Source organism: Alexandromys fortis, unplaced genomic scaffold (assembly GCF_014885135.2).
Source record: "Alexandromys fortis isolate MF-2015 unplaced genomic scaffold, M_Fortis_MF-2015_v1.1 scaffold_289, whole genome shotgun sequence".
In the NCBI taxonomy this organism is placed as follows: Eukaryota; Metazoa; Chordata; class Mammalia; order Rodentia; family Cricetidae; genus Alexandromys; species Alexandromys fortis.
This window is the reverse complement of record NW_026068168.1, coordinates 357,226-429,314: the sequence shown is the minus strand read 5'-3', so window position 1 is coordinate 429,314 and position 72,089 is coordinate 357,226. Positions and strand designations below refer to the sequence as shown.

General features: G+C 42.7%; 1 protein-coding gene and 1 long non-coding RNA gene across 2 annotated transcripts; one reads left to right on the top strand and one right to left on the bottom strand.

The window, feature by feature from the left end:
- Positions 1-45,556: 45,556 nt before the first annotated feature.
- On the bottom strand, positions 45,557-46,383 carry LOC126492141 (translationally-controlled tumor protein-like). Its single transcript, XM_050128301.1, has one exon. The coding sequence runs from the start codon at positions 46,292-46,294 to the stop codon at positions 45,776-45,778; it is 519 nt and encodes a 172-aa protein (XP_049984258.1). The 5' UTR covers positions 46,295-46,383; the 3' UTR covers positions 45,557-45,775.
- Positions 46,384-48,679: 2,296 nt separating this feature from the next.
- Positions 48,680-66,120, top strand: LOC126492143 (uncharacterized). Its single transcript, XR_007589526.1, has 4 exons — positions 48,680-48,787; positions 53,037-53,130; positions 61,415-61,549; positions 66,017-66,120. It is a non-coding gene; the product is annotated as an uncharacterized lncRNA (long non-coding RNA).
- Positions 66,121-72,089: the final 5,969 nt, after the last annotated feature.

Sequence of the window (72,089 nt, the reverse complement as noted above, 5' to 3'; positions counted from 1 at the left end):
CAAGACTACTGCCCCAGGTGATTCTAGGTAACAAACCCCCAAAACGTTTCTATAACCCATGTTTCAGCTCACCCTTGACACTTCTATTCAGATAGGACTGATATGTACACACGTTCCAAAGTACTCTAGAATTAGCTACCATCCTACACCAGTGATATTGGAATGAAACCAAAGCAAACGCCACAGAGATTCCAATAGATTTTAGCCTCTGGCCATACCTTGTTGAGTAAGCAGCCCTGCTCCCAAATCCAAATATTCCTAGCCTTGATACTTCTTACTATATTTCTGACCATGAAAGGAACCAAGGGAAAAAAAACAGATTTTTTAAAAAAATTATCAATAGTCATTTTATCACAAAAGATATCATTTTTGATAAACAACCTTGGAGATCTTTGCCACAGACAGTCAAAGCAGATGATTTCTGGCATCAAAGCCTACACCGACGAACTTGTTTTCCTCTTTCTACCAATATACCAAGGGCTCCCTCTTCAGTGCCCCAAATATTCTCAGCTCGGGGGACACAGACATTAGCAAGATGCTTCTCCAACCAGAAAGGCATTATACAGGAATAATTTGTCAGCTGTCCCTCCGGCTACTAGGAAGCTGAAACAGACAGGTGATCTCTTTAAAACACGATCTCATGACCCAGAGAAGAGAATTAATACTGCACCTATCCTAGGAACCCCTCAAGCCCAGCTGTTCACAGGGCCCCTGCTGTTAGATGGAGGTCACCTAATTTCTCTGCCCTGCTACTTCCTTGAGGGGCTGAGAGGCCATGCTTCCTCTCTACTTCACTTACCAAGCCTTGAAAGCATTCCATTAAAATTCCAACCCCACTACCTTGTGATGTATACAGGAAGAATCCTTAAAGATGTGGTCAAGGGTCAGCTCCATAGCACACATTCGGAACTCCAGCACTGGGAAATTTAGTTTGTTATTTTACGGTAGAGTTTCAGAAAGCCCAGGTTAACCACCCCCATAGGCTCATATTTTTGAATGCTTGGCCCCCAGTGGGTGGTAGTTTGGAAAGAATTAGGAGGTGTGACCTTGCTGGAGGAGGGGTGTCACTGGGGAGGGCTTTGAGGCTTCAAAAGCCCAAACACACCATTTCAAGTTAGTTCTCTCTCTCTCTCTCTCTCTCTCTCTCTCTCTCTCTCCCTGCCTGTTGACATGCTCCCTACCATGACGGTTGTGGACTCTAACCCTCTGGAACTGTGAGCCCCAATAAATGTTTTCTTTTATAAGTTGTGGTACAGTGTCTCTTCATGAGAATAGAAAAGTAACTAAGCATCCAACTCCCTATGTAGTTTAACTTTGAACTTCTGATCCTCATGCTTTCTACCTCCTTCATACTAGGATAACAGTTAGGCATTGCTAAACCAGGCTCTAACAATCAGGAATCTGAGACAAGAAAAGCATAAATTTGAGGCCAGCCTTTGCTATGTACTAAGACCCTATCTCAAATACAAACAATAAACAGACATGATTAAGGTAAAATGAGGTGGTATCTGAACAGTGTTCTTATGGAATGAGGTTAGGAGGTATGCGGCTTTCTGCGAGTTTGAGATCCATCTGTTCTACATATCAAGTTCCAGGATAGTCAAGGCTACAAGGAACTGTCTCAAAACTGCAGCAGCAACAACAAAAAAATCACAAGACTAGGAAACATACACCAAGAAACAGTCCTATGATGACAATGATGACAAAGGCTAGGGACATAGCTCTGTAAAAAAAGAAGAAAAAAAGATTGCCTAGTACACAAAAAGCTCTGGATTCAGTCATCAGCATCACATAAAGTGGGTGTGGTGATGGCCACCTCCAATTCCTTTACCTGTGAAGTGACTAAGGTAATGCCATCTTGTCCTGACTCCATTTTAGGTTTATTTAGACAGTTCTCAGCTCTCTTCTCTCTTCCCCCAGCAGTCACATCAGCTTGGCAACATATCTGAGATTTCCATGCCCTTGACCATGATCCAGATGTATTAGCCGGAATGATTAATGTTTATACAAACTGAACATAAACTAAAATAACTGGAAATGTGTCAGTCAAAAATCATTGTACTTATGTCTAAAATAATTACTATGTTCTGCCAGAAATGAATGTTTCAAGGTCATTCTGACCCTCATCGAACTTTGATGTAAATTATGATAAGTGTGGTTTTTACCTTTAAAAACGCTGTGTCTCTGAGCTTTTGCACCAAGGGACTTTGAGGCATGAACCTGGTCTTCATCTCCAGCCAATAAAAGACTCATATACTTTTAACTGGTTTAATCAGTGTCTTGAGTGGATTACTAGGCTTGGAAAGTGAAAGAAGGGGCAGGAGTTCAAGATCATCCTCAACCACAGTCAGCCTGAGCTATACAAGATTATCTCAAAAACCCACCTGAAGCTGGGCGTGATAGCCCATGCCATTAGCACTCTGGAGACAGGAGCAGCCAGCTTTCCATAAGTTTCTAGGACAGTCTAGTCTACAAATCGAGTTCCAGGACAGTCGGGAATCCAGTCTCAAATCCTCCTTCCCAACCATCAAAATGTAAAAGGAGACTACACATTGGTTTCCCAGTCGCCCAGACCTGATTAATCACATAAAAACTATATTAATTAGAACACTGGCTAATAGCTTAGGTGTATTCCTAGCTAGTTCTTACATCTTAAATTAACCCATTTCTATTAATCTATATACCACCATGAGACTGTGGCCTACCAGTAAGGTTCCGGTGCCTTTCTCCTTCATCAGCTACATGGCGTCTCCCTGACTCCCCGACTCCGCCTTCTTTCTCCCTACATTCAGCTAAGTTTTCCCCGCCTAACTCTATTCTGCCCTACCACAGGCCAAAGCAGCTTCTTTATTAATCAGTGGTAATAAAACAATAATAATATTCACAGCATACAGAGGAGAAATCCCACATCACAAACAAACAAACAAACAAACAAAACCCCAAACAAAAAACTCAAAAACTCTCACATGAGGGCAGGAGGTACACAGGCAGGAAATACACCAGGATGTACCCTTACCCCTTATTGGATGTAGGCTGAAGGTACATCAGGATGTATGCTTTCCCCTAATTAAATCTAATGGGAAATAATTAAGCCCCTGCAAAACTTGAATCAGGGCCATTTTCTGGAATCCCAGAGCTGGACCTGGTCATAGCCCACCCACTTAGCTAGTATATAATTAAAGCTTGCTTCAAATTTGGCTTTAAATTGTGGTAGTGCCCTTATTCTCAACCAGTGGGATAAACATGAAACATGAGGAGAAGCTGGCATCTACAAGAGGAGGAGGGGCCATCATCGAAAGGATTCCTGATGATACTTACATCTTGAACCCAGCATCCAGAACTGTCACGCTTTTTTTTTTTTGAGTCAGGGTTTCACACCTGCAGCCCAGGCTGTCCTCAAACTGGCAGAGATCCTCCTGCCTCTTCCTCCTGAATGCTAGGATTACAGGCATGATTCACCTTGCCGTGATCCATTCTCTGTGACTGTGAAACAAACAAACAAACAAAAAATTGACTGCTGCTTAACTAGGCCAGTTGGTGGGCCTGGCATCCAGCAGCCTTAGTTGCAAGATTTCTAAAACAGAATGCAGGAAGAAAGCAGAGTCTGACCTTCAACAGACAGCACTGTGTTTATTAGCACACACAGCAAGGGACAGCCCCTCTCCCGTGGGAAATGAAGGGGTCGGCCAGGGGGAAAACTGCTTTGTATCTTTGGGGTGAGTGACTTGGGAATAAGGAAATTGTTACAGCCTTAGCCCACTGCCTTTTCCTGCCTACAGTCTCTCCTTCCTGAAATTGTTCACCCAAGGCAAAACTGACTACCTTGGGAGCAGGGATGTCTCTGTCTTTAGACTGCTAACCGACTGCTAGGTCATCTGTAATCTCAGAGGAATCCTGTTTGACCACTGAGGCACTCTATCATTAGCAGAGCAACACACAGTGCCCATGGAGATCCTGGCCAGTCTGGCTGCATGCACTGGTAACAGATGGTGAACTACACTTGCCAATTTGCACCTGGCCATTTTTTAAGTTGTATGCACAGAATGGCATTTAAAGGCCTTGTGCATCTCTCTAGAAGGAACAAGCAGAAAATACTCACCAAAGCTGGCAGGGAGTGAGCAAGTGGCTGTGCCCAGTTTGGAGAGGAGGGAGGGGGTTGTTTTTTTTTTTTACTTAGTTGGCATATTATTGTTCGGGGAGGGGGGGGCGTTGTGTTTTGGTCTTTGCTTTGTTTTCTGGTTTGTCTTATAATTGGGGTGCATTGGGGAGGGCTGTTTCTTTATAGTGGAGGGACAGAGTGATCAACCTTGAAAGAGTCCTGAGATGCCATCTCCCCCATCCACCCATACCTGTTCACCACCCCCAACATACACAAAATGGTGATTGACATTTTGAGGTTTTTTAAGCAGTAGTTCCTGTTACATTCAAGGAAGACCTAGGCCAAACAATGTTCTCTTTTCAAGTAAAAAAAAAAGAAAAAAGAAAACTCAAAACCATTTTGGTAGGAGACTAGGATCTGCCCTACTACAGCTGTGTTGTAAATCTGTTTTCTTAAGTCCTTAATTAAGCCTTCCAGAAACTGGGCGTGTTTTCATTTGCATTCCGAAACAGAAATCTGACGTGTTTGAACATTGTCTGCTTGGGTTCAAAAGGAAACTGTAAATTTATACAGTCTGTTCTTTACAAAAAAAAAAAATGTCAATTGCATCTTAATGAGTCTCCAAAGTGACATGCCCCACCCCTTCTCCCATCCCCCACCTCCACTGACCCAATCTTCCTCTGCCACCACCACCACCACCACCACCACCACCACCACCACCACCCCCAGACACTTCCCTCCCCCTTCCTTCCTTCCTCCACTTCCCATTCCCCTCCATTTCACTTCCCATCTACCCACCTTCCGGCTCTATTTTCCATCCCCCTCCTTTTCACTTTCCAAGCCTGCTCCTCCTCCTCCATTTCCCAGGCCCTCCCTCCTTCCCAGCCCAGCCCCCACCTTCGCATTTTGCACCCCTTTTCTTTCCTCCTCCTCCCTTTTTCCTGCTTTTCCTCCTCCAGCGGTGTGCATTCCAGCTGCAGCCCCGCCCCTTCCTCCCCACCACACTCAAGTCTCCCTCCCCTCCCCCGCCCACTATCCTGCCGGGTTCCCAGCCAGGCTCCCAGAAGGCTGGCTAGCGCCTGCTTCCAAAGGTCACGTGGTCCCTCTGCCTCCCTCCCCCCCCCCCCCGGCGGGGGAGGGGCGGCTGCAGAACCTGTTCTTTGTTAAGAGGTCAGAGCCTGCGCCTGCGCTAGCTGGGAAGGAACTACCGAGGATCTTCAAAGAGCTGCGCAGTCTCAGCGCTCCGCCCCCAGCCGGGCCTGGGCTGTGATGGTTGGGCTCCTCAAAGCCTGCTGGGTTCAACGCCTCCACAGGGGCTGGGGACCTTCTGGGAAACCCAGAGACCCTATGAAATAGGGAAACTGAAGAATAGGGGGTCTGCTTAGCGGGGAGTGCCTGAATTCTCAAAAGTGTAATTGTATCTAAAGATCTTTCCCTGTGCAGAAACATTTTCCCATCCAAAAATGGCAGTTGAGGGGGAGGGGAGGTGGGTAATAAAACTGTGCTTGCTCTGTGCAAGCAGTTGAACACTGTGATTAGGTTACATAGCTGTAAAAATATTTTTCTAGGTCACTAGATATTTTCAAAGTCAGACTTTGACTGAAGGCAGTGGAATTTTCTATGCCAGAATGTTTTAACCATTCCTAATTGCAGAGCATTACTGTTTTACCGTCTTCAAACATGGGCTAGGGGTGTAGCTCTGTGGGTAGTGCCCTTGACTAGCATGCAGGAAACCAAAGGCTGGTGGCCCTAGATTCTACCTGAGCCTGGTGGCACACACCTGTAATCACAGCCCTTGGGGAGCTGGAGGCGACTTGATGAGACCGTCAAGGTCATCCTCAATTACACAGTTTTGTTCTGCTTTGTTGTTATCTCTTAGAAGCATGTTCTTTTCAAGAGAGACAGGAAAAAAAAGGAGCAATCCAGGTGGCAGGGAAGGTGGGGAGGGACTGGAAGGAGTGAAGGGAAGGGAGACTGTAATAAGGATAGACTGTACAAGAAAATAATCTATTTTTAATAAAAGAGGGAGAAATAAATACAAACAGACAGATTTAAAATAAAATCACTATTAAAAAGAAAAAAAGTGTCCAGCCTGAGATATATGAAACCTTGATTCAAAACAACAAAAACCTATAATTCATGAGCAGGGGGGTTATAGCTCAGCGGTAGTGTGCTTGCTGGGAACTCAGAAGTGGAAGAAAAGGTATGTAATTGTGTAATTATGTAAGTAGCCTTTTCCTCTACAGTTCTCAATGCGACACACAAATATAGGTCAGGGATAAATATGTTTACCTTGCCTGCTAGGATAATCCCGGTTTTGTTTTGAATCTTCTATGTATATCCTGTATACGTATTCTGGGAGGGGGAGCACATGGATGCACTTGAGCTATGGAATACATATGAAGGTCAAAGGACAAAATTAGATTTTCTGGTTGTTTTTTTTTTCCTCTCTCTACCTCTGTGAGCACTGAGATTATAGATGTTGGATACTGTGTCCATCTTCTTGTGGGTTTCTGAGACGTGAATTCAGGTGCTCTCGCTTACTTGGCAAGTACTTTAATCACAGCCATCCGCCAGGATTTGGAATGCCTAACTGTAACTGGGTAGAATTAAAGGCAGAAAATACTAATCAAGTTTCCAATAGTTAAATGTGACTGATCAGCCTGGCAGGAAATAGATAGTCCCAAACATCCCAACATCCCCAGGCTTGGAAGAAGACCTGGGAATGTTATGGTTTTCTGTCTCTTTAAGAGACAAGCCATGCCCACTCCCTCCCCCATCCACTGAGGCAGGCTGATCTTCAGCTTCAGGCCTGAGCTCAATCTCGGAGAGGCAGCTTCACTTCTGCCTCTCTCTCCCACTTCTCCGCTTCCCCCTTCTCTGTCTCTTTCTCCTCTCTCTCTCTCTCTCTCTCTCTCTCTCTCTCTCTCTCTCCCCCTCTTCTCCCTTCCCCCTTCATAGCCCCCTGAATAAATATTCAACCTCACTCTGCAAGTTACCTCTATCCATGTCTCTGTCTTCTGCCCGCCCGCCTTGTGTCTCCCTGCCTGGACCAGCCACTGCTTGGGGACAGCAGCCATCTCTGCCTGGGACTGGCTGCTCCTAGGGCCCGCTGTCTCCTGTCTGCCACCACATGGCCCACTACCATCATTTGGGACCTATAGCATTTCTGCTGCCTTCTGCCGCTGGGGATCTTGCAGCATTTAAAAAAAAATTATAAAAGGGAGAAGTTCTCTAGCTAGAACTTTGAGAATCACACTCCATGAAAGGCCCATAAAACCTCAGTGTTTGTAGTAGGGATCAGAAAATTTCCCTTCTGTCATGTTCTGTGATAAATACTATGTTTCATATATGCATGCACATTTAAGCAGAATGGTCAGTATCACTGATTCTATGTAAATCAAGTGCCAAAGTGTGAAAGGTACAGATCTCACTATGGTAGGATAAGAATTAGGCATCCAGGTACCTCCTGTTAGTGTTGAATTTCACAGGCCTCAAAAGTTCAGGGCCTTCCTTTAGGTAAAGAGTCCAGCAAATGTGTAATGGATAAATAACTGAACTTGTGTTGCCTCAAGTGTATTGTTATTTCCAAGCTTTCCCAAGTTATTTATACTTCAACACTGAATTTTAAAAAAAAAAAGAATCACTGTTTCAGTTATTTTTCTATTATCGTGACAAAATGCCATGACTAAGGCAACTTAGAAAGCTTTCAATTAGGCCTCACAGTTCAGAGGGTTAGAGTCCATGAACACCATGGAGGAGATGGCATCAGGCAAGGAGGCATGGAACTGAAGCAGTAGCTGAAAGATTGCATCTTAAAATACAATGATAAAGTAGAAAGAGCTAAGTTGGAATAGTATGGGCTTTTGAAACCTCAAAGCTTTCCACCAATGACACACCTTTTTCTGTCCTGCCTGCCAGCTCCCAAATAACCACACAGAGGGAGACTTCTTATTACTTATGAAAGCTCAGCTGATAGCTTAGGCTTGTTCCTTACTAGCTCTTATAACATAAATTAACCGATACTTTTATTAACCTATACTCTATCACGTGGCTTTTACCTCTATCTCATTTTGTGTGTCCTGATCGTTCTGTATCTGGCTGACTTCTCCCCCTTGTTCCCAGCATCCTCTGTGCCTGGAAATCCTGCCTAAGACAGGCTGAATTAGTCATTCAGCTTTTTATTAAACCAATCACAGTGACATATCTTCACACAGTGTAAGAATATTCCACAGCACACACTGCCTCCAACATGGTCACACCTCCAACAAGACCACGTCTCCGAAGCAGTTCCATCAACTGTGAACCAATTATTCAACTATAGGAGACTATGAGGACCATTTTCATTCATTTTTACTCAAGAGAAAGAAAGCAAATATTCATAGAAATCTTAGTCACATGAGCTCAAAGCTAAAAATTACTTAAAAGTGAACAAATCAATACATAAAATATGGTTGTTGGGCAGTGGTGGCATACACCTTTAATCCCAGCACTCAGGAGGCAGAGGTAGGCAGAAACATTCAGAAATAAGACTGTGATTGGAATTATATAACTACACATTAGTAAAAATAAAGCAATGGATTCTCAGTATACAGTGCAGGGTACCCTGGATATTACCATCTTTCTACCTCAGCTTCCTCATTGCCAGGATTACAGGGGTGTGCCACTACAATGGTTTTTTTTCTTTTTTTTTGGTTTTTCGAGACAGGGTTTCTAGGTGGTTTTGGAGCCTGTCCTGGAACTAGCTCTTGTAGATCAGGCTGATCTCGAACTCACAGAGATCCGCCTGCCTCTGCCTCCCGAGTGCTGGGATTAAAGGCGTGCACCACCACCGCCCGGCCTCTGGCCTCTACAATGGTTTTTAACAACATTAATGGGTTTTGTCATTTGAAAGAGCATCCCCAGCACTAAAAAGTCAGAGGCAGTTGGATCTCTGTGAGTTCGAGGACAGCCTGGTCTACAGAGCAAGTTTCAAGACAAGCAGGGCTGTTACACAGAGAAACCCTGTCTCCACTGGGGATCTTGCAGGAAGGAAGGAAGGAAGGAAGGAAGGAAGGAAGGAAGGAAGGAAGGAAGGAAGGAAGGAAGGAAGGAAGGAAAAGAAATTAAGAAAGGGGGGAGGGAGGGGAAGGAAGGAAGCAGGATCTCATGTAACCCATGCTGGATGGATTTAAACTTGCTGTGTAATTGAGGGTGACTTTGAACAGTCTCCTGATCGTCCATTCTCTCCACGCTTTCCAAGAGTGAGGATTACATGAATGCATCACCCCCTACTAACAACCTTAACATTTCCTTCTTGGTGGTGCTACCTCTAACTGAGCAAGTACCATTGGTAACAAAAGACCTTCAAGCTGACCGTTGAAAACTAGCACAGGCTACACAGAAGATGTTTGCTAGATACTGATTTCTTTCAGAGCACTCCTCTGATTTCTTACCCAGTTTAAGCCCTCATCATGTGGTGTATGCACTTGGTTGCATTGTTTTATACCTTTGTGTCATCTGGCAAGTTCCCACAATGCTCTGGGCTAGATCTCCATCTTGCTGTGATGTGTTTGACCACAAATTGACCTCATTTGGGGTTGATGGGATTAGCTCCTGCTTTCTGGATCTACAACAATTCAGGCTTTACTGCTGTTAATTTTGTTTCACATAGCTGAACCCGGTTAGAGTTCCTTCTCCGGGGAGAACCACTCACCTGCCACAGCGGTATATGTGTTTCCTGTAGAAACATAGAGCCCACTCACATGCACACGTGCAGCTGCCATGTGCACTGAGCTAACGAAATAATCCTCCCCTTGCGTCTGTGAGTGCTGTGCCATTTTCTTGTTGACACACTTTCGTTTTTCTCAGTGCTGGTCACCACTCACAGCTGGCTTCATGACCAGCTCTTTTTCAGGACATACTCTCCCTAGGCTGAAAAACATTGGTCTAGACCAGTGGCCTTTGGCCAGTGGTGATTCTGCCCCAGAGAGGAGATTAGGCAACGTCTGGAGACATTTTTAGGTTGTCAGACAGGGCTAGGGAAGGAGTGGTATAAAATAAAACGCAGAGATGGGACCATCACAGACAATGCTTGATCTGCAAATGTCAAATGTGCTAAGGCTTAACGAACACCTTTAATCCCAGCACTGGGGAAGCAGAAACAGGTGAATTTCTGTGAGTCCGAGACCAGCATGGTCTACAAAGTGAGTTCTGGGACAGCTGGGGCTACTCAGAGAAACCCTGTCTCAAAAAACAAATAATAAGCAAACAAAAAGTACTGAAAATGAGAATCTTAATTTTACAAAGATTACCAGAAACTTCTAGAAAATTTTAGCTTCTCACCAAGCGTGGTGATGAATGCCTTTAATCCCTGCATTTGGGAGGCAGAGGTAGGTGAATTTGAGGCCAGCCTAGCCTACAAAGTGAGTTCCAAGAAAGCCAGGGCTGTTACACACACACACACACACACACACACACACACACACACACACACACAAATACTGTCAAAAAGAAAGAAAGGAAGGAAGGGGAAGAAAAAGAAAATTAAGTTTCAACTTTTCTCATTCACCACCAAGCTTTTGTAGAGAAGCAGGTGAGCATGCTCTCTGGTGAAGCTAGACAAGACTTGCTCTTTCTTCCCACTTGTTCTGATTACTCTTGCTTACCTGAAATTCACCGGACTAAAGAGGGGAGGATATTTTTAAATATTTGCATATAACTAATGAGATATCTTGGGAAAGCAATCAAACTCTAAACACTAAATTCCTTTCTCTTTCACAAATACCTTACTCAAAATATCCTGATGGTAATTTTTTTCATTTTTTTTATTTTTTAACATTTCTTTATTTATTAGAAAGAGGGCATGGGTGTTATGTGCGTGTGGAAGTCAGGGAACAAGTTGCAGGAGCTGAGAGTAGGTTCCAGGGATTGTATTCAGATTATCAGGTTTGACAGCAAGAACGTGTACCTGCTGAGCCACAATTTCCATGTGTATGTGTAGAGTGGGTGTCTGTGTAGACATGTCTGAATGTCTGTGTGCAGGTACACATGTGTGTGCCTGTGGCAGACTGAGGAGAATGTCATTTTCCTGGGGTTATTTCCCTCCCTGAACCTGGACCTTTCCGGTTTTACTAGTTCATCTAGCCAGCTTGCCCCTGGGTTGCTCTGTCTCCACCTCCTGTGTCCTGGGATTACAACTAACTACCACACCTACCCGCTTTTTCACGTGGGTGCTAAGTAGCTGAACTGCAGTTTGCATGCCACACGCTTTATCTACTGAACCATTGGCCCAGTTCTGAAGGTAATTTTATGCATTATTTTGTTATAACTTAATGCATGAAACAAAGCCACATGGTATGGATTTTTTCCATGACATCACAATTTAAAAAACATTTTTTTTTGTTGTGAGCCTAGCTTTTAATGGCTGAAATATCTCTCCAGGTCTTGGGTGTTTGTTTGTTTGTTTGTTTGGCTGTCCTGGAACTCGCCCTGTAGACCAGGCTGGCCTCAAACACTCAGAGATCCGCATACCTCTGCCTCCTGAGTGTTAGGATTAAGGGCTTGTATCATCACACCTGGCACAACTAAAATTATTTGATGTCTTAGAGCACTTCTAATTTTTGCAATAGGGGCGTTCAAGCTGTATCTCTTTCATTCACACACTGTAGAACCCCAGGCAACAATATCTCAGAGTGAGGAGCGCTGGCTGCACAGTCTCGATTTTCTGTCATCAAGGGCTGGTTCAGGGTGGAGTGCGGAAGCAAAGTCTTCTTTCTCCATGCACAAGAGTATTGATCAGATCCCTAGATCGCAACCTCTGGTGACCACTTTTCAACCCCCAAATCTGAACCTGCTCACTGCACCCACCTAGCTATGTTCTGGAGGGGTCCTTCCTGTCTTAAGGGTGCCCCTTTGGGCTTGCTTTAAAATCAAGATACCTCTTAGCAGACACACAGGCCAGCTTTGCTTCTGTCCTCTTGCCCTGGTCTGAAAATGGCACAGGCCTGACTCCCCCAAGGCGCCTTCACTATAGTGTGTGTCTCTCTGCTTATTTGTCCACTCTTGGCTCCCTGCTAACCATCTCTGCTCCATCCACCCCAATCCCCACCATACCATTCTCCCAGCCAGATTATTTTCTGCTCCTGGAAAAAATTCCTCCTTTCAAGCCCCTGTCTGATCTTCTCTTCCTGGACGTGGTAGCCTAAGGGATGGGTTTAGCGCACCCTGACTTCATCCTCTGTCATGATTTCCCAGCACGGAATATTTGCTATAGAATTTCTCCAGGAACTTAACAACACTAAGACTAGCATTTCCTTGTTCTCTGAATATTTGATGTGCCTGTCCAAATATTTTAAAACTCCCCAGGGAGTCTACCCTGCAGGCAAGGATGGAGAAGGCTGGTACCCTGTGAGCACACTGTGCATATGTCCACCGTATTCTGCTGTGGACATCCTAAGCACCTCCTGTTTTACCTGTTTTGTTATGACACAAAAACCATCATCACCCTTGGGGAGACATTCTCCTGTAAGTTAATATTGGCATTCGGATGCATGCCGGCTTCTCCTAGGGAAGCCATAATAGATTGTTTGATGAGAGGAAGAATCAAATAACATTTAAAAAATATTTTTCATATGTGTTTCAACATTGAACAGACTGAATGGAAATGACATAGAAAAGATGAGTGTGGGCCCCAGACAAGGGCAGTGATCAGATTATGTAAAGAGCTTCATATTTTTTGACCACACCCATCAAGTTTGCTTTCCCGCTGGGAGCAGGTGAGACTGCTCGACCACCAAGCCTGACAACTTGAGTTCAATCCCCAGGACCCACGTGGTAGAAGGAAGAGAATTAACTTCTACAAGTTGTCTTCTGACCTCTGCACGTGATCCACACAATGCAATAAACAAATAAACAAACAAATAAAAGTCTGCCCTCTGGCTATGTATTTTAAGGCAGATCTGGTAGTATGGGTGTCTGAGGTTGAACACTTCTTGGAGCTGCCCTATATAGTGTAAGGTGTTTGATAGTGTGCCTGGTCACTACTGTGTATATGTCAATAGTGTCCCCGGTTATTACAACCAAAATTGTCTTCTGATACTGCTAAGTGTCCTTTGGAAAGACAGAAATGTGTTTCTTCTTTACAGTTTTGAGCTGCATGAAATAAAAATGATCTTAAGATAGCTTGCAAGCCAGTAACTTAAGCTGACTGTCCTCTGTTGCACTAAGACAATTACCAAAGAGCTTCAGAAGAGGAGACAGAAGAAGAAAAAAGTGGGGAAAGACACAATTCAGGGGCTAGGGCAATGACTCAGTTGGTAAAGTATAAGAACCTGAGTAAGATTTCTCCGGCAAAATAGTGAGTGGGGTAGTTAGTACCTGTACTTAGAAGCCCAGGAGTTGGAGCAGAGACAAATTTGCTGGCCAGTTAGTCTAACCAATCAGCTCCCCCCCCCGCCCCGTAACTCCCCTGGCATTGGTCCAATGCCCTCTTCTGGCCTCCAAAGACTCGCATCTGCACACAGATACACAGCCCTAAGCAGTCTGATGGAGCCATGCCAGGGACTCTTTGAGATGCAGAAGAGACGTGCTGTCCCCAGCTCAGCTACACCTTGCTCTTCACACATGGCTAGTCTCTGGCATCTGAAAAGACAGGTTCAGGGAAGGAAGGGATCAAAGGGTCCCTAAAGACAACAACACGTGGACTGAGGCAAAATGAAGCAGGTGCAGTTATAGGGAGGGCACCAGTGGAAGCTCCAGGGGACTTAACACTGAAGTCCAAGAACTCTACCACTCAGCTCTACCCCCTGCCCTCAGATTTCGCTCTCAAATCACCAACTCAGAGACAGTGAACAAGAACTTCAGGTTAGAGATGGCAGACTATTATACCCAACCTCTATGATTCCCAGTTAATTATAAACCATGCATGATCTCACTTGTTTGTTTGGTGAAGCGGGGCCTTACTGCCCTTGCCTTTCTAGGCTAAAATGATCCCCCTGCTTCAGCTTCCTGAGTAACTAGAACTACAGATACATACTACCTGCTATGGTTCATCTTGACTGTCAACTTGACTGGATCTGGAATCAAGTAAGAGACGGGCAGGTTTGTGGAGACTTTTCTAGGAAGAATTAGCAGAAGGAAGATGCTCCTGCAGACTGGGTGATACCTTTTGCCAGTGGCTCATGTATAAAGAGGTCACAGGAAAAACATTGTTTTTCCTGCCTACTTTTGCTTCTTGCTGGTGAATGTATCTACCTTGTTGATGCTGATGATGCTACCGTCCTTTGCTAGGGACTGCTGAGGGGTCCAGGTTGGTAGGCCAAGCAGCTATCAAGTTGTCAGCCTCTCAGTATACAAGGCAGTCTGATAAATTAATTTTCATTTTATATATGGACACACACATATATATTCATTCTTAAAGGTTCCATTCCTCTAGATAGTCCTAATACCCCACCATGCCTGAATTCCTGCGCTTAAACTTAAGATTTTAAAACACTTTTTGCTGTTTACAATGCCAGCATTTTCCTTTTAATTTTTGATGGCATTGCAATTTCCTATGCAATGAGACCACACCTTTCTTCAATTGCATTCCTTTTTTATTGTCTCTGTTACACATTTCTTGGTTGCTTCATAAAAAGAGCCAAAATAAATTAGCAGTTTTTAATGTCTGTGTGGGGTCCAAAAAAAATAGTCATTACATAAATGTGTATTATTGGTCCCTCACTTGAAAATATACTGAAAGTATTTGTGGGTGATTTTGAACATAACTGGCTGGGTGGGTGATGTGGCCTGACAGAGGCCAGGTGTGATGGAAAACGGTTGTCGCCCTAAGCTAGTTCTACCTGTCACCATTCTCTCAGGGTATCTGGTGTACATGGAGTTGAACTACTGAATCTGCTTAGCTCTTGCTGTTGGAACTCCAAGGTGAGATACTAAGGGTCAGGCTTCATGGCACACACTGCGTGTTGCTAGAACACATCTCGTGTTTAAAATCGACCTCCAGGCTGTCAGCATGTGTCAAAATATTGTGACACACCAGGTCTCCCAGGAGATACCATGGGCCCCCTTTGTTCTGGCTGTTGGGCTTTATTGTTACACAGCTGCAGGCTCCAAGACTACAGGTACCATAGCTCCAAAGGCACTGCACACACCACAGTGGTGTGGACTTATGCGACAACACTGTGCTATCCACCTGCAGCCTTGCAAGCAGCTCTCAGCTACTGGAGGTTCCAGGGTTAAACACAGAAGCAAATCACATCCTCCTGCTCCAAGCTTTTCAAGCACTCTTTGTTCTCTGTATTTTAGCTAAATACTGGACACAGACCTTACTGGCTAGATAGAAGCAAAACCCCCAAATGCAAATGCCTTAGGCTCGGGAATCACAATCCTGCCTCTATTTAGAAAATGGCATTGTTTTTGACCGTAGGAAACCTTCCACATGAGATATCATTTTAGTTCTATTCTTGAGAAAGATGTGCTGACTTAGCACAATTCTTGCACTGTAGCTCAGCATCATTCTTTGGCAGGAGGGACTGATTTGCATAAGACTGCATGCTGTTGCCATTGATGGGTGTCTGAAGTCCTGTCTTTTTGCTGCTTCTGTTTATCAAGACATATACTCATTACCTAAGAGACTTGTAACAAGGCTGTACATTTACTGTATAGTCTTGTGGGCTGCAGCTTACCCTTGTTGAGCTTGCCCTTGTTGAAGTCAGAACATTTCCAGTGTTTCACTTAATTAATTGTGTGTGTGTTTGAATTGTGAGGGAGCAAGTGTTTGTGAGAATGTGTGGATGCCTGTGTGAATGCATGCCATTTGTAAGCTAAGGCTTATTACCAGGTATCTTTCTCCATGACTCCCCACTTTAATTAATGAAGCAAACTCTCTTGCTGAATAGAGAGCTCAACAATTCAGCTAGTCTAACTTAGCCAGGCAACTTGCCCAGGTACCATCCTTTCTCCAACTCCCTAACTAGGATTTCAAGCCAGCTACCATCCCACCCAGTTTTTTGTGTGAGTGCCTTGGATCTGAATGCTAGTCTCATGTTTGTGTGGTGAACACTTGCCCTGCTAAGCCCTTCCCTGTGCTCATCCACTAATTATTTTCCTTTTATTTTTTTTAAGCATTGCCAATCTGGGCTCAAATTCAAATGATCTCTCTGCCTCAACCTCCTAAGTGCCTGGCGTTGCCAGTACACGTCAGTGTGTCTGACTACTTTATCATATTCTAATTGATGAGTAATGATTGCAAGTATTGATGGGATGTCAGGACATTGTTTTTGAAGGATGCTATTTGGCCAACATTGCCTAACTTCTCTGAAATTCTCTCTCCCCCTCCCTGCCTCTCTCTGTTTTTATTTTTTGTTTGTTTTCCATGTGTGTGTGCGTTCATACAAGTGGAAACGCACATGTGTGCACCTGCATGTGGAGGCTAGAGCTCAACCACCAGTGTCAGGAACTGTCTACCACCTCTCACTGGGACCTGCCGCTCACCAATTAAGCTACACTGGCTGGCTAGCAAGCAACAGGGATGCAGAGCTGGGATTAGAGGGACCTGCCATCACACCTGGCTTTTTTTGTTTCTTACAAGGAGATTGAACTCAGGTTCTTGCGTTTGCAAGGCAAGTTCAAGGCAAGCACTTTACCCACTGTGCTATCTCCTCGGGCCTTCTTTGAAATGTATAATTTTGCCTCAAACGATGTGTTACTTTCTTTATTTAAATCATGAATACATTCTAAAATTCAAGGGCACCAGAATTCCTAGATGCAGTCTAAACACCACTAAGGCAAAAGTGAAAAAGAAAAAGGAGAGCGATGCGTAGCTGACTGCTTAGGAGCTTCTGGAAGCTCTGCGAAATAGGGATAAATCTACAGTTTACCTGGTATTTCAGAGCGATGTGTTGGAAGTAAAATTCATTCAGTGCTGAAAAGCCTATGTATCTTTTAAAAATATAGTTGTGTATATGGAGGGCAGAGGACAACTTACAGGAATTGGTTTACTCCTTTAATTATGTAGGTTTGAGGAATGGAACTCAGGTCCTTGGAACTGGCAACCCAGACCTTCACTCACTGCACCATCTTGTCAGCCCAGAGTCTTTTTTCAGTGTACAAATGTTCGTAGTCTTCTGAACAGCTTTGTAGTTCACACACTTCATAGAGGTGTCCTGTTGGCCCATACTGTACCCCAATCTCCTACCTCTAAAGAGAGGGGAGCTACAGGGCAAGAAAATCTTGGATCTTTCTCCAACATCTCTGGGTAGCTAAACTTCTTTCTTCTTTTTTCTATGCCCTTGGCTTCTTCTCCATTTCTTTATTCTGAGTCAACTAAAAGCAAGTATCAAGGGACGACAAAGGAACTCCCATGAAAGGCAGCATTGCACCGCCTGGTACTATTAAGAAATCGTTGTCTAGTCTAAGGATATACTAATCAAAGTGAAGGGCTCCTTGGAGATTCTGAGACAAGAGAGCCCCATCCTAAATGTGATCAAGGTCAGCAGATAGGGTGTAGCTCGGTTTGCTTTGGAGCTCAGCCTCAAGCTCTATATGAACCCCAGGAGCCTGCCTTCTCTGCAAGGAGTCACTTTTCATAAATATCTGAAGGCGCAGGGGATGCCAACCAAGGCAGCTGCCAAAAATAGCTGACTTCCAGAGCTACAGAGAAACTGCAAGAACAGCGTAAAAGGATCCCGTCATTCCATTAACCTATTTACGCCAGATGGTGGACTACTCCTGGTTACAAGACATACCTGCATGTTGAAAAACATGGATTCTAGGGCTAACATTCTAGTTGAATTCCCTGCCCTACTGCTTGGGGTGTGGGGAGGGAGCCATATCAATAATTTTGGAAGTCTGGAGATTTCCATTTCATCCCCAGACTCCATAAACTAGTCTACTAAAAGATCACAAAATCACCCTGGCCTGGAGGTCAAGGGCTGACATCTCAGATACTCCTGAGGCTGAGGTAAGAGGATCACAAATTCATGGTCTGCCTGGACCACAAGGTGAGTTCAAGACCAATCTGCTCATCTTAGGGAACTTCTGTCTCAAAATAAGGCTAGAGTTCATTCACAGATGAACCAATAAAGAAAATGAGTGGAGGAACAAACCATCATGTTAAGGAAAATAAGCCACCCCCAGAAAGATGAATATCTCATCCTTTCTCTCATTGTAGAATCTGAACTTGAGGTATGGATGATATGAACGTATAAAGCAGACTAGAAGGAGAAGGAAGAGGTCTAAAATGAAGAGGAAGGAAGAATAAAGTGTGATGATAGAATATACGCATCTTGAAAGGAGAGGCTGATGGAGGAACAGGACCAACAAGAGAGGGGTGAAGAGGGACAGAGTCTTGGATGAGAGCAAAGTATAATCATGTTTATTTTACAATGAAAATCATTTGTTTGTGTGCTAGCCAGAAAGCTAATTTAGAAAGACAAGGAAGGGAAGAGGTTGGCCTTGAACTCCTTATCCACCTGTCTCTACCTCCTGAGTGTTGATTACAGGGATGACCTACCACACATAATTTATACAGCACTAAGGATAGAACCAGTGGCTTTATGAAAGTTAAGCAAGCACTCTAGCAATCCGGCCACATTCTCCAGCTCAGCGCCTTCCTTCTGAGTGCAGCTCAGATCCCCCTGCCTCTTCCTCTTCAGTTCTGGAACTAAAGGCATGAGCCACCACTTTCTGAATAGGCCAAAGTGAAAGGGTGGGAGCAAAAAAGGCAAAATCCTAATTCTAACAGGAAGGGCACCAATTTCAATACAGACAATTGAATATGTGTTCTGTCTGCTTGCTAAGCTTGGAGACTGCCTGTTGACAGGGCTGAGCAGGGGAACTTGTTGACTTTCAAAGCAAGATTACTAAGTAGAAATGTCTTTCCAGTTCTATTATTTGGATAGCTGACACACAAATTAAGGATCAGAACAAGCAAAGAAAAGCATCAGAGAAAACTGACATGACAAAAATTACTTGATCAAGTCTCCGCAGGCAGCCTCTAAGTAAGAAATGACCATCATCAAACCCGAGTAGAACCAGGAGAGCATCTTCCTAACTAAGCCTGGAAGGTGCTTTTAAATGCCTCCAGGGTACCAAGGAGAAGGCATTAATGAGTTCCAATGTGGAAAACTATATAAGGTTCTGTGCCTATTGCTGACTCTTTTGGATCAGAAACAGTTTATGAGAACTAGGATGATAGCCCAGATGGTAACTTATCTGTTGTACAAGCTTGAGGACAAGAGTTTAACCCCCCAGAACCCAGGAAAATACCTAGCACATTCCTGTGTATTGGGGAGACAGGAGGATCCCTGGGGTTTGCTGTATGTTTAGTGTAGCCTAATCTGCAAGTCTGGGAATTCAGTGTGTGTTCCCGTTTCCAAAAACAAAGTAGGGCCCACCCATAAGATGACTCAGCTGGGGAAGAGCTTGCGGCCTATACCTGACAAACAGTTCAATACTTGGACCCACATGGTAGAATGAAAGACTTGACCCAAAAAAACTGTTCTCTAACTTCCACACAAATGCTGTGGTACATGCGCCCACATACATCATATATGCAATAATCATAATCATCATTTTTGAAAATTAATGTGGGTGACTCTTGAGGAACAGCACTTGAGGTTGACTTCTGGCTTCTACAGATCTGTGCTTGCACACCTCTAGGCACACGAACACACACGTATACACAAAAGAGAGAGGGAGGAACGGAGGTGGTGGAGAGAGCAGGGAAGGAAACAGGAAGAAAAAAGGAAGGAAGGAAGGAAGGAAGGAAGGAAGGAAGGAAGGAAGGAAGGAAAGAAGAAGGGAGGAAGGAACGAACCAGTAAGTGAATGGATGAACTAACTATGGGAATCTTGTTTTATTTCTTTGCAGACCATCTGGGGTTCTGATTTTGACAATCTCAATAAACATGCTTAGCATGATCTATCATCTTCAGTGAGTTACATCACATCTTGATCACAACTGTATTTCCTAAAACCTTATTCCAATAATAATAATGATGATGGCACTAATAATAATCACACAATAAAGAAAAGAAGATCTCAAGTTGACTGCAAATGTACTGTCTAGAGTCTACCTCACGGGTGTTATATGTACATTGACCCTTACAGCATAGTGCAGGCCCTGTTAGCTCACTTCAGTACTGGCTTCAAGATAAAGGAAAATGAACTTGAGCCAAGCCCTTTTATGGGAGAAGTACTGAAGTTTTTATTGCTCTCATTTTTAAAATTTTATTTATTTATTTTGTTGTTTGTTTGTTTGTTTTGAGACAGGGTTTCTCTGGTTTCTCTGCATAAACCTGACTGTCCTGGAACTCCTTCTGCAGATCAGGCTAGCCTGGAACTCAGAGATCTGCTTGGCTCTGCCTCCCAAGTGCTGGGATTAAAAGTGTGAGCCATCACTGCCCAGAACTATCATTTTTATTTTAAGGTAAGATCTTACTGTGTAGCCCTAGTTGGCCCAAATTTGTAATCCTCCTGCCTCAATCTCCCGGGTCTTGGGCTTACAAGACTGTACCTCCATGCCTAGTTTTGACATTTTGTTTTAAAATGTAATCTCTTCCTTTTCTTCTTTTTCTTTTCCTTTTTGTTTTGTTTTGTTTTGTTTTTCGAGATAGGGTTTCTCAGTAGCTATGGAGCCAGCCCTGAAAATTGCTCTGTAGACCAGGCTGGTCTCGAACTCACAGAGATCTGCATGCCGTGCACCACCACCTCCCAGCCTCTTTCTTTTTTATTGTTGTTGTTGTTATTGGTGGTGGTTTGTGTTTTTATGTGCTTCCTGGGAAGTGAACTCAGGGCTTTGTGCATACTTGGCAGTGTTCTCCCACTGAACAATATAGCCCTAGTCCATTAAAATTAAACAAGGCAGGACTTGAAAGTCTTTTCAGTTTAGGGATGTCTGAAAGTCCATACAGTCCAAGATCCCTCACCTAAGACCATTAGTTACTTTTCACATTGCTGCGATAAAATACCCTGACAAAAGCAATTAAAGGGAGAAGGGTTTATTTGGGGCATCCCAAATTAACCCTTCCAGGGGCATCTGACACCCTCTTCCAGCCTCCTTGAGCATCCTCATGCATGTGGTACACTTAAATTCATACAAGCAAATGCTCAGCGCATAATTGTTTTTTTTTTCTTTTTAATTTAAAAAAGGGATAATACAGTCCTTGTGGCAATGGAGCATGAAGTGAAGGGTCACATTGTATTTGCAATCAGTAAGAAGAAAGAAGATAAGAAGTGGGGGCAAGCTGTAAAGCTTCAGGGTACACCCTAGTGACCCACTTCATCCAGTGAGACTCCACCTCCTAATGTTTCCACAACCTTTCACAACCCCACCAGCTGGAGACCAAGTGCTTAAACACATGTACCTATGGGAGACAGTTCTCATTCAAACTACACTGCTGTGCTTTAAAACACAAAATAGTGCCTTTTACACAATGTGCCAAATAAAATCTAAATGCATAAAGAAAATGTAAATCAAATATTCCAACCATCTGAAGCAGGAATTATTACTTGGTGTACCAGGAGCCAGGATCTCCTGCAACTTCTGTTTCTCTTATTGTGAGAGGATTTGCTGCCCTGAAACAGTACGCCTGAATCTGGTTTGGTTTTGCAGCCATGAAACTGACAGTAGCAGATGCTTGCATAAGCCTTGGTCCTCAACATACAACCCAAACATAAAGAATTTTGGGTCATTTATCATTGTGTTACCATTGACCCAACATGTGGATCTGTATAGCTCAGAGTTCTCCAACCTCAGTCTATTGAGATGGATTCTTTTTTATTTGTTGGAGGCTGTATTAAAGGATTTCAGGGATGTACTGAAGAATGGTTAGGCATCCTCTCAAGATTATGTCAGGCGTCACAGATATAGCTCAGTTGGTAGAGTGTTTGCCTAGCAGGCATGAAACCCTGGGTTCCACCTACTGCACCACATATTCTAGGCCTGGTGGCACAAGCTCCTTAGAGGTGAAGGCAGGAGAATGAATAATTCAAAGTCCTCCTAGGGTACATAGTTCAAGGCTAGCCTGAGCTACATGACACTGTCAATAAATCAATAAGAATACGCTAGGTATGATGCTGTATTCCTCTCATTATATCTGTTTGTTCTTAACCATCATTATTTTGCACAGAGAGATCCAAGAGTGTCCATACAAATTAATAAAACGCCCAGAGATGGGAGTGGGGAGATTCTTCTAGACTTAGTCTATGAAGTCATTTCCTGGGGCAGAAGACAAGATTGTGGCCATTTATCTGCTTTTGAAAAAGACACAGAGGTAAGGAGCCCCAGACAGACAGTGAGCCACTCTTTACAGGAAATGCAAGTGATTAGTACAATCAACAACATCAACATTCATGCTAGAAAAATCAATACAAAAAACATTCCCTCCTCTCTCACTCTTTAATTTTCCTGCACCTTTCTTTCTTGCTACCTGCTTTTTCAATAATGTATAAATCTTGAGTTTCTACACAATGAGATTGAGGTCAGCATGGAAAGAGAAAGTGAAGAATCATTAATTTTATCTCGTCTAGTCCTTCTGTTTTGACAGTGACAACAGCCTTCAGACAGATCCCCAGAAGCACAAAATTTCCCAAGATGCTCACTGATTCCATTTTTACATGCCCCAGCACTCCCAACCATAACCTCTTTGGCAGGCTCTTACAAACTCATGATATTCTGAATGAAACAGCACACTTATACAGAGCCCATTATATAATAATAATCCTACATTAAAACATAGCAAGCACAGATGGTATGGAGCCCTTAGCCCCTCTTTATTTTGTATTTCAATGACTTTTAGCATTTAGAGAGCTCCTACTGTGTGCCAAAGTCTCTGCTAAATGACAGGAAGATAATATAAAGATAAATTTAGAGGCATCTGTCTTTGAATAACTTGTTTTTTGCTATGATACATTTCAAAGAATCAACTAGCTGATTCATTGGACAAATTGGTTAGTGCATTAGCTCTACTACAAGCTGGGCATGGTGGCACACTTCTATAATCCCAGCGCTAGGGAGGCTGAGACAGGACAATCCTGGGAGCTAACTGTCTAACCATTCTATTCTAATTAGTGAACCAGTAAACACCCAAAGAAAGTGGGTGATGTTCCTGAAGTTGGTCCCCAATGTTGTCCTCTGCTTGGCCTCCACATTCAAACACACACACACACACACACACACACACACACACTCACACGCGGGGGGGGGGGGGGGGAGAGAGAGAGAGAGAGAGAGAGAGAAATATACAACAAAAGAAAGCAAAACAGGAGCCACAATACACCATCATTATCATGGTGATCCAACCTGTAGGCGACATCTCCATACTAAGGAAGGGCTCTGTATTCCTAGCAGCCCATGCACAGAAAGAACCATGATCACTCATGCATTCATAATGTGAAAACAAAAGGAGCAAGCACATTAGCGCAAACACTGCCTTTCTTCCTGGAAAAACATTCTCTCCCTTATTTCCATGACGCCATCTCCTCCAGTACACGGAGCTAAAGGAGCTAACAATGTAGGCAGAACAAAGACAGAGAAATGAAGTACCTAGGAATAAAAGCAGTGGGTGGAAAGTTAACTGTGTGTATAAATGCATACAACGGGCAATAAAAGAAGAGTGGAAAGGCTGGAGAGACAGCTCAGCAATTGAGAGTAGCTACCACCCTTCCAGAGGACTCTAGTTCAATTCCCAACGCCCACATCAGGTACCTACAAGTGCAGGGGGTTGCAAAATGAGCCCTACCGTTGGGAACAACAATATAAACATGATGGCGGAGATATAAACAGAGACCAGTAGGCTCACTTAGAAATGCTGGTTTCGCTGGCACTGCAAAATAACAGGCAGTTCCTCTGCTTGTATGCTCTGAAGTTTGCTTGGAAGAGCAATGATATATTGAGGAAAGGGGAGGCCTATGACAAAAAANAAAAAAAAAAAAAAAAAAAAAAAAAAAAAAAAAAAAAAAAAAAAAAAACAGCAACTATGAGATTGTAATAGCAATAACCAAACTAGGCAGACAGACACAGAATCTTCAAGGCCTATCACACTAGTCAGCGTAGTGTTTCAAGAAGTGGCAGTGGCAGCTCGAATTAGTGTTTGCCCAAAGAGCCTGGGTAAAAGAGACGGGTGACAGAAGTGTTCCCCACGTAGATGGAAAGAAGCTAGGCACACACGATGTGGGCTTTTGTCAAAGCCTGCCCAATGACCTATCTAATTTTTGAATTTTTGTAGGCTATGGTGGTGTATGTGTGTACCTGCTTGTGTGTTTTCGCATTGGGTGGAAATTTACACTATGCACATATATGTGCAGACCAGAGCTTGACACTAGCTGTCTTTCTCAGGAGGATTCCATCTTACCTTTTAAGTCAAAGACTCTCACTGAACCTATAACTCACCTATTCAACTTGATAGGTCATCCAATTTGCCCAGACCCAAATAATCACACAAAACCTATAATAATTGCAACACTGTTTAACCAATGACCCAGGAATATTCCTCGCAACTCATACATCTTAAATCAACCCATTTCTTCTTATCTGTGTGGCACCACGAGGTGTGGCCTACTCTGTTAAGTTCTGGCATCTGTCTCCTTCAGCAGCTACATGGTGTTTCTTTGACTCTGACTACTCTTTCTATATACCTCTTCTAGCCTGGCTATGTTCTGCTGTGTCATAGACCAAATCAGCTTCTTTATTAACCAATTGGAATAAAACATAGTCACAGTATACAGAGGGGAATCCCACATCAGACAACTGAGGATCGAGACCTTGAATTTGATAGGGCACTGGGTAAGTTATCTAATACATTTGAGTACCTCCATGTTAATATTAGAATTATCCATAAAAGTATCATATACTTCTTATTTGTTTGTTTGCTTGCTTGCTTGTTGAGACAGGGCTTCTCTGTGTAGTCCTGGCTATCTTGTAACTCATTCTATAAAACAGGTTGACCTCAAACTCACAGACATCTCCCTACCTCTGTCTCCCAAGTGCTGGGATTAAAGGTGTGCACCATCACCAGCAAAAATAGCAAGTGCTTATTAAGATCACTGCTAAAATAAGCTGCAGAGAATGTCTATGGGGCTATGTTTTCCTTTTAAATATTTCAGGCTTGAATGTCTTAAGGATGCTTTTTCTTACCTGCAAATCCCTAGACATTTCCAGATTTTAATTTAGGACTTTTTAGTGTGTTCTGTTAAATCCTAATGTGTTAAACATTTATCTCAGCAGCACACATCTGAAATAGAAAGCATTCTGTTGGTGAGTGTGTGTGTGTGTGTGTGTGTGTGTGTGTGTGTACTGAGATACTTAGTAGTTTTTTTCTCAGTTTAGTTAAAAAAACACACATGGAAGTTACGTCTCTTGGCTAATTGTGTGGGAGGTAACCATAGTATATTCCAGATACTTCCAGACACTTCTCCTGTATCTTTGGGTCAAGGAAATAAAAAACATTAGAATCTTAGGCTTATGTCATTTAGTCCAGAAGCGATGAAATCTAACTAGTGTGGCCAAAATGGATCGTTGCCCAACATGAGCCCTTGAATCATGAAAGTCACCTTGTGTCATGTGCCAAAGCTACCTGCTATACTAGTTACTCTTCTTGTTGCTGTCATAAACACCTGGCAAACAATTTAAGGAAGCGAAGGTTTAGTCTGTTCCACATGTAAGAGTATAGTCCATCATGGACTGGAAGGCATAGCAACAGGAAATAGGTCGTAGTTTTTTCCCACAGCCAGCAAGCAGACAGTGAAGAATGTCTGGTGATTAAGGTAGTTTTCAGCCAGTATCAGCCCATGATCTCTAGGATTCATGAGCTACGAATTATTTTTGCCATGAAGTATTAAGAAAAATCAGAAAGAACTTGGACATGGTGTATATGCTTGTAATCCAAATACTTGGGAGGTAGAGGCAGAAGGATAAGGAGTTTGGGTCATTTTACAGTAAATTCAAGGCCAGCCTAGGTTAAATAATAATCTCTCTCGAAATAAAATAAAGTTAAGGTCTGGAGAGATGGCTTAGCAGTTCAGAACAATACTAGTCTTGCAGAAAAGCTGAGCTCAATTGTTAGCACCTACATCAGGCAGTTCACAGCTGCCTGTGACTCCAGCTCCTGATGATGCCCTCTTCTGGCCTCTGTGGACACTAGCACTCATGTGCACACACACACACTTTTTTAAAAAATTAATTTTTTAAAGCAGAAGGGAGCTGTACATATGCCACATAGAGTACTTAGCTAACTTGCAGGGGACTCTTGCGTTCAATCCCCAGCCCTACATAAGTTAAATGTAGCCCACCAGGCTACAAAGGCAATTGTGCTCCCTGCCTAGTTCTTGACAGAACAAATTTGCCCAACCTTCTTCTATACTACCAAACATTCCAAGATCAGCGCAACCAATTCCTATGTTAAATAAACAGCTAACATCTCAGTACTCAGTATGCCCTTTTGAGAAACCCTAGCACAAATCTTGATAGGATACCCACTAAAGAAGACCAGGCTCATTCACTGTCTACTGCAGGTGCACAGGCCATAGGCACATTTCAAGTTCAATCTGGTGTGTGTGGCCAATATGAGGCTCTTGCCCACTTGCTCTGTGCACTTCACATTGTTTCCTAGTTTTTGACTCCGGTATTGTGCTTGCCTTGGACTCTGCAATCACGTAGGCAGTCCTGACGATATATATTCATATCTCTTCTGACTTTTCCTTTCTTTTTGTTTAAATCCAGGGCCTTGCATATGCAAGTCAAGTGCCATAGCACTGAGCCACATCCCCAACCATTTGGCTTTTAAAAACAGATCTTACTACACTTAGGTGTATGCCTATCTGCCTGCCTCTGCTTCACGAGTGCTGGGATTATTAGCGTGTAGCACCACGCCCTGCTGCTTCTGTTGCAACTCCAGTTTTAGCTTTACCCATCAAAGTACTGATCATCTGTGCCCTGAAAGAGCCCCAAGGAAGCATTCCTTGCTCATCAGTCCTCCGCAAACGGTCTTGCTGCAGTTGATGTTCTTGAGCTCTGTCAATATTCCTTTTCCGCTCATCCTTCACACCAAAGGAGCGTGCTCAGCTGTGTGCCCAACAAGCCATGAAGCAGAAGATCTGGGTTCTTGCAAAACTCACTAAGCAAATAGCTCTTGAGAGTGGAGTATCAATAGTACAGCTTGCTGTTCTTCAGCTAAAAGAGCTGCCAGGTACGTCCTATGTCTCCTCCAAGAGGTAGGAAACCAGGAAGGCTAAGCCTCCAGCAAACCACAGCAGTCCCAGCTTTGTGAAACTCCCCCTTAATCACTGCCTCCGTTTTCCTGTCTCTCTTTACATTATCTTATGGGGAAAATCATGGGGTTAGATCACACATAAACCACTGTGCTCACACCAGATCACACTTAGATCTTTAGAGAAAACCCAAACCTAGAGAATGCTGTCTTTGAGCAGTTGAGGCATGAAGAATACATCAATGGATTGATGTTTTACATAATGATAATTTAGGGCTGAGGAGATAGCTCAGTTGGTAAAGTACTAGCTGCTCTATCATGAGGACCTCAGTTCTATTCTCAGCAGCCAAGTCAAATGTCAGACCTCATGGTGCATGCTTGTAACCCAACAGGTTAGGCATCATGTACATGCCTGTAACCCAGTGCTGGGAAAATGGAGAGAGGAGGATCCTAGGAAATTGCTGTCCCACCAATTCAGTGGAAATGGAGAGAGGAGGGTCACTGGGGCTTGCAGGCCCACTGTCTCAAAACATAAAGTAGATGCTCCCAAGGAATGAATGAAGCCTGAGGTTGCTCTCAGGCCTCTACACACATACACACATGCATGCACAAACAAACACTAATTTGACAAGGTAGAATGAAAGCTATTTAGCTTTTTTCTACAGTTGTTCACAGACATTTGTCTCCCATGGTCTAAAATGGGCTTTGACGAAGCCATGGGAATTGGTGATAGCAATGTACAGGTACAAAATTACATACAATTACAAGGTATTTTAAAAGGAGGGGAGAGAAACTGTGAGATGGCTCAGGGGGTAAAGGCATTTGCCACTAAGCCTGACAATCTGTGTTTGATCTTCCGATCACACAGTGGAAGGAGGATTCCTGCAAGTTGTCATCTGATCCCCACCCACAGTACACCTGCGCTCGCACAGATGCATTATACATACATGCACGTAAAGAATTTCTGAAAAGAGGCATTTTTCCACATGGTTCATGAATGTAACATGTCACTGCTAAATCATTTTCTGTACAAAACAGAAATCTGACTCTGCTGAAAATATCTTCATGAAAAAAAAATAATAAAAGAACAATAGAGAAGAGAGTAAGCATGGATTACCAAATCGCAGTCTCAATCACCTGACTAGCCAGGCCAGAGTTCTCAAGCAGAAAAGATTAAATATTGATTCTCAGTGGAGATGGAGAGAAAGCTCTTTGTTTCTTTATTTCTCTTTACCTTCTTCTTTCTTCATTTTTTTCTTTTTCTTTATTTGGAATGTGTGTGTATGTGTATGTGTGTATTGTGAGTATTTATATGGTACATGTGTATATGGTGTGTGTGTGTAAAGTGAGTGTGTGTGTAGTACATGGGAGTACACTATGATGTGTACAAATGTGTGTGCATATGTGCATGCATGGTACATGTGTATGTATGGTATATTGAGTGTGTTGTGTGATGGTATGTGTGTGTATATATGAGAGAAAGGGAGAGAGAGGAGATCGCTGTGTGCATTTTTGTGTGTTAGTGCATATACCCAAGGAGGCTTTCAGAGATCAAGAGAGAACGTTCAATGTCCTGCACTATCATTCTCCCATTATGCCTTTGAGATAGGGTGTCTAACTGAACCGGATGCTAGGCTGCCAGCCAGCAAATTCCATGGATCCTTCTGTCTCCACTGCCTCATTGTTCTTGAGTTACAGGTAATTGGACAACCCAACCATATGCTGTTTTTTAAATGGGTGCTTGCTTTTGTTTTTTAATTGTTTTATTGAAAATAAAGTTATTTTCATACAATATAATCTGATCACAATTCCCCATCCCTCACACCCTCCCAGATCCTCCCCCAGCTCCCACCCTTCCAAATACACACCTTGTTTTTAATCTCTCTTACGAAAACAGACAGGCCAATAGAAAAGATAACTAGACAAACAAACAAAAACGAAAGAGCACAAGAAATGTATACACACACAAGCCATAAAAACTCAAAATTGGAAATATGTAAGCAAATATAATATAATATACAAGTAAGGTTAAAAATGCCCAGACAAAGCATTATGAAACTAAAAATGATCTCCAAAAAAATACCTTCAAGTTCATTTTGTGTCAGCAATCTGCTTCTAGGCATGGGGCTGCCCTAATGGTCGTTTGTATACCCAATGAGAGTGGAAATCACCTGAGTGCAAGTCAGGTGATCTAGGTGCTGAGCATTTGAGCCCAAGTCCTCATGCTCCCAAAACAAGTACTGTTACTTATTGAGCCTTCTCCCCAGCCTCTCCCTTCCCCTCCTATGCATCTCTCTATCTTTATCTCTTACATGGGGGAGAGACTGTTCCAGTTTCCCCTGCACATTCATGATGGCCTTCCCCATCTTATAAAATAAATGAGTTTAGGAAGAAAATCTTACAGACATCATTTGTCACTGGGGAAAAAAGATCGCATCCCCTGCAGGGAAGATATATCTTTCTAGGAGTGCAAATGAAATTTGAATGTCAGAATTATTCGCTGTTGACATTAAAACTTAATGTACAAGCTTAGGGCTGAAATGACTCTTAGTATCTCTCATAGAGTTTTTTCTTCCTAAACATGATTTGCTCCTATTATAACAGATGGAAAAGTCAGTATCATATATAATAGATAAATGATAAAAAACAAAACCAGCTTGGTTTCAGAAGGTGCTTAGGAAACCTGCTCTTTGTGCTGCTTTTCTGCTGAGTTTAGGCACATCACCTCCTTTTCATTTTTTTAAAAAAAAATAATTTTATTTAACTTCATTTTATGTGCATTGGCGTGAAGGTATCAGATCCCCTGGAAATGGAGTTATATATAGTTGTGAACTTCCATGTGGGTGCTGGGAATTGAAACTTGGGTCCTCTGGAAGAACAGCCAGTATTCTTAACTGCTGAGACATCTCTCCAGCCCCATCATCTCCATTTATAACAAGAATAAACATCAATTTCTTTTTTTTTTAATATTTTATTTGGTATCTATTTTTTTAATTTTTTTATTTATTATGTATATAATATTCTTTCTCTGTGTATGCTTGCAGGCCAGAAGAGGGCACCAGACCTCATTACAGATGGTTGTGAGCCACCATGTGGTTGCTGGGAATTGAACTCAGGACCTTTGGAAGAGCAGGCAATGCTCTTCTTAACCGCTGAGCCATCTCTCCAGCCCCTAAACATCAATTTCTTAATGTAATTTTTTTTTAAATAGGGAATGGTGGTTGACTTGGGCCATCTTAAATTTTCTCTTCCTTTTGTTCAGTGACTGCCAAAACCTTAATGCATGTCCACACTGTGCACACAGTGGCCTGCACTAAGTGGAGGGAGATGTTAGTGTCATCACCCAGGCCTCCTGCAATAGTATTAGCTCTTGGAAGGCACTTCTACAGAAAGGTCCTCAAATATTTTCTGAAATATGTCAAGCTTGCTTTTCTGTTGACCATAAGTGACAAAGAGACGAAACACCTGGTTTTTAGCATCACAAGAGTTTCTGATCCTATTGCAAAGAAACCAAGTAGTAAAGTGCTAGAGTTAGCTCTTGAATGTCCTCTCACTGCCTTATATAGAAAGGGCAGCCTGGGTGCTACTGGGAAGTAGTGAAAGCTTCAGGAGTGGAGGCTGGTGGGGAGAAGTTAGGTCATTGGTTACATGCCCTTGAAGGGGATACTGGAACCTGATCCCTCCCACTTTTAGGGAACTCTTACCCATGGAGTCATCACCCCAGTTCAAATAGTATTTCTTTAAAAGAAGGTATTTTAAAATTCTTCTCTCATACAATACATCCCAACCACAGTTTCCTGTCCCTTCACTCCTCCCAACCGTCATCACACCCCCATGTTGGGGGAGGCTGCTTGTTTGTTCCGGGACACCCAAACCCCCAAAATAACAACACAGAAAACTGTATTATTTAAATCACTGCTTGACCTATCACTTAAGCATATTGCTAGCTAGCTTTTCCATCTAGAATTAACCCATTTCCGTTATTTTATATTTTATCATGATGCTCATGGCTTACCGGCAAGGTTCCAACTAACAGCTTGCATCTTTCCCCTTTAGTGGCTACATGGCCTCTCACTGACTCCGCCTTATTTCTCTTCTAGTTTTCCCCACCTAGCTCTGTTCTGCCCTGCTATAGGCTCAAAGCAGTTTCTTTATTCATTAACCAATAAAAGCAACACATATACAGAAGGACTAGTTACATAACACACACACACACACACACACACACACCGTTCCCCAGGTTCACTCCTCCTCCATTCCCCTTAAAAGAAGGTTTTTTTGAAATGAAATTATTATAGAGTAGACTAGAAGCTGGATGATAGCACTTGCCTGTAATCCTAGCACTTGAGTGGCTGAGGCAGGATTGTGATTTCAGGCCAGCCAGCGGAAAGACTAAAGATGGAACCAGGCACAGAGGTGTTTGCCTTTAATTCTAACATTTGGAATGCAGAAGCAAGTAGTTCTTTGTGAATTTGAACTACATAGCAAGTTCAAGGTTAGCCAGAGCTATATATATTGAGAAAACAAACAGCCAAATAACCCCCCAAAAACCCACCCTAAAATATAGAACCAAAACAAACAAAACACCTAAAGTTGAAGGTAAGGCCACAAAATATTATCATAAAATGTGGTCACAGAACCTGCAAGATAAAATCACTGCAGAGAATTAACCATAAGAAACAAGACATTTGCAGAGCCAATGATGTAGCTCAGCTAGTAGAGTATTTGCTAAGCATGGACCTAACCATATCTTCAAACCCTATTACCTCATAAAACTGGGCAAGCAGTACATGCCTGTAATCCTAACACTCAGGAAGTGGGGTCAGAAAGATCAAAAGTTGAAGGTTGCCCATGTCTGATTGCAAACAATAAGTAAAATAACTGAATATTGTATAGGACATGTCGGTCTCTAAAATCCCAGTAGGGAAGCAAGAATTACCACTTTGTATCAGCCAGGGAGATGGCAGGTTCCAGACACATCATAGATAATAAGAGTCAGGGAATGTGGGCTTGATCCTGCTCCTAACTCCAAACGCGATTCAATTGAAAAGTTAATTTTTGCAGGATCTGATTCTCATTGTAAATAACCAAAGGTTCAGAGTTCAGATGGAATTGGAAAGTTTTGTCACCTATGCTTATTTCTCTGCCTGCACTCCTTGCCCTGAGATGCAGCTGAAGAAGGAAAATCAGTTCTCTGGCATTCTTCCATGGGCTTAACTTGGAAATGACGTCTGATTGAATACCAACTTCAAATAGGGCTTTGCAAACCTTCTGTATAAAGGGGCAGTGGCAGGGCTGGAGAAATGGCTCAGTGGGTAAAGCTGGCTCCATAGCAGTTCAGATCTGAGTTCAGAGTTCAACTCTGAGTTCACATTCCCAGAAGTCACGGCAAAGCTAAATATGACAGCAGAAGCATCTTACAATTCCAGATACCCTGTGTGAGAAAGAGATGGGGGAAATCGTGGAAGTTCGAAGCCAGCTAGCCTAAAGAACAATGGTAAACAATGAGATCTTATCTCAAAAGATGAATGGTAAGAACTGACACCTAGCTTAGTGTAGTGGCCCACTCCTTTAATCACAGAAAGAGGCAGGAGTAGATCCCTGAGTTTCAGGACAACCTGGTCTACATAATGAGTTCCAGGACAGTCAGGTCTAAGTAAAAAAGACCTTGTCTCAAAAAAAAGACACCTGATATGCAATCTCCACACATGACCCATATTCACACAAATGAACATACATACTCAAAGGACAGAGCAGGATTCTTGTATATTTAGTCCCCTGTTTGTTTCACAAGCAGCCTCTGTCTTAGCTACCCAAACCCGCCCTGGTAGCCTAAAGCCACCATTTGTTATACAAATGGGCATGAGTAGATGCCAATAAAATTTTATTTATGAAAACCAGACAGTAAATTCATTGCAGCCCATGCTCCTCTGCTCTAAACTGAGGATTGAGGATGGGTTTTTGCAAGCTAGAAACTGAAGCTATGGCTTCACACTTATGTGATGTACCACTGGGCCATATCTATCTACAGTCCTTGATTTCAAGTAACTTTAGATTGGGCCAGAATAATCTTTTAGTACACTGTGAATATGTGTCACTCTGATTGGTTTAATACAAATCTGAATGACCAATAGCTAGGCAGGATTTTGGGAGCAGAGAGGATGCTAGGAAGAAGAAGGGTGGAGTCTCAAGATGTCACCAGACAGAGAAAGGAAGCAGCATGGGCGATACAGAGTAAAGGTAAGAAAGCCATTAGACAGAAAGTAAATTAATAAAAATGGGTTAAGTTGTAAGAGCTAGTTAGTAACAAGCCTAAGCTATCAGTAAGCTTTTATAATTAATAATAAGTTTTCATGTAGTGATTTGGGAACTGGCATAAGGGACAGAAAAATCTGCCTACAGAAGGTTGTCTGGATCTTACCACCAAAAATCACCCTGCATCAATGAGCCATTGCTGAAGAAGGAATCAGAAGATAGAGTTAAGAACACAGTCTGTGTTACCCAGAGCAGAAGCAGGAACAGGAGGTCCTATTGCCACACTTGGTTAGGTGTCACTGAGGTGAAATACCAGTTAGAAATAGGTAGGTCAACTTTGTATCCCTCCACCATGCCCAGCCCTTGATCAAAACAAAGAAAGAGAAAAGAATCCAACCAAATTAATTCTTTGCTCCTAGCAATTATACAGGCCAAGGTTGATAAATTATTTAAAACAGAAATTAATTATTTAGTGAGTTTCAGAAGCAACATTTGTGTCCCTGCAGTCTCAGAGAAGGGCAGGCCAGATGCTGCCTCTGAACTAAGATGCACAGAAGCCAGTGCCTAGAGACTACAGGCTAGGAGGGTGGGACATGCCCCAATCCTTAAGGACTCTGTGCTTCTAAAGAAAAAAAAAATTGGGACTGAGGATGTAGTTTTATCACTAGGATGCTTGTTTAGCATGAATAAAGCACTGAGTTCTATCTTCAGCACCATGTAAACCAGAAGGGATGGTGCACATCTGTAATCCCAGTGCTTTGGACACAGAAGTGACAAACAGAAGTTCAAAGACATCCTTGGCTACAAGAAATGCTCAAGGCTAGCCTCAGGTACCTAATACCCTATCACAAAAACACAAAAGCAGGAAGAAGAAGAAGGAGAAGGAGAAGGAGAATGAAGAGAACAACAACAATAACAATAATGACAACAAAACAGAAAAAAAACAGGGCAGGTAAGATGACTCAGCAGGTAAAGGCACTTGTGGACAAACATAATGACCTGAGTCTGATCTCTGTGACACAAGTTTGAGAAAGAAAACAAACCCCTGAATGTTATCCCACACTAAATAATTAAGTAAATCCAAAATAAAAGAAAATAAATCTAAAAGTAAAGAGAAAGGAGGTGAGAGGAACATCTATCAGTTGTCTGAAGGCATTGCCATTTTCATGGACCAAGAGGGAGTGATCCAGCATGCTGACATATGGGCTGCTTGTTACCTCTGTGATCAGGCATACTGTGAAAACGCAATGTTTAGACAAAGCTACTACTGTGGTCAGTCACAGTCTGAGCAGTGCCTGCCAAGCCCTTTCCTGACAGAAGCTCAAACGAGGCTCATGAGCATTCTGCTGGGGGCATGGATGAACCTGTTCAGAGGATCGTCTTCATGATTTCTTCACAAGCCAGAGTGTGCCCACTAATTTGTATGTCTCCTTCTTGTTGTTGTTTTAACTTCTGACTTGGACATAATTGTACGGTCATGAGAAATCATAAAATATCACAAGGAAGTTCTTTATGCTCATCCTCCACCCTCCCCAAAAGAAGGGTGTCTTTCACAACTAGAGGGCACATTCCTACGTGTAATCCAGTCCCTTCTTCCAAAGACCTTATGCAATGTCACTTTTTACACATACTTATGAAATGGGTTAGTCTTTGTATTTCTATGACATCTTGCACTGTTCCCAGACTCCTAACCCTTACACATGCACGCATGCACACACACATACACACACACCATGGTATAATTCTGTAACTATAAGGAAACTCCAATATTAGTCCTTTGGGAACTGGCTTTCTCCACTTATCATGGTTTCTTGAATATTTATGAAAGATGTATTATGCATCACTAGATATTGTGCTCTTTTTATTGCTAACTCATACTCCACATTGTAGATAGGCACCACTATTCACCCACTGAAAGATGAAAGATATCAAGGGCTGACCGTGTGAGCTGGTAAGTACTACAGATATTTGTAGGGGAATATCCCGACATTTACAGGGGAGAAACAATCTAGTTCACTCATGATGAGTATGCATAGAATCTCAGCACTTGATAAGTTGAAGTAGAAGGACTGCAGAGAGTTCGAGGCCAGCCTGAGTTGTGTAGTGAGTTCCATGCCAGCCTAGGACATAGACTGAGACTCATCTTTAAAAAATAAAATAAAATAAAACAAAGAGGTGGCAAGATGACCCAGCATTTAAGAGCACTGCAGCTCTTCCAGATGACCTGGAACTAACCTGATGGCTCACAACTGTAATCCAACACCCTCTTCTTGTCTTCTCATGCACCAGACATGCACATAGAATGCATACATGCAGGCAGAACACATAAAACAAAAAAGTAAATCAAATAAGTAAGGCTAAACATATCTTCAAAATTGTTCTATTTGTTTCAACTTATTCTTTGAAGAAACTTACATATCATTCTGCCTCAGCCTCATCTTTTTTTGGCAACCAAGAATAAACTTGGTTCATTAGGATACTGAATTGAACAGGTCACTACTATATTTATTTTGTAAACACGTGATATTTGACCTTGACCTGAGCGAACTCAGAAATGTACACCTTAAACTGGACATGCTCACAAATGCACCAAAGTTCCAAAGTATGCTTTCTTGTAAGAATATCTATAGAACCCCCAATAAAATCACCACACTCTGGGTGAAATCATTGCTTTGTAAATAAGTCCAACCCACTTCATTTTCTTCCATCCTTTCCTCTTCTGGTTAAACTCACTGCTTTGTGCTCAACAAAGGTGAACCATTGCATTGTTAGGGTAATTGTTGTAAAATATTGTTTTAACTGTGTAAAGGTATGTTTCATTTGTTTTACCTTGCCTGTCTAAGGCACCTGATTGGTTTAATAAAAAGCTGAATGGCCAATAGCTATGCAAGAAAGAGATAGGTGGGGATACCATGCAGAGAGAATAAGAAGGAGAGAAGAAGGAGGAGAGAATGAGAGAAAAAGAGATGGACAAGCCCACGGCCAGAAGCCAGGAAGCCACCAGACAGCCATGGAGACAGCAGAAAACTAAGAGATGCAGAAGGAAGGAAGGAAAAATAAAGAAGCCTGAGACAAAATGTAGATGAAGGGAAGCAGGTTAAGTTATAAGAAGTAGGAAGAAATGAGTCCAGGCTAAGGCTGAGCATTCTTAACTAATAAGAAGTCTCCACATCATAATTTGGGAGCCCCAGAAGAAAAAACCTGCTACAGGTGATGGCTTGGTTTCTCTGGATAGGAATTCGGATGAACCTAAAATTTCATTTCTATGATGAATGCCCAGGTTTGACTGCTGGATTACATGTCAGTCCTACTATCCAGGTTTCCAAACGAGATCCAACAAACATTTAATGGTTTTATTTTTGTGTCTCTATTCCACCTCCAAGGGAAATTGCACACCAGAATTTTGGGTTCCTGACAAGACCTATCATGGAATTTGCTGGCTCAACTGGAATGTTAGTCAATCCATTTATTTTATGCAGGATCTGTGCTCTAAGTAAACAAAGAGGAAAAAGAGAAACCAAAGAATTTCTAAGAGGGTATTTGTCAAGAGCCAGAGAGGTCTAGGAAACACTGAAAGATGTCTTTTGGCAAGTGTCTGATGAACAAGAATTTCCCAAGCAGAGGTAGGTGACACATGGTGGGGCCCCTGGGATTCCTTGGCAGTCCTAGCTGGAATAAAACACTGCACAAGGAAACTAGCCTTTCCTTTCTAACCTTTCGTTGTTGAACTTGGATCTGAGGCATATGGCTTGGGAGGTACATCAATGGTCAAGGCTGGCCAAAGAGGTTGGCTTCTAGCTTCCATCTCTTTATGGAGTCTTTCCTCCATGGTACTCTACACACGCTATAGTCACAATCATTTGGGTTATTTTTGTAATTCATCCTTTAAAAACTTAATTGTTGTGTAAAAATCTATTTGTACACTATGGAGATGTGTTGCTCTCATTGTTAATATAAAGTTTATTGGCTGATGACTAGGCAGGATTTGGGGAACAGAGAGAATGCTGGTGAGAAGAAGAGTGGAGTCAAAGAAGACACCATGAGACACAGAGTGAGCAGGATGGAAAGTACATAGATGAGGTAAACGAGCCTAGGAACAGCACAAGGCAGGCTCTCCACGGCAGGCTTATATCCCATTCTCTGGGAGGCAGTGAGGAGCCCAGCCTTGGGTGACTGTTGTGTCCACCAGGAAGTCTGTCTGGCAAGGACATCACAGGATATAACTCAAACAGTTTTACATTCTCCGTCTCCCCACCCAACAGAGCCTATTTTACATGCTGGCCAGGAAGACAGCATCTGCCAAATGCAGAGCAAGGACTATTTTGTTTCTTGCTACAACTCTAGAGGTGACCATGGTATTCCACAGAAGATATCAAGAAGTATCTGTGGAATGTACTAATGCTGTGCGTGTGGGAGGATGGCCTTGAACTTGGATCCTCCTGCTTCCACCTTCTAAATGTTGGTATGATGAGTATGCAGGACCATACACCTTGTGTTAGAGATTGAACCCAGGGCCTTAGGCATATTAGGCAGACACTCTACCAGCTGAATTACAGAAGTATGTAAAATGCATTCTGCAGGCATTTGATGGCTACAAAAACACTAGGTTTAGGTCTCTTACTCTCATATCAATAGGCAAAATGGTTGTGAAAACAAAAATCATGAATCAAACTACCTGGGCTGTAAGACATATCTACTTCCTTGTAGCTATATAAAACCTCCCACTAGGGCTGGCTGAGTGTGGTGAGGGAGGCCATCACAGTAAATTCAAGACTGAGCAGGGATACACAGCAAGATCCTACTAAAACAAAGAAAGGGGGAGGGAGAATATCAAAGAAGGGAGGAAAGAAAAAGGAACAAAAGGAGAGGAGAGGAATAGGGGAAGAAATTAAAAAAAAATAAATAAAAGAGGAGGAGATTGTTAGAAATAAGTTCAGGGTCGCAAAGAAAGAGACTGCCACTACAATTGAAGCGTCTGGACAAGGCAAACTTTACTCTTGATCAAGAAGGTGTTCTTGGAAGAGCAAAACTCATGAGACAGGAAGTGCATTTGGTTTCTAGTCTAACTCAGGTGGTGGCTGTGTCTTTTTCCTGTTGGCTGAGGTCCAACCTCAGAATCTTATTCAATTGGCTAACCTGAAAAGATCTGGTGGGCAGGAAATGGAGGAGTAAGGGGGAAGAGGTCCCTGCTCCAAGGAGAAAAAGGTCACTGCTCTGAGCAAGCAAATTCCTAGACTAGAGGGGGGGGGGTGACTGGGTGGAGACAATTAAAGCATTTGTGTAAAAGTCTCACAGAAAGGGAGAGTTAAATAGTATTTATCAGAAAAGACTCATATTTAATATTTCTTACAAGGAAATAAAAAGATAGGGGAAATAGGAAATGCTCTTGACTACTGTGAGTTCTGGCCCACACCTTGATTTTATACTTCAAGCCTTCATAACATTAAGATCATAAAACTCCAGTTCTTTGTAATATGTCATAGCCATCACAGCAGAGGAATGCCCTTTTATCATGAGATATTGACCATGGTCTAGTTGAGCAGGTCTTACAGCAGTCTCCTCCTAACTTAACACCTTTCACTTCAGCACTGGCTCCTATGTGAAAAGGACTTCTGTGAAAAGACCCTTGCTTGGGAGCACTGATAGCCCACTATCAGTGTTCTTTCTCTAGAGAATGCATGGTGTCAGTGAGAAGAGTGTGAGTGACTGCCCGAGAAGCTGCCAAAAAAGGCAGCAGTGCATGCTGCAGCTGCTTCTCCTTCTCTTCCTCCTCCTCTTTTTCTATCTAAGGTGTGTAAGTGTGTGTGTGTGTGTGCATGCATATGCATGTGCGTGCATGCGTGTGTGTGTGTGTGTGTGTGTGTGTGTGTGTAGTGCCCAAGAACAACAGAAGAGGGCATGTAGCCCTTCCTTGGAATTAGACATACATACAGTCAATTATATACGACCAAGCATGGGTCCTGGGAACAGAATTCTGAACTTCTAGAAGGGTGGCAAGCACTCATAACTGCTGAACCATCTCTCTAGTCCTGAGGTGTTTTCTAGATCTCCAGAAGTACTTGGAGAAATCCAGTAATGGTTGCAGGGCTATAATCTCAGCCCTTAGGAGGTAAAGGCAGGGGGATCAGGAATCCGAAGAAACTTTCTTTGATTCTACAATGAACTCAAGGCCTGCTTGGGATACTTGAGACCCTATCTAAGTAAAGTAGAATTAAATAAAATAAAGAAAAACAAATTGTAGGAGAGAAAGATTCTCTCATCATGCTGGCTTTCCTAACTCTCATATTTAGTTTAGGAGCCCAAGGATTCTGTATTGAAATATGCATGGTAAGTTTTCATTTTAAAGAAATGATACCCATACCAGGCATCATGGTATATGCCTTTAATCCCAAAATATGATCAGCAGTGGAAGACAGATCTCTGAATTGGAGGCCAGCCTAGTCTACATAGTAAGTTCCAGGCCAGCCAAGACTACATATAGTGAGACACTGTCTCAAAAGGAGAAGGTAGAGAGAAAGAAGTGATACTCTGGGGCTGGAGAGGTGGCTTGCCAATTAAGAGCACATACTGCTCTTGTAGAAGACACGGTTTTGTTCCAAGTACCACATCAGGTGGCTCATAGCCACCTCTAATTCTAACACTAAGAGATCTACAGTCCTCTTCTGGACTCTGCAAACACAGAGACATGCAATTAAAAATTGTTTTAAAAATCTTTTTTTTAATCAAAAAGAAACACTATCCTACGTATTCATTAGTGTCTTATCCTGTGACTAAAGCCATCTTCAGGAACCTTATAGCTGGAGGATAGCAGGGTGAGAACTTTGTGAGCAGGAAGATATGAGTTGAGGGGCTCCAAGAAAAGTAAACAGAACTTAAATTGGGGTAAGGGCTGCTTCTTACAGGGGGTTCCTGTCAGACAGGGCAAAAATGACTCAGCAAGGCACCCCACATCATGGTGTCCTTAACCCCCTAGCCTGGGACTTTAAGTTTGTAGTGGTGCCATGTTTTATTTTGTTTGGTTGGGTTTTTTGTTGTTGCTGTTTTTTGGTTGTTCGTATAGTTTTTGGTCTTCCAAGACAGGGTTTCTCTGTGTAACAGTTCTGGCTGTCCTGGAACTCACTTTGTAGTTCAGTCTGGCCTCAAAATGCATGGAGATCTGTTGTAATTGGGTGTGCCCCCCCCCCGCCCGTCCCATCGCCTGGCTAGTTTACACTTGAAATAATTACACGGAAACTGTATTCATTTAAACACTGCCTGGCCCATTAGCTCTAGCTTCTTACTAGCTAACTCTCATATCTTGATTCACCCATTTCTATTAATATGTATTGCCACTTGACTGTGGCTTACTGGCATGGGTCTAACCACCGTCCATCTTGGGTAGGAGAATCATGGCATCTGCATGACTCTGCTTTCTTTCTCCCACAATTCTGTTCTGTCTTCCCCACCTACCTATGTTTTGACCTATCAGGCCAAGCAGTTTTCTATATTAATTAACCAATGAAAGCAACAGATAAATGGAAGACCCTCGTACATCATTTCCCTTTTTTCTGCTTAAACAAAAAGGAAGGCTTTAACTTTAACATAGCAAAATTGCATATAACAAAATAGTTATCAAGCAAGAATTACAGTTACAATATTTATATCTATTTTATCTTTTATCATAACTAAGGAAAACTATAACTATAACTAACCATTCTTCAACTCCATCAAAGATTCCAGAAGGGTATAATATTACCTAAGTAAACAAGAAATAAGCAACTTTCAAAACTCTAGAAATGACAGAGACATATTGCTGTCTGGACAGTCACCCAAAGATTTTTTTGTACCATTGGGGCATTCATCTTCAGCCTACAGGCTGACAGTATCCAGCAGACATTTCCATGAAGCAGGAAATTTCAAAGACAGTTCAGTCACTTTTTGCTGTGTTCTGCAGAATGTCTCGTAGACTCTTTCATAAATCAGGAACCCTGAAAGATCATCTCACCTTTAGGCAAGTTCAGCAGTCCTCTCTCTGTGGGTTCTTCATGTCCAGTTTATGCAACAGTCCAGGCAAGAGCAGTTTCTTGCCCAAATGGCTATCAAACTCCATAAGGAGCCTCTTCAATGCCCATCTTCCTCTTGAAGTAGCTGGTGCTACCAGGAGCAGACATGTCTCATTGTCATGAAAAGCCCTAAGTTATTGAAACATTAAATACCATATTCTGTAGTCTTTGAAAGATATGAAGAATGCTTATCTAACTGAAATATATCTCTATATGATGTAGGTGGGGCATCTGTCTATGTATTACTTTCATTGGTTAATAAAGAGACTGCCTTGGCCTTTTAATAGGGCAGAAAATTAGGTAGGCAGAGTAGACAGAACAGAATGCTGGGAAGAAGGCAATGAGGCAGATGCCATAGTTCTCCTCTCCGAGATGGATGCAGGTTAGAATCTTCCTGGTAAGCCACCACCTCGTGGTGCTACACACATTAATAGAAATGGGTTAATCAAGATGTGAGAGTTAGCCAGTAAGAGGTTAGAAATAATGGGCCAGGCAGTGTTTAAATGAATACAGTTTGTGTGTTGTTATTTCCGGGGCTAAGCTAGCTGTGTGGGAGCCAGGTGGGATGAAAAGGAGGCCTGCTTGCCTCATCACTACATCTATATATCTAGAAAATCTAACTAACATGACTACAAGCTTGACTATTATAATGATTATCCATTAACAACGTATATTTTCTAATTATACATTTTTAAATGAACTACACAATCATGATACCTTAATCAAGAACAGAAATACATATAAATATAACAAAATTGACCTTATCCATACCAATGCAAATTATTCATATCTATATCATATCCCCCTTTAAATGTAAAAGAACATTTATAAACAATATTTGGGATTATGAATGCAGTTATTTCTCTCCAAACTGCTTGGTGCTGAATGGAGGCACTATTAATCAGATCTTTCATGGTATAACCTGTGTGTCAGGTTCATCTAAGTCAGCAGTTGAATGAAGTAATTTTTTGAGGGTGTTCACAGCAACCTTTCAGGAGGGCGTGGTCTATCCTACCATATTGGGATAGAAGCAATCCACAGGGTCACATCCTCTGTGAAAACAAAAGAAGATCCTCTCCAAAACATCATATCCTTAGACCCAAATTTGGAAGTCGTGATACCTTTAGAACATACATGTTGGATCAGCTTAGCAGCCCACACAATGAAAGGTCTCTCTGTACTTAGCTCCTTCATGGTCAAAAAGTTCAAAGAAAATACAATATACAGAATCCAAACTCTGTGAATATTCCATTTTTGTGTGGCTTACTTTTCTTTATTTCTTTTAATCTATAACTATCTGTACTCTGTCTCTTTAAAGACTTTACCCCTTTTTAAGGCATTAATTTTATTCTCTATATTCTTTTTCTTTTCTCTCCCAAGCCTACGTTATGTCTAACACTATGACCAATTTAGAGTTCTTTTGTGTCTGAATCTGTCCTATTGCACAGTCTGTTTTCTAAGCTGTGACATTCCTAGGTCAAAAACAGGTACTGTGGGCTTGCCCCGCCCAGTCCAACATTGTGGAGCCTCTTGTGACTGAATCAGGCTGCTCTGGATGATGGCTCCACCTCTCTCCAGTTTCAACATGGAGGACATACCATTTTCTACTAGCTCTGGGACTGCCAGGTAGGAGCCGCCAGGTAGGAGCTACACTCAGCACTTTAACTCTGATACTGACCGTGCAGCACAGAAACTCTTTTCATCCAAGTTACAGCCAAATCTGACAGGAAGAGCACTGTGCAGCCTGGAAACATTTCTCTGTATGGCAGCAGAAATCCTACATGCTCTCCCACCTGCCTAAGCCTGATCCTGCCATCTGCCCAGATGCAGGTGGGGAGCGCTGAGCCATTGGCATGGTCTCAGAGTACTTTCTTTTGGATCCCAAACGGGCACACCAACATCCAGCCTACAAATGCTCAATAGCCAGAGTTTGCACCTGCGGCACATCCCAGGAAGCTGCATTTTAAAATGGTGCAGTTTTTTTCCTGCTGAGGCTGCTGAGTCAGGAAAATTTCTCTGCAGCACACCCTAGCAAACAGCAAAAAGTTGTGTTAAACTCTCTCTCTCTTCCTTCTTTTTAAAGCCTCTCAGGTTTTTAATTGGATTTAATCCATCACATTGGAGCGCCAATTTGTAGTGAAAGGAGCAGTGAGCTGCTTCCCGCTGCCCGGCTCTCTGGCTAGTTTACACACACTGCTAATTAATGTTACAGGATGGTGCCCAATGTGGATAACTGCATCCACAGAAAGCCTGAGAAAGCTTGGGAGAGAATAGAGTAAAGCATGTTTCTTGGTAGCAGCAATTTCTTGGGTCTGCTCTGCTTGCTAGCGGCAAGCAAGCACTCTCATCTAAGAGAGGCTTCCTGACTCAGCTTTAGCTGCAAAACCCTGCAGCTCTTTTAAGAGGTTCTGCCATGAAACACTTAACAGGTTTTGACGAAAAGCTGAACGCATGCTTTTCGGTTTTCAGCTGTAGCAGGAAAATAGCTGCACTGTTTTAAAATGCCAGCTTTCTGGGGCATCCTGCCAGGGCAAACTCTGACTCTCTGAGGCAGGCAGTCCAACTGAGTGTGGTCTGTGAGCAGAATGCTGCAGCTCGCTTGCTGGCAGGGACCTTGAAACGCCAGAGTTGTGGCAATAAAAATGGCTACAGCCGGTACCTCCTCCATGAGGCTGGAAAGCTAAGGGAATGGGCTGGATCTAGCCATCAAAGCCACGGCTTTAATTCTCTCCATAAAGACTCATGTGATCAGAAAAAGAGAGATATACAGTAAAGAGAGATTCAAAGATGAAGAAAACCTCTAAATGGTTTACAGTGTGTTAAAATATATATGCAGGCTAAAGGTTAAAGTTCTTAAAAGTAAAAAAGAAAGAGAGTAGTTGGCTGTGGTGGTACACACCTTTAATCCCAATGCCTGGGAGGCAGAGACAGACAGATCTCTGTGAGTTCCAGGTGCTGTAGCACACATCTTTAATCCCAGCCCTGGGGAGGCAGAGGCAAGTAGATCTCTGTGAGTTCAAGAACAGCCTGGTCTACAGAGTTATTCCAGGACAAAGATATACAGAGAACCTGCCTCAAAAAATAAAAGTAAAAATAAACAAAATAGAGGTTAAAATAATGCTGCACAAAGATGGAAAATACACAGAGAATCTTGATACTGTATGCTATTATGCTCTCTTTGTTTTGTTTGAATTCTGAGGAAGGAGCAACAGCTGCTAAAAGATATTTGCTTATGAATGCTGCTGAATTAATCCAAGATTGGTATTTTGAAAATACCTTGTCTTTAATACTGAAGTCAAAAGGTATGTTACTTTGGAGAAGAGATTTTGCTTTTGTTTCCACAGGAAATGAGAAGCTGTGGATTCATTCTGAATTAATAAAAATCAGGTTTGATCAAGGAAGACCACCTGAGAAATCTCCGGTAGGAACAGATGGCCCAGATGTCAGAGTTCTACATCCAGAACAGATTCAAGACTGCTGCCTGAGATGATCAAGCCTCACAGGATACTCCAGTCAGGACTTGATAATAACTCTAAATTTTCTTTAGGTCCTTAAGATTATCAGCGCTCCAACCAGCAGGAAGTAGCCTGGAATACTACACCCACATTCCCAAAAAATGGACTATGGGTATTTTCCTTTGTTTAAAAAAAAAGAGGGAAGTGGTGCAGGAGAATTATCTGTATTCTGTCAATCATGTATTTTAATAGAAAGCTGACTGGCCAGGCAGGAAGTATAGGCGGGTCAACCAGTCAGGAAGTAGAGGCAGGGCGATGAGAACAGGAGAATGCTGGAAAGGAGGAAGCCCATTCCTCTCAGTCCAGCCCAGACTTCAAAGAAGCAACTTGTGATCTGCCCTACTGTGAAAGGTACTGAGCCACATGGCTAACACAGATCAGAATAATGGGTTAATATAAGTGATAAGAGCTAATAAGTAGCCTGAGCTAATGAGCCAATCAGTTTCTTTTTTTTTTGAAGTGAATTTAAATGCACTTTATTTTTAGACAACCTACACGACATGTTTTTTCTTTAAAGAAAAAAAAAAAGGAAAAAAGAAAAAACCAATGTCTCCACTCCAGATAAATCATGGTCAAAATAAGATCTCAAGGTGACATCCGTCCCATTTGTCCTAAGTCCTGGTGTTGTATGGATGGGAAGCAGCAGCCGGTTATGGTGACAGGTGATAGATCCAATTTGTTAACGTTTCTCCATCTCTAGGCCATCCTTGAAGAAAATCATGTATGGAGTCACGCCATCTTCACGGTAGTCCAGGAGAGCAACCATGCCATCTGGATTCATGTTCTCACCAATAAAAAACTGGTAGTTATTGAAATTAGCAAGGATGTGCTTAATTTGCTCTGCAGCCCCAGTCATAAAAGGCTTTACTCTTTCTGGTTTCTGTTCTTCAAGTTTGCCTTTGAGTGATTTCATGTAATCTTTGATGTACTTTTTGTAGGCCTCTTTTGTGAAGCTGGTTTCTTGTAAGTGGTGGTTCATGACAATGTCAACACCAGTGACTACTGTGCTTTCGGTACCTTCGCCCTCTGGGCCTTCAGCGGAAGCATTCCCACCAATGAGCGAGTCATCAATGTTACCCTCTGTTCTACTGACCATCTTGCCCTCCACCTCCAGGCACAGCCCGTCTGCGATCTCCCGGATCTTGTAGATGTTGTAGAACAGCTCGTCATGGCTGATGATGTCCCTGTAGATGATCATGGTGGCGTCTGGGGATGGCGGCGCTAGCCTGACAGCGCGGAGCGAGCGCGGTGCAGCCGGAGCAGCGCTGGGGGGGGGGGGGGGGGCGGGCGGAAAAGGCCGACTCGGGCACTCCGCCCGAGCCAATCAGTTTCTATCTAATACAGACTCTGTGTGTGATTTCTTTGGGGCTTGCCGGCTGTGGAGTACTGGGTGGGACAGAAACCCCAACAAGCCAGCCCTTAATGTTACAGAGATCCACCTGCCTCTGCCTCCCAAGTGCTGGGATTAAAGGCATGTGCCTCCAATGCCTGGCTAGTGCCATGTTTTTAAAAAGTTCATCCTTATGCATACACATAAGTGTACTGGCGGTGGGGGTTGTACATTTGGGTGTGTGTGGAATGCATGTGTGTTCTGATACCAAGTATTCCATTGTGTGTCACTTCTACCTTATTTTAGGCTATTTGAGATAGGGTTTCTCACTGAATCTGTAGCAAACTGACTAGGGTAGGCTGGCTAACCTGTGGACCAGACCCCAGGAACCTCTGAGTACTAGAATTATGTGCATGAGCTACCACACCTGGCTTTTCTATGAGGGTATATAACCTTACAGGGGCCAGAGTAAGCCATTAGGTCCCCTGCTCTAACACACTCTACCTATTTTCTTGAGACAGGGTCTCTCACTGGATCTGGAGCAAGGCTGGTGTCTAGAAAGCCACTAGGATCTTCCTGTCTCTTCTCCCTAGGTTAGAGGTGCAGACAGGCATACCCATTTTTGTTTTGTTTAACATGGGTGCCAGGGATTCAAACTCAGATCCTCAGGCTCCAGTGCTTCAGAAAGAGCTCGCGCCTATTGAGTCATCTCTCCAGGTTCTCACGACACATCTCATGGGGACTTTCCACATGTTTCACAGTTCACAGCCACTTGACATGGGCAGGGTACAATTTTAGACCCTTCTTTTTGTCTCTTGTATTCTGGGAAGCCCCACAATGGCCCTTAAGAGTGTTTTTGTACTGTTGTCTCAGCTCTGGCTCCATGGTAATCCAGGATCCTTTGAGAACCATACATCCCATGTTGTCCTTGCTAGAGTCCTACTTTAAAGCTTTGTCCTAGGCTTCTCCATTCCATGGGCATTCTGGACATTGTAAGTGTAACTGAATTCAAGCTTTCAGTGTTGAGTGAAGAATTCTATAAGGATAAGGAGCTGGCAACTTTCCCAGTAGGGAGCCACCACACTGGGTCCCCTTAATATCCCTACATTCCTTAGGTCCCTACAGAGAACAAGGTATGCAATGTGTTCTTTGACTCCTGGGGAAGCGGGGGGGGGGGGGGCAAGTTTTCAACACTTCCTCTTAAGCAACCAGAAATTCCTGGGCCTGGTAACCCTTTGGACCTTATTGAGCTAACATGCAAAAAGAAGCCTGTGGGTCTGGCCAAGTGAGTGCTAGCCCTTGCTAAAATAGGACTTGGGCAGACTTCCCCTCTTTGCATGTTGGGACATCAAGCATACTAGTCACTTGGAGAGCCCTCTCTCTTCTATCATGCTTCTTTGTCTGTCCAGAATGCTGGGACAGATCAGACCCCCCAAAAGGCAACTAAAATTAAACAGAAATCTAATCCAAGTCTGTTTGATCAGGAGACAGGAGATTGCTCCCTAGGACTCATTATCACCTGTGCACTCAGCCATCGCCACATACTGCACAGACGCCCCACAGTAACCCCATCAGTTGTATCACCTGGTGGCTTCCTTCCAGCCACCCGCGTGATGCATTGCTCCGAGCAGATGTCCACCATTAACTAGATCTGTGTTTGTCAAACATCCCTTACCAGGAGCCTGACACTAATCTAAAGCCCTTCTACAAATATTACCACATTTAAATCCTCGTAACACCACTGCTGACAGCACAGTTTCCAGAGCAGAATGTGGTGACCAAGCACAAGCAGTTGGCTCCAAAGTCCTGTTCCCGGCCTCTGTGGAGGAGGCACCCTTATCTCTGCGGGATGGTGAGCTGACTCAGTAGGTAACAGCACTTGCTGCCATGCCTGATAGTCCTTAGAAACCATACGCTAGAAGCAGAAAGGGTGTCTTCTGAGCTCTGTGGGTACGCTGTGGCTTTTTGCTGCATAAATAAATCAAATTTAATTACAGAAATGTTAAAGAAAGTCAATGGGCCCGGGTAGAAGTTTTGCATAGTGGACTTAAATAAGAATCTTAGAAAGTGTAGTTGCCTTTTCAAGTTCTGAGTTCTGTTTTGATAAATGTATATAATAAGCCTTTAAATATTTTCATGATTAATTATAAATGTGTGTGATTTGCTGTGTGTGTGGGTGCACACAGAAGCCAGAAGTAGATATCAGTCATCCTTTTCAGATGCTCTCTACCTTGGTTTCTTGAATCAGAATCTCTCTGAAGCTGGCACTCACTGATTCAGGAATACTAGATCTGCTAGACAGCAAGCTCCTGGGATCTACCTGTCTGGACCTCTTTTCCTGCCACAGTTCTGGAGTCACAGGTGTGTACTGCCATACTCAGTTTTCTAAGCAAGTACTGAGGATCTCAACTCAAGGTCTTACATTTGCATAGCAAATGCTTTAGTGAGAGAGCTCCTTCCCCAGCCCTCTCAAGTTCTGAATTCTCTTGAGTCCTCCAGTTTATAGTCTGACCAGCAAGGAAAGCCTGAAAGAGCAATCCCTAAAGAAGCTGAAGACACACCCAACCTCACTCCTACCCCGTACCCCCCCACCCCCATAGCTACCCCTGCCAATACCAAGTTGAATGTGAAACTCCCACTTAATAGTGCAACTTCACTTTCACCCATCCTTGTTTTCTGCCATGAACACATTTTTGGGCTTTGGTTTATATTTTAGGGCTATTGTTATTGTTGTTGCTGCTGCTGTTGTTTTTTCTTCTTCCTGCCTGCCTGACTCAGCTTTCTTGCTTCCAGGATTGATAACGAGCATGTGAATTTCCAACCTTTTGTATGTTCCTTGCTAGGAGCCAGCAAGTTCCTAATTAACAAAAGATGATGAATTTAGACTCTGTTAATTTGCATGACATGATGGTTTTGACAGAAGCTGGCAAGCTCTAGCCTGCGATCCACCAGGGCTTGCTAATCTTTGGAATGCTGGCAACACTTCAGAGACCTGGTAAAATATATTGTTTTCAGGGTCCAGAGCTCTGATAATTTTTTGCATACATGTAAATAGTTCATACTGGATTTTTGTTTGTTTAGACAGAGTCTCCTGTAACACAGGCTTGGCCTCAAACACCCACATAACCAAGTATGACCTTGAAATCCTAATCTTCCAACCTCCACCTCCCTAGTGCTGGTTTTATAACCGTGCACCACCACGCCTAGTTTATGAGGTGCTACGGAGCCAATCCAGGGCTTCTTGCACTTTAACGTGCTGTCCTCCAACCACATAACTAATCCCGGGCCACTTCCTGTTTTTTCCTCAGACTGACATACATTTAAATTTATTTCACCTTTTGTTTTTCAGACCCTGTGTTAAATTATCCCTTCCCTTCTGGTTCTTACGTGGGAGGCTGTGTCTATGTGCATGTGCATGGTTGTGGGGGCACATGTGGCTGTGCAGTGCATGCACTCCCAGAGACCAGAGCAGGAAAAATATCTGCCTCTTTGCCTTGAGATATGGTTTCTCTCGGAACTGGAAGCGGTCCATTTGACCAAGTTGGCTGGCCAGCAAACTCTCAGGATCTGCCTGTCTCAGGCTGCCAACACTGGATTTACAAGCATGAGCATGACTGCCTTTTTGATTTCACTTGGATTCTGAGTATTTGAACTCAGGACCTCATGACTTCAGAGTATGCGCCCATACCCACTGAGCCATCTCCCCACGCCCTAACCATGTATTTTTGTTTTTGTTTTTGTTTTTGTTTTACATCATTTTCATGCTTGTATTTGCTTCTCTTTACATTCCCTGAATGAGTGTATCCTGCAGGCCATACCAGAATGGGTGGATACATTTTGCCTCTAAAAACCCTGTGCACTACTGGGAACTAGAGAGATGGCTCAGAGGTTAAGCACACTTGGTGCTATTGCAGAGGACCTAATTCAGTTTCCAGTATCTTAACAGAGACTCACAGCTATCTGTCACTCAAGTTCCCTGATACCCTCTTCTGATCTCAAATGGCACCTGCACACATGTGTTACACAAGCATACACTCAGGCACATGCACACGTACACACATACACACACAAATGTTTTTATAGAAAAAAATTAAAAAGAAATCCTAGGTACTTCCAGGGCTCTGAAACATTAGAAACTTTATGTAACAACTGAGTCCAGGCAGAGAGGCTGTTAAAACAAGAAAAAGGTTTTCTGCATCATAGAGTATAGCTTTTTTTTTTAACTTACTAAAGATAAAAATAGCACAACAGGATAAATAAATATTCCGAACTTGGAAACAGAGACATTTGACATAAGTGCTCAGGTGTGTAGAGAGACAGTGGGACCAGGAATATGTGTGTTTGTTGAAGGAAAAACCTGGAAGTTGCCAATGTATACATGAGCCCTGAATGATGCTGTAATTACTTTTGAATTAATTGTCAGGAATAAATTAATGCAGGAATATGGCTTTGGGGTTGAATATACTTTTTTCAATTAACTATTTCAGGTCAAGTGTTTTCAAAAGTCTGTTGAAAGTGTAGCACTAATAATTAATAGGCTCTGGTCCTTGAACCTCCTTTAACAAAGCTGGTAGGGCTTAGGGAGATGGGTTGGTGGGTAAGAGCACTTACTTATTTCGCAAACATGAGGACACGAGTTCAAATACCCAGCACCCTAGTGAAAAGCTAGGCAATGCTGAATGTGTTTGAAACCCCAGCACTGAGGAGACAGAGACAGGTAGATTCCAAAAACTCACCTAGCTAATACGGCCAACTTTCATTTCAGGGAGAGACCCTATCTTGCAGTGATAAGGCTAAAGTGGTAGAGAAAGATTGCCAGCATCTTACACAGGTGTGCTCACCCACACAGACATGTGCATGCTCCTCTCTGTCTCCTACACACACAGTAAACAATTAAATAGATAAAGTTTCCTAGATAAATATTGAGTGACTATGAATTTTTTCCACAGTGCTGATATTTTTAGCATGTGTCTAAAAATATGCTGTTGGATATTCCAAATATGTTCTTGAATTTTGTACCTAATTTCACTGTTTGTTTTCCCCAACACTCCCCACCAAGTGCTTTAGTGACTGTGAATTTATGGCTTATCCTCAAAAGGACACTCTTAAGATGACTTATTAACCTAAGCCAGGTTATTATATGTTCTAAGCTGCTGCACTGAAAGTACAGTTGCTGAAAAACATTTTAAATTTAGAACCTTTGTATAACATCACAGCAATTTCCCAAATGGCCTGACCTGGCGTCACTTTACCTTTACCCATGACCCATCTCTTCTAAATGAATCAAACCAAGCAGGAGCCACTGTGTCTACAAGCACAAAATGTTCAGTGGATGACTCCCTTTAAGAGATGCAAAATTCACTTGTGGGTGCTTACATCACCCCACTTAGACAGCTAGCATCTCACCCATGAGGTACCCAATCCATAGTTGAAAGTTGGCCAGAGAATCTGTTTCCCTCAGTCTTCTTTATGTCCTGTGGTTTTCCAGAAACATTAAAATAAAGCCATTGCCTTGGCCGTAAAATAAGTAGCTCTCTAGGGGTAGGAAGATGGCCCAATTAGTAAAGGGCTTACTGTGTGGGCATGGGAACCTGATTCAGATCCCCCAAGCAAAAAGCCATGTGAATCATCACACACCTGTAATCTTAGTGCTAAGGAGACAGAGACGGGAACATCTCTGAAGCTTGATAGACTGTCAATGTATCTGAATAGGTGATCTTAAGCAGGTAGAGAGTGCTTGACAAAGACACCTGACACCTCTGGCTACACACAGAGACAGATAGACAGACACACACACACAATATGTAGCTCTCTACTTGGTCTAAATGAGGATTAACAAGAACAATAGGAAGGGACTTAGAATGTGGTGTACATTTAAGTGGCAAAGACAATATCTCCTGCAACTACGTTAAGTATTATAACAGGCTAAACACTTACTTGATCCCCGTCTGGTGACACTATTGCCAGGTGATGGAGCCTTTGGGCAGTGGGAGGAAGTTAGGTCTTTGGGACTGTGCTCTTGAGCCTCACTTTTGAGATTTCTGTAAAGAAGCTCATTTATAGGCCCTTTCAAACTCAGTGTCATGAGGATCAGAAGAACCTATGTGGGAGGCACTTCATAAGTGACAAGGGATAGGTACTTGTATATTCTCCTGTGTACATATGGTTGTACTGTCTCAAATAGGATGTGTTTTGAGTTACTTGGTTTTATTTAATTTGTTTTTGTTTTTTGGCGATTGGGGATCGAACCTAGAGCTTCATTTATATTAGGCAAACACTTTACTATGAAGCTGTATCCCGAGATAGCCTTTTTATCTGTTATCCTTTTATCTGTTTGTTCATTTGTTTGAGAGTTTTTGGTTAGATTTTTATTGTTGTTACTAGTTTTGAGACAAAGGTGTGGTGTGGTGTGTGTGTGTGTGTGTGTGTGTGTGTGTGTGTGTGTGTGATCATATATAACACAGAGTGGCCTCACACTTGCCATGTAGCTGAGGATAACCTTGAATTCCCTAAGTATGTGTATAGAGTTGGCTACTGTGCACAGCATGTGGAGGCCAGCTGCTGCCATTTAATGCCCTACTCAATCACTTCACCTTATTTTTTGAGACAGGATTTCTTTGAACCTGAAACTCTCTGGCTAGACTAACCAGGAAGCCCCAGGAATCCTCCTGTCTCCACCTTCCTTCCCAACACTGGGGTCACAGGTATGCATATTACATCCTGTTTCTCAGCCCTCTTTTTAACTTTGAAATAGTTTTCCTACATTGCCCAGGGAGTTGTTGAACTTGCCATATTCCTGTCTCAGTCTCCCAAGTAGCTGGGATCACAAGACTGTGCCAGAAGACCCAGCTAAAAAGATGTCTTTACAGCTTCTTCTTTGAAAAAAAATTGTAAAAATTTATTTATTTTTATCGAATCTGTAAGTGTGAGTAGTTAGGCTGAATTCCCAGTCCTCCCCAAATATTCAAAACTAAAATTAAAGAATAACAATTTTAGCAAGAGGGCAGGATTTTCCAGACCCTTTTCTTCCCATCCTCCTGCTCAGCATCCATTGTATGACAGGCATCCTGCTAAGCATTTCCATGAGCTGAATTGATCCTTACTGCAGGCTCTTGTGACTATTGTACAAGGAGAAATGGAAACCAGGGTAGCAGAATAGAGCCCGGGGCTCCATGTCACAGTGCAGACCCGGAAAGCCAGCCCTGCTTTGAGCCTGTTCTTCCGTCTGCCTCAATCTAAATCAGCCCTCAAGGGTTTGTGCAGTCTCAGGGGCTGATCAGAACCACGAGATAAATGAGCCTCATCATCCTGAGGCTCTGATTTTTATCTGCAAGTTAGTTACAGAAGAGGTTATTAAACGTGCGCAGAGCCTTGGACCTAAACTTGAAAAGTTAAAAAAAAAAATACTTGTTCTCAGAAATTGCTTCCAACCATGCCCAAGGCTGCCAGGAATCCAGCCACTTGCCAACCAAGATAGAGACCACAGTGAGAAAAACTAAGAGCTACCCAAGTGTGGACTTAGTTCCAGAGCAGAGAACACAGTGTCCCTGTACTGTTCAGCTTGCTTTGCCCTTTCTTCTCCCTGTCCTGTGAACTCCTGTAGGGCAGAGGCCAAGCTCTCATGGAAAGGAAGATACCTACAGAACTCTGGAGATGGCCGCACATACTTATAATCTCTGTACTTGGCAAGTGGAAGCAGGAAGATCAGGAGTTCAAGGCCAACTTCAGATACATAAACAGCTCAAAGTTACCTGGGGTACATAATACCTAGTCTGCAAAAAAATAAATCAAACAGAAAGACACTATGAAAAACAGAAAATTAGAGGTTAAAGAGACAGCTTAGTCAGGAAGCAGGAGGACCTACACAAAAACCAGGCATGATGGCAAACACCTACATGTGGGGCAGGGCAGAAATAGCAAAATCCCTGGATTAGCTGGCCAGCCAAGCTTGTCAAAATGGTGAGATTCAGTTCAATGAGCAATCTTAAAAAAAAAAAAAGGAAACAGAGATAGAGGAAGACCCCCAGATTCAATCTCTAGCATCCACACATACCTGTATAGTCTAGAGCACACGTGCACACACATGACAGACACACAACAGCTTTCTCAATATGGTTATCCATGAGTTATTTCCAAGAAATTAGTCTGGGCCCAGTGAGATGACTCATCAAGTAGAAGCACTTGCACTTGCCATGAAGCCTGACCACTTGAGTTCAATCCGAGACTCACGTGGTTAAAAAAAAAAAAAAAAAAAAAAAAAAAACTGTGGGACGCTGTCTTTTGGCTTCCGGGCTTCATGTGTGGGCATGAGAAAGCAAATGCATGCACACACAAACACAAAAATAATCTTTTCTTATTAAAATATATTTTTTCATACAGTATATTCTCATTCAGGTTTCCTCTCCCCCACTCCTCCTAGTCCCCCCTCTCTTTCCTCCCCATGGAATCCATACTCTTTCTGTCTCTCCTTAGAAAACAGCCCTCTAAAAAATAACAACAATAAAATAAAACGGGATACAATAAGATAAATCAAAAACAAACAAATTGGGATATGTCAAAACAACCAAACAATAAAAATAGCCAAAGAAACACATAGACACAGAGATACAAGCATTCACACACATGGGAATCCCATAAAAAACCCAAACCAGAAGCCATTATATGTGCAAAAAACCTGTAAAGTAGAAAAAAATGTCCTGACTTAAGATTATGAGAAAAAAAATCTCCAAAGATGCTGTTGAGTTTGTTTCATGTTGGCCATCTACTGCGGAGCATGGAGCCTACCTTTAAGAGTGGGTTGTTTTCAGTGAGATTCCCCTGGAGAGCACTAATTTTTCATTTGCAAGGGATTATAGGAGATAGTCTCTGGGTTAGGGATGGGGCACGTGTCCATTTCTCCTCTCAGCTCTAGGACCACATCTGTTGCAGGCCTGTGTAGGCCTTGCGCATGCTACCATGGTCTCTGAGTTTGCATGTCCACCAGCCCTGTTGTATCTAGAAGGCCTTGATTGCTTGGTCTTCTCTAGCCCCTCTGGCTAACACTCTTTCTGCCTCCTCTTCTCCAGGATTACTTGAGCCCAGAGGGCAGGGATTTGCTGGAGACCTTAGGCCTGAGTGTCCCAAGGTCTCTCACTCTCTGAGTAATCTCTGGCTGTGGGTCTCTGTCGTCCCTATCTGCTTCTGGAGAAAGCTTCTTTGATGATGACTGAGTCCTGATACTTATCTATGAGGATAGCAGAATGCCATTAGGAGTCACTTTATTGCTATTCTTGGCTTTCCCTTAGGTCCCTGGGCTATCTAGTCTCAAGTTCTTGGTCACCCAAACTGTATCAGGTATGGGTTCTATCTTTGAAGTGAGCTTTAAGTAAAATCAGATACTGGTTAGTTACAGCCTTGGCAATTGCCTGGGTTATTTGAGGGTTTCCACGAGAGCCCTTTGGCCAACAACTCAATTAGATGTAACTTGTTCCTAGTCCTAGAAGCTTCATTTGGTAATGAGAAATGGCCATTTGGTGCCCTGTCATCCCCGTCATTTGGCAATTTTATTTAGATCACCTTCACATATGTATATAAGAAACTTCTACTGCATTAGATTTTTGTACAACCCCTCAAATTGCCCTTAGTTTTAACTGTCCCTCACTGTATTTGCTTTTTAGTCACCCTCTTCTCCCCCCCCCCCCCCTCTGTTTGATGCTACTATTTCAGTATCCCCAGATGCATCCATAGCTATATGTTCAGTTTCCCCTTTCTGGAGAGATCCATCACTCTTCCCTAGTCCTAACTCTACCTAAACTTTGTGGTTAAATGGATTGTAGCTTGGTTATCACTAACTTACACATGTAAGTGAATACATATGGTGCTTGTCTTTCTGGGATTGGGTTACGCCATGAAGATGATTTTTTTCCTGCTCTATTTATTTGCCTGCAAATTTTATGATTTCACTTTTTTTTAAAGGCTGAGTAATACTCCATTATGTAAATGTACCACATTTTCTTTATCCATTCTTCTGTTGAGAGTCATCTAGGTTTTTTTTTCAACTTCTGGCTATTATGAATAGAGCAGGAGTGAACATAGCTGGCCAAGCATCCTTGTGGTAGGATGAAGTGTCCTTTGGGTATATGCCCAAGAATGGTATAGCTGGATCTTGAGGTAAATAGATTCTCATCATCTTGAGGAACCTCCACACTGATTTCCATAGTGTCTTTACCGGTTTGTACTTCCACCAGCAATGGAGGAGTGTACCCCTTGCTCCACACTCTTTCCAGAGTGAGCTGTCACTTGTGTTACTGATCTCAGACATTCTGACAGATTTAAGATAGAATCTCAAAGTAGCTGTGATGTGCATTTTTCTGATGGATAAGGATGTTGAACATTTCTTTGTTTCTCAGCCATTTGAGATTCCTTTGTTATGAATTCACTGTTTAGATCTCTACCCCATTTTTAATTGAGTTATTTGGTTTTGTGATATCTAGTTTTCTTTATTTCTTCATATATTTTGGATATGAGGTCTCACTACTAATGTGTAGTTGAAAAAAATCTTTTCTGTATCTTGCTGCTTTCTCTGAATGATGGTATCCTTTGCTGTGCAGAAGCCTTTCCATTTCGTGAGGTCCCGTTTATTAATTGTTGTTCTAGTGCCTATGCTAATGGTATTCTGTCCAGAAAGTCTTCTCCTGTGCCAATAAGTACAAGACTATTCCCTACTTTCTTGTCTATCAGACTCAGTGTATCTGGTTTTATATTGAGGCCTTTGATACATTTGGAGTAGAGTTTTGTGCAGGGTGATAAGTATGGATCTATTTGCATTCTTCTCCTTGCAGACATCCAGTTAGACCAAAACCATTTATTGAAAATGCTGCCTTTTTTTCTGTGTATATTCTGGCTTCTTTATCAAAATTCAGATGTCCATGAAAAAAGTGTGTACACTTATATCTGGGTCTTCAACTTGATTCCACTTACCAGCATGTCTGTGGCTATACCATGAGTTTTTCTTACTATACTTCTGTAGTGCAGCTTGAAATCAGAGGTGGTGATACCTCCGGAAGTTCAGGATTGTGTTGAGCATAACTGGGTTTTTTGTGTTCACATATGAAGCTGAGAATTATGCTTTCATGTTCTGTGAAGAATTATGTTGGAATTTTGATGGGGATTGCATTCAACCTGTATACTTCTTTTTGTAGGACAGTCATTTTTTTACAGTATTAATTCTACCATTCTACGAACATGGGAGATCTTTCCATTTTCTGATATCTTCTTCAATTTCTTTTTTCAATGGCTTAAAGTTTTTACCAAACAAGTATTTCACTTGCTTGGTCAGAGTTACTCCAAGATATTTTATATTATTTGTGGCTATTATATAAGAGTTGTTTCCGTGATTCAAATTGTTCATCTGATCTTGATTTGACCTTTCTAAATGGTGAATATTGAGAAAATTATCCTTTTTTGTTTTGTTTTTCAAGACAGGGTTTCTTTCTGTAACAGCTCTGGCTGTCCTGGAACTCACTCTGTGGACCAGGCTGACCTTGAATTCACAGAAATCCACCCGCCTCTGCCTCCCAAATGCTGAGATCACCGAAGGAGTGCACCACCACCACCTGGCAATTATCCATTTTTTTTAGATTTTCCATTTTGATGGACAATCCTGAGTTTATGTCTTGCCATCTACTCCTTTTGGGTATGACTTTTTTGTTCTAGAGTTTTCAGATATTACCAGTATGTTGCTAAAGTTTCCAGATAATACCAGTAAGAGATCTTTCCATTTTTTATGTAGGCACTTAGTGCTATTTTGTCCCAGAAATTTGGTTATGCTGTGTATTCATTTTCATTAAATTATATAAAGTCTTTCATTTTCTTATTTATTTCTATCTTGACCCACTTTTCATTCAGTAGAGAATTTTCATTTTCCATAGTTTGTAGGCTTTCTGTTGTTTCTGTTGTTGATGTCCAGCTTTAAGTCGTGGTGGTCAGATATGATGCAGGATATTATTTCAATTTTCTTGTATCTGTAGAGACTTGCTTTGTGTCCAAGTATGTGGTCAATTTTGGAGAAGCTTCCATGAGGTGCTGAGAAGAAGGTATATTCCTTTTTTTGTTTGGGTGAAATATTCTGTAAATATCTGTTAGATTCATTTAGTTTATGATATCAGCTTCAGCATTTCCCTGTTTAGTGTTTGTCTGAATGACCTATCTATTGGCAAGAGGCAGATAATGAATGTCTACAGGAAGGAGGAAAGCAGGCTGTGCCCCTAGGATCTGCTTAGTCTCCTGTGGATGGGCACAGAGAGGGAAGAGAAGCCATGACTGTGGTCTGCTACAAAGCTGGAAATGGGACTGGAAGAGAGGAGGGACAGTGAAGATCTGAAGATAGCCTACCTGCTTCCCTGGCCAGGGTGGTCTGTAGGTTCCCAGGAAGTGCCTGGGGTAGTTGGTGACTGAGACAAAGGAATGTTGTGGAGGAAGGCTAGAAGAGATCTTCATAATCTTCTGGAGACTGGGCAGAGAGTGAGGGGAAGTTACAGCAGTTGTCTGCTACAGAACTGGGCATGAGACTAGGGGTTTCGGTTTGGAGAAGGAGAGAAAATGAAGCTCTGAAGATTGCCTACCTGCTTCCCTGACCAATTCAGTTTTTGAGACAGGATCTCACTATGAAGCCCCAGCTGCCCTGGAAGTTGCTCTGTAGAGCAGGTTGGCTTTGAACTCACAGAGCTTCACCTGTCTCTGTATCCTGAGTGCTGTTTTGTTTGTTTGTTTGTTTTTTGTTTTCTTTTTTGTTTTTTGTTTTTCGAGACAGGGTTCTCTGTAGCTTTGGAGCAAGTCCTGGAACTAGCTCTGTAGACCAGGCTGGTCTCAAACTCACAGAGATTCCCCTGTCTCTGCCTTCCGAGTGCTGGGATTAAAAGCATGCACCACCACCGCCCGGCTCTGAGTGCTGGTATTAAAGACATCTACTACTACATCTGACCATATTTTTTTTTTACTAATTTGATCTAACTTAACAGCATAAAAGTCCATATGTAAATTTTTTTCTTTGGTGTTAATATAACTATGTTATTAAATTGTATCAATACTAAGTTGAAAATTGCCATTAACAATCATAACTGACACCAAAGATTACCAATAACCCTAAAAATCTTACTGTACTTATAAACAAGTGCTCTCCACTGGGAAAGAATTCATTTCTGAATGCACTCATGTTTATTGGGGAGTATTTTATTAAGGTAGAACTCTAGCTCTAATTGTTAGACCCATAAACATAGCTTGGGAATCAAGAGCCAATGTAGCAGAGCAATCCCAGTGTGTACCCAGGAGGGACTTCATGTTGATCTATAGATCCTGGCAGGAAACAGATGAAGTACTGGAAAGATTAAGTGGAGAATGTTATATGATGAAGGTGTTTGCAGGGAAAAGTGAAGCAGAGGGAATGAACATAGGAAGCTGTATATGGAAGATACCTCTGCGGGCTGTCCTTTAAGCATTGTTCCTGGCTCTTCTCTGGGACTCTTTTAGGCAGAAAGTACTTTTCTGATGCTTTGACCTTCATGTGGTATGTCTTATAGAAACAGCTGTGGCAAAACACACCTAAGCAAAGCTTATTTTAGTTTACATTAAGATGGAGCTCATGTGCCTCAGCCTGGCCTCATACTCACTGTGGATCTGCTCTGATCCTCCTGTTTCTACCTTCTGAGTAATGGGATTAGGGTCCTGAGGCACACTTATAGTGCGCTCTTTGTTGCTCTGATAAAATACTAAAACCAGCTTGGGGAGGAAAGGATTGACATGGCTTACATCATTGAGAGAAGTCAGCCAGGAACTCAAGGCAGGAGCCTGGAGGCAGGAAGGGAAGCAGAGACTATGGAGGAGTGTCGTTTAATGGCTTGTTCTCTGCTTCTGCTCGCCTGGCTTTCTTATATAACCTAGAACCACCTGTCCCATTCTGGCACTGCTCACAGTGGGCTAGGTGCTCCTCTGTCAATCAGAAATCAAGAAAATGCCCCCACAGGCATGCCCATGATCAATCTAATGGAAGCGAGTCCTCTGTTGAGGTTCCCTCTTCCCATGTGTGTCAAGTTGACAACCAAGGATAAGCCATCAAGACCACTGTCTCGTGCTTGGTTTATGTGATGCTGGGAATGGAACCTGGGCTTTGAGCATGCCAGACAAGGGCTCTACCAACAGAACTACATCCCCAGGCTCAAGGAGAAGCTTTAAATGCATTGGTGCATCTAGGTTGGCATGTACTTGGCCTTCAGAAGAACAGGCGCCAGTTAAGATATGGCACTAGGTCTGGGAAGAATATATGCAGCTGAGCCAAGTCTAGTCTGGCAAGACTCCTCAATGTGAGCTGATGCATCAGCATTAGGAGCAAGGACTCGGTGTCTGCTGTGAGAGCAAAAACTCCCCAGAGGCACCAGGCAATGCAGTGTACAGGCACCAGCCACCATGACACGCAGAGAGAAGCTGAGGGTATACATGGAGATGTGTGGTGATGAACTCCCCTGGAAGAGCACAGAGATAGAAACAAAGGAAGTTTGTTTCATGCAGGGCCAAGGGAAAAAATCCTGCGATCTGCACAAGGCAAATGCGTCAAACTGACTGCGGGAAAACAGTACACAGAGAACATTCAGCAAAGATAGCAGCACTCCAGCACTCCAATTTGTCTCCCTGCCAAGTCCCAATACTGTGAGGAAAGGGTCTTTTGAGAGACAAGGAGATGCCGTGACATGCATTCCCAAGCAGTGGCAATGAGGTCCCCTTTCCTGCATCCAGCTTTGACTTTAAGGGCTTATGTAATCTGCAAGGGACACGGTGAAACTGGTAGCTTATGTGCTGTGCCAGGGCCCCTCAGGAAGCTAGTCCTTACAAGGCTGTGATCTTGATAGCTTGATGGAATCGAGAATCACCATGGAAACACACCTCTGGGCATGTTTGTGAGAGAGTGTCTATGTTAGGTTAATTGAAGTGGGAAGACTCACCCTTAATATTCCACAGGTCTTGGACTGAATAAAGAGAAGAAAAGCAAGCTAAATACGAGCATCCGTCTCTCTCCGCAGATACAATGTGGTGGGCTGCCTCAAGCAACTGCTACCATGACTTCCCTACCATGATGAATAATACCTTCTAACTGTAAGTCAAAATAAACTGTTACTTCTGTCAAGTATTTTATCTCAGAAACAGGAAAGGCAATCCTCAGTGGCAGGGGGACAACCAAAGATTCCTTAAAGGCAGGAACCCACCATTACATATATCTGTAAGCTTATATACCCTTAATAACTAGGAATCAGTACATATTTACCACTGTGTATGTAACACCCTCCCCTAAGAGATGTAATGAAGAGGAAATGAAATATGAAAGGGTGGGTTGGGGCAATAACATTAGCATTTGATATTTATCTGTCACCTTGTGAGAGTCTCCCTGTAGCTGATCCCAGACAGAGAGAACAAACATCTTTTCTTGGCTGTGTTGGTAGAAATCAAGCTTCAACTTTGTTTGCGTGAGTGTGTTTACTCATGTGGTGCATGCATGTGTGTCTGATATGTGTGTAGGATTATGTAAGCCTATGTTTCTACATGAAAGCCAGAGGAGAATGCTGAATTCCTACTGTACCACTCTCTGACCTATTATTCCTTTTTAGACAGGGTCTCTCACTGAAGCTGGAGCTGGCTTACAGTTTCAGAGGCTTAGTTCACGATAATGGTGGGGAGAATGTAGTAAGCAGGCATGGTGCAGGAACAAACAGCTTACATTCTGATCCGCAGGCAACAGGCGGGGGGGGGGGGGGGGGCGGGGGGGGGGGGGGGGGGGGGGGGGGGGGGGGGGGGGGGGGGGGGGGAGGGAGTGAAGGAGAGAGAGAGAGAGAGAGAGAGAGAGAGAGAGAGAGAGAGAGAGAGAGATTAAAATCCTGCTTGGTGGGGGATTCTGATACTTCAAAGTTCACTCCTGGTGACACACCTCCTCCAGCAAGTATATGCTTCCTAGTACTTCCCAAATAGTTTCACTAACTGCCTTAAAATATATGAGCCTATGGGGCCTATTTTCATTTAAACAATCACAAATATGTTTCTTTAATACTTGGAATCAGGCCCCTTCTATAGAAGCTCGGTGCCTCTACTGGAGGTCTCAGGCTAACATCAAAATCACAAAAGGCTACTAGTGGAGTAATATTCAAAGTGAGCTCTAATGTGATGCCACAAGCCAAAGAGGAATCAGGGAGAGTATTCTAGATAGGCAGAATAGAATGTCTCATTCCCGTGGAAGGATGGAGAGAATGGAGGGTGGACAGCCTCAGAATGCTTAAGGCTCAGAAAAGACATTCTGAAAGCAACAGGCTGCTGCTATCTCATTGCACTAAAAATGTGAGGAAAAACTGGATTCAACACAGTCAGGCCAGACAATTTGTTCCTTACCATCTTTGCTTCATTCAAACTTTCCATTGGTGGCTGTTGGTAGTGGTGCACGCCTTTAATCCCAGCACTTGGGAGGGAGAGACAGGCGGATCTCTGTGGGTTTGAGGTCAGCCTGGTCTACAGAGCGAGATCCAGGACAATCAGAGATACACAGAAAAACCTTGTCTCAAAAAAAAATAGCTAGCACATGAATCCGGATGTCAAGGAACAAATATCCTTAGTTTGACAGCATTTTCAGATAGTTTTACAAAACATCACTGTTCCCTGCGCCCTCTTCCTAGGTATTAGTTTCTTTTCTTTTTTTTTTTTTTTTTTGTATTTTTTGTTTGTTTGTTTGTTTTTCAAGATAGGGTTTCTCTGTGTAGCTTTAGAGCCTATCCTGGAACTCACTCTGTAGACCAGGCTGGCTTCAAACTCATGTTTGGTATTGCATGTGCCTGCCTCTGTCTCCTGAGTGCAGGGATTAAAAGCATGCACCACCACCATCTGGTCTAATAATTTGGTAGCTCATTTTAAGTTTTTTGTTTTGGTTTGTGGTCTTTTTCTTTTTGTTTTTCAAGACAGGGTTTCTCTGTGTAGCCCTGGCTATCCTGGAACTCACTCTGTAGACCAGGCTGGCCTGGAAGTCAGAGATCCGCTCCTGTCTCCTTGAGTGCTGGCATTAGAGTTATGTGCCACCACTGCCCAGCTTTGTTATAAATTCTTTACTTACCTCAACCACAACCTGACTGCCATCAGATCTTCTCTGTACCCTAACGTGTATAGGATGCTGCAGCAACTTATTGTCTGGAATGTTCATATTTGGAGTGTAGGTGTGAGCCTGCAATGATGCACGTATATAAGCCAGAGGACCACCCTGAGTGTTGTCCTCTCTTTCTACCTTTTTTGGAGGCAGAGTGCCTTTGTTGTTTGGTATTGCACGTGCCAGGCCTCCTGGCTCAAGAGCCTCATGGGATTCTTTTGTCTCCACCCCCATCTCACTGTAGGACTGCTATGATTATAGAGGTGCCCCCCACATTTGGTTTTCCATAGGTCTTGGAATGTTAATTCAGGTCATTTATTTATTTATTTATTTATTTATTTATTTATATATTTTAGAAAGAAAACAAACTACCTATTTTCATTTTACATACCAATCCCAGTTCACCTCCCTCCTCTCCTCCCGGTCCTTCTGCCTTTCCCCCCACCCCACCCCCATCCACTCCTCAGAGAGGTAAAGCACATTGCTTTGGGAAAGGTCCAACACCCTCCCTACTATATCTAGGCTGAGCAAGGTATCCATCCAAAGAGAATAGGTTCCCAAAGAGCTAGTACAAGCAGTAGGGATAAATCCTGGTGCCACTGCCAGTTGCCCTCCAGCCATACAAGCGTCACCCACATTCAGTGGGTCTAGTTTGGTCCTATGCTGGTTTCTTCCCAGTCTGGTTGGAGTTGGTGAGCTCCTGTTAGCTCAGGCAGACTGTTTCAATGGGTGAATCCATTATGGTCTTGACCTCTTTGCTCATATTCTCACTCCTCCCACTCTTCAGCTGGATTGGGAACTCACCCTCAGGTCTTTATGCTTGTACAGCAAGTGTTTTCCCCACTGAGCCACCTCCCCAGCCCTTTCACGCTACCAACAGCAGGCGTGTCATCTAATCTAGTATTGGATGGCCTTGTCTTTCCCAGGGCTTCAAGGACAGCCTGGTCCACAAGGCAAGTTCCAGTCTAATCAGTACTATATACTGAGACCTGTATCAAAATAAAATTATTTATTTGTTTTATTTCATGTGTGTGACTACTTTGTCTATATGGATGTGTGTGTGTTTCACGGGTGCTTATGTGCCCATGGAGGTCAGAGGAGGACATCAAATCCCCTGGAACTATAGTTACAGATGGCTGTAAACTACCATGTGGGTGTTGGCAACATAGATCCTCTTGCAAAAGCAGTAAGTGCTTTTAACCACTGCGCCATATCTCCAGCCCCACCTCCCATTGTCTATGGTAATTTTTAAGATAAAAAATTATGTGCATAAGTGATTTGCCCGAGTATATGTATGTATGTGAATTATGCGAATACCCAGTGGCCTGAAAGGCCATAAGAGAGCACCGAGAACTGACCATAGTGAGCTACTATGTAACTGCTGCCAATCAAACCCAGTTCCTTTGCCAAGAGCAGGAGCAAGTGCTGTTAACCTCTGAGCCATCTCCCTAGTCCCACACGGTATTTTGTCACAGCCACAGAAAGCTAATACATTGATGATGAATCATTGTCCAACCCCACATTTTCTATTTTGAGACTCTGAGCCCCTTAATAATTCTTAGGTCTCTCTGCCCTACACCCTACCCCAGCTTTTTCATAGTTGCCTTATTTTGCATTCTGCACTGGAGACAGCAAATCCCATTATGAGCATTGTGTCTGCTCACATTCCTACACTCATTTCAGATAAATCTTGCAGAGGAATCCTCAGAGCTTCAATTTGTTAGTCCGTTGCTGTGTGCCATAGTTCTGACCACAGAAACCAACTTACCCCTAGGACAGGGATAATGCTGTCTCAGTTTTCAGAGGCCAAATGTGGAAAACAGCCATTGAAGGAACTTCTGCATGGTCCCAATGGCTGTTCATGATCTGAAATTCAAAGCCAGGTTGAGCTAGACACAGTAGCTGTACCCATGGACCCAGGCACTTGGGAAGCTGAAGGCTGTGTGAGCTGAGGAGTTTAAAGCCAGCCCAGGAAGTATATCAAGACCTTAAGCAACAACAAACAGGGTTCTTGCTCTCACATGAAGTCTTCTTAGAAACCTGAGCTCTACACGAATTTTTTGCTACATCCAAAAGGTTCGTAGCTTGGCAGAGTTTATTTGAAGTACCAAGGTCAAGGTTGTACGAACATCAAAGTGCTTCCTTCCTGTTCCATTGTTTAACCACTCTACATATCTGTTCTGAAAGGGCGTTTGTACAAGTTGTTCTTTCTGTTCTGGGGAAGATTAATACGTCTTAAGGAGCACTGAAGATCACAGCAAATGTATTAAAAAGCCTTCCCTACCATGTCAAACTGGCACTTGGCCTTGCTGCTACAGCCAGTGAGCCCCACAATCACAGGGTAACAGACAACTGTTTTATTGTCACCTTCTCTCACTGGTGCTGATTTCTTGAAAACTCCCACACTGGTCCTTCTTCTCAATATGTGGCTTTTTCTGTTTCAGACACACCTCCTACCCACCTATGTCTCCAGTTGGTATGGCCCTGTGAGTCAATCCCTAAGCAGACCCTGCCCCGAACACTAACAACTCCCTGTCCTGCCTTTGCTGCTAGCACCAAATACTTTGTGCTGGGTAAAGTATAATGAAGAAAGGTTTCAGAGACTAAAGCTCATGATTTGGTATGTGGTCCACTCCATTTGACTTTGTTGGGGGCCTTGTAGATACATTTGAACATGGTACACAGCATCAGAGGTGGGGTTTTGTCACATGGTCTGTTATGTTTTGTTGTACTATGATAAAATACTTGGTAGAAGCAATTTTATAGACAAAGCTTTTAGTTTTGGCTCAATTTAAGTGTTTGGACCATCATGGTGTGGCAGGAGCTTAAGGCGGCTGGTCATATTGCATCTGCTGTCAAGAAGCAGAGGGAGGTAAATGTTGGTCCTTGGCTAACCTTCTCTTTTTTTGAGACTTGGTTTCTCTGTGTATCCCCAGGTGTCCTTGAACTCACTCTGTAAAGGAGTTTGGCCCAGAACTCACAGAGGTCTGCCTGCCTCTGCCTCCTAGGTGCTGGAATTAAAGGCGTGTGCCACCCTCCCCCTGCGTAACCTTTTCTTTTTCATTCAGTCCTGGACCTCAGCCCTTAAGATGGTGCTGCCCACATTCAGGGTGGGTTTCCCACCTCAGTTAGCCTAATCTAAATAATCTCTCATAGGAATGCTTAGATGCTTGTCTCCTACGTGATTCTAGAACTTTTTCAGTTGATAATTACTAGTAATCATTATACATGGTGAAGCCAGTTAACAGGAGTTCGGGTGGGAACAGGCTTGCCCTTTTTATAATGACCCTCTTTCTTGGGATCTAATCCATTTCTATTTTCCTAATACGAAAACAATTGGGAGACTAACCAAACTGCAGCACCCATACACCTGCAGAGGTGGGAGAAACAGAATGCCAGGAAGCAAGGAAGAAATCATACCCCTCGGCAATGCACTAGTGTTTGGTGACTTAGTCATCAAACATCAGTGTTATCTAAGAGGACCCTCTGCTCCCAATGACCTGCAACGGTCACCATTCTCCAACAGCTTCAGATGGGGACTGCAAAGAAACAGGAGCAAGAACAAAACACCAACTCTGCCACTGCAGTCATTTGTTTCTGTCTACAATGTGCAGCCCCAAAATAAATGAGGTGGGGGATCATCTTTTTAAAGCATCTTTCCATTGAAAACATTTCCTGTCTACTGAAGCCCAGTTACTACTACAAATCATTCAGTAAGCAGCAAAATATTCCCGTTTATTTTTGAACTTTGTTCTTCTGTGAGAGATCTGTTTGTTTGTTTGTTTGTTTGTTTGTTTTTGTGGGGCTTTGAGGAGGAAATCAGGCAAGGTTCAGGTGTCTGGCTGACCCATGCATTGGTTATGTTAGGCTTTGTGAGACAGGGCTAAATTCAGGCCTCCTTTAGAGGGCTTCTTTTAGGCAGTTCGATGTTTTCTTTATGTGAACTTTCCAAATGCTGATGACACCTGATGAACTCCCTTGGTAAAAAGGTGCGCCCTCCACCTTTCAGGGTTGATTACTACTAGATGGTGTTTGGCCAGGGAGAGAAGAGACCTCCCTTGAAGGGCACACATCAAATGGATTTCTTTCCTATTGATCTAAAACTGTTTAAACAGATGATGGGAGAAGAAAAAGAAAGAACTCAGCAGGAAATCACTATAAGAGATTCTGGCTTATATCTTATATGTGCCTCCTATCTTTCAGGCCCTGACTGGTCTCGAACTCACAGAGCTCCACCTGTCTCTGCCTCCCTTGTGCTGGGATCAAAGACGGGTTTTACTTAGCAAGCTGGCCTCAAACTTGCTATAAAGTAAAAGACAGCCTTGAGCTCTTGATCCTCCTGCCTCTGTTTCCCAATGGCTTCGAGTTCGAGGCCACAATTGTTTACATAGTGAGTTCTAGGACAGTCAAAGCTACATAGTGAGAACCTGTCTCAAAAAACAAACAAATACAAATAAAACCCCATACAAACAACAACTCTTTATATTTCAGTGAATGAAGTTATAAATAAGGGGATCACAAAAGAAAACAATAAAAGACAGCAAATGGCTATAATGCCCCCTAAGCAAAAAAGAAATTTAGATAAAATAGATCCTTTTCAAAACAGCCATGAGCCTTCTCCCCCCACACTTAATTGCATTTCTTGCCACTCATAGTTTATTTGGGCTGAGTTTGTTTCTTTTCTTGCTTTTGTTGCTGGTAATACTGTTGTTTGTGAGTTCTCACTCTGTAGTCTTAACTGGCCTAAAACTTGCTATATAAACCAGTTTCTCCTCAAACTCATACAGATCCACCTGCTTCTGCCTCCCAGTACTGAGATTAAGAGTGTGGGCTACAAGAAGAGGAAGAGAAGAATCAGCAGCAGCAGCTGGGCAATGGTTAAGCCTTTAATCCCAGCACTTGGGAGGCAGAGGCCTGCGAATTTTTGAGCTCAAGGCCAGTCTTGTTTACAGAGTGAGTTCCAGGACAGCCAAGGCTACACAGAGAAACCCTGTCCCCCAAAACAAAAGAACAAAACAACACAAAACAAAACAAAACAAAAAAAAATGTGGGCTACCACAACTGAGTCTGCTTCTAATGGGACTGTGTACATTTCTAGAAGATGGTATTGTGTCTCATTGTCTTATTTCCCCTACAGAACCATGAGCTATACTTACTAAATATTGGAATAGAATTAAATGTGCATTAGATAGAAATATTTTCATTTCCAGCTTGTTTATTTTTGCTAGAGGAGACACTGAAATTTCTGTTCTAAGAATAGCTTTAAGTCCTTGCTCAGGAGGTCATGATTGCAGTAAGTGAAGTAAGATCTAAATACTTCCAGGTCCATTAGGAAATTATAACTAATATGATTTAAAAAGAACATTGGGTCAGACATTTCATACATATCTCAGCTTACAGTGGTTTAAGTTTAAGCAAACTTTGAATAAATGTTTTGCATGCTGAACTCAACTCCAAATGGATCAAATACCTCAAAATAAAACCAGATACACTGAACCTGATAGAAGACAAAGTGGGGATAGCCTAGATCATATGGCACACAAAAAGAGTTTCTGAATAGAATACCTTTAGCACAGGCACTAAAATCGACAATGTAGACCTAATGACGCTAAGAAGTTTCTGCACAGCAAAGGGCACATTCATTTGGAAAAAGTGAAAGCCTACATAATAGGAAAAGATGCTTACCAACTGTACATTAGATAGATGGCTAATATCCAAAATATATAAAGAATTACACAAAACAAAAACTGGACATCAAGGAAACAGATAGCAGAGTGATACACACCTTTAATCCCAGCACTCTGGAGGCAGGCAGGTCTGGAGGCCATCCTGGCCTACAGAGTGAATTCCAGGACAGTCAGAGCTACACAGAGAAACTGTGTCTCAAAAAAAAAAAAAAAACCTAGAAAAAGAAAAAAAAATAACCCAAATTGAGAACAAGCCAGGCGGTAGTGGGGCACGCCTTTAATCCCAGCACTTGGGAAGCAGAGGCAGGTGGATCTCTGTGAGCTACAAGAGCTAGATCCAGGACAGGCTCCAAATCTACAGAGAAACCCTGTCTCAAAACACCAAAAAAAAAAAAAAAGATTTGTATAGCCACTATACAAATCAGTGTGGTGGTTCCTGGGAGAGATGGGAATCTGGGAATCTATCTACCTCAAGATCCAGCTATGCCACTGCCACTTTTGAGCATATACTGAAAGGGTTCTTCATCCTACCACAGAGATATGTGCCCAGCCATGTTCATTGCTGCTCTATTCATAATAGCCTGAAGTTGCAAACAGCCTAGATGTTCATTAACAGATGAATGGATAAAGAAAATATGGTATGTTTACACAATGAAATATTACTCAGCTATTTAAAAAAATGAAATCATTGGCCAGTTGGTGGTGGTGCATGCCTTCAGCCCTAGAATTTGGGAGGCAGAGATAGGCCGAGCCCTGTGAGTTCCAGATCAGCAGATCAGCCTGGTCTACAGAGTACCAGGACAGCCAGGACTGTTACACAGAAACACTGAGAGAGAGAGAGAGAGAGAGAGAGAGAGAGAGAGAGAGAGAGAGAGAGAGAGTGACCAGAGGTAAATAGTTGGCACAAGAAAAAAGTCATCCTGAGTGAGGTAACCCAGACTCCAAATTACAAATATGGTATGTTCTCTCTTATATATGGATTTAGCTTTTAAGCCTTTAATAAGCAAGCTACAATCCATTTAACCACAGAAGTTAGGTAGGTATAGAGTAAGGGATTGGGAGTGGGAAGGATTTCCCAAGGAAGGAAAATAGAATATATATAGTTGGAGAGAAACAGGGGGAGACTGGGATGGGAGTATTAAATGGGGAGGAGATAGGAAGAAGGGAATAAGATAGGGCATATTGGGAGGGATAGCTAAAAGTAACAGCTATTTCCATAAGTGGTCTTATGGAAACCTAACATAGTAGAAGCTTCTTAAAATATATTTATGTATATGAAGGAAATTTAAGTAGAATCACCAAGTAATGGGGAGACAAAGTCCCAACTTAGATGAATACCAAGTGAAATTTCCAGTGCCAGGAATGTGTAACATTTACTTGAGTTGTTGGCCAAAAGAGCTCCCTGGAAACATCCAATTTCAGCTTTTGTCAAAGCAATTCGTTGCTCTCCACAAACTGATGGTAAGGCCCTATTACTGAAGATACCAATATAGATCATTTAGCATGCAGAAGCCAAGCTGGTGCCTAACTAAAGACTTCACTCCTACAGACCAGTGTTCAGGGTGCTGTAAAATACTCTGCACTCTATCAGAAGAGAAAGGGAAACACTAACCAAATTCAAAACTCTTTCATCTACAATGGTGACCTGACTCCATGATATGCTGGTGCAATAGTGGCACAAATGTTGTGGGAGTAGCCAGCCAATATATGATTTGAGTTATGCCCCACTCTGTTAGATGGAAGCCAAATGATACTGCTTGGGAGGCCAAGAATATGAGACTAGATAGCCAAGGGACCTGAGGTAAAATCCTTATTACTACTGTTCTACTAAAGGAACCTAGCAATAAAATGACTCCTAAAGGCATTCTGCTATACTCAAAGATCAGTGTCTGCCTCAGTCATCATCAGAGAAGCTTCCTCCTGCAATAGATGGGAACACTGGATAATGTACTGAGAGTGAAAGACCTTGGAACACGCAATCTTAGATTTCTCCTCAAATCCTGTCTCTCAGGGCTCAGGGAGCTACGTGGAAGAGGAGGTGGAAAGAATGTAAGAACCTTCGGGAATGGAAGATACAAAGGAATCAGTTCCTTATAGACCTGACATGTCTGCCACACATATGAACTGTGGCAGTAGGCACATGCACAGGTCCATGTGGGGTTCCAGTGCTGACTGGAGAAGTCCCCCAAGAAGTCATCTACAATTGACAACTGCTCACAAAGGAAGAATTTATTTTCTCCAACGGAGACTTGCTGGTTATACAAATCACTTTTTTTTTCACCCCTCGAGACAGGGTTTCTCTGTGTAGCCCTGGAGGTCCTGGAACTTGCTAGCCTTGAACTCACAGCTGCCTCTGCCTCCAGGTGCTGGGATTAAAGGTGTACACCAACACCGCCCAGCTACATACCACTCCACCACTCTTCTGGGCAAGCCCCATTCCTAGAAGTGAATGGCCAACACAAAACAAATTCAACATTATTTTTTTTATCTCATAATGTTTTGGGGGGGTATTTTTAAAAACCTTACATTTCTTTTGTTTATATATTATGGCTTCTGGTTTGTGCTTTTATGGGTTTTGTGTGTGTGTGCATGTGTTACATGTTTCTCATGATTTGGTTTTTTTTTTTATCTGTTTGTTTGCCTTCCTTTTCCTAAAGAGAGAGAGAAAAAGAAAGTTTGGATTAAGATGGGGTGGAGAGTTGGGGAGAATCAGGGAGATAAGAGAGAAGAAACCATGATCATAATACATTGTATGAAATATATATAATATATTTATATTATACACACACACACATATATATATATATTATATGCTGGGATTAAAGGCATA

What these genes read in the sequence shown, in the direction of transcription:
- LOC126492141 (XM_050128301.1), bottom strand. Translation starts at nt 46,294, where the DNA reads ATGATCATCTACAGGGACATCATCAGCCATGACGAGCTGTTCTACAAC.